The sequence below is a fragment of the Gorilla gorilla genome, chromosome 12, assembly GCF_029281585.2.
Source record: "Gorilla gorilla gorilla isolate KB3781 chromosome 12, NHGRI_mGorGor1-v2.1_pri, whole genome shotgun sequence".
In the NCBI taxonomy this organism is placed as follows: domain Eukaryota; kingdom Metazoa; phylum Chordata; class Mammalia; order Primates; family Hominidae; genus Gorilla; species Gorilla gorilla.
The window spans coordinates 63,757,209-63,829,297 of NC_073236.2; positions in this window are offsets into that span (position 1 = coordinate 63,757,209).

Sequence of the window (72,089 nt, forward strand, 5' to 3'; positions counted from 1 at the left end):
TAGGGAGTCCTTTGCTTATTTTTGTCAACTTTGTCAAAGATCAGATAGTTGTAGGTGTGCAGGATTTTTTCAGGGTTCTCTGTTCTGTTCCGTTGGTTTATGTGTCTGTTTTTGCACAAGCACCATGCTGTTTTGATTACTATAGCCTTATAGTATAGTTTGAAGTTGAATAACATGATGCCTCTGGCTTTGTTCTTTTTGCTTAGGATTGCTTTGGCTATTTGGACACTTTTTGGTTTTGCATGAATTTTAAAATAGATTTTTTCTATTTCTGTGAAAAAATCGCATTGATATTTTGATAGGAATGGCATTGAATCTGTAAATTGCTTTGGGCAGTATGGTCATTTTAATGATATTGATTCTTCCACTCCATGAGCATGTGGTATTTGTTCCATTTATTTGTTTTGTCTCTGATTTCTGTCAGAAGCATTTTGTAGTTCTCTCTGTAGTTTTTTCACCTCCTTGGTTAGGTGCATTCCTAGGTACTTCATTTTCTTGTGGCTATGATAAATGGGATTATGTTCTTGATTTGGCTGTCATCTAGAATGTTATTGGTGTTTAGAAATGCTAGTGATTTTGTACATAGATTTTATATTCTGAAACTTTACTGAAGTCGTTATCAGTTCTAGGAGGTTTTGGCAGACTCTTTAGGGTTTTCTAGGTATAGAATGATATTATCAGTGAAGAGAGATAGTTCAACTTCTTTTTCAATTTAGATGCCTTTTATTTCTTTCTCTTGAACTGGTTGCTCTTAATAGGACTTCTAGTACTGTGTTGAATAGGAGTTGTGAGAATGGGCATCCTTGTCTTGTTCCGGTTCTCAAGGGGAATGCTTCCAGCTTTTGCCTATTCAGTATGATGTTAGCTATGTCATAAGCTGGCTCTCAGTATTTGATGGTACATTCCTTTGATGCCTACTGTGTTGAGGGATTTTACAATGAAAAGATGCTGGATTTTATCAAAGGATTCTACTACATCAATTCAGATAATCATACGGTTTTTGTTTTATTATCTTTGTGTAGAGAATCACATATATCATTTGCGTATGTTGAACCAATCTTGCATCCCAAGAATAAAGCTTACTTGATCATGGTGAATTAACTTCTTGATTTGCTGCTATATTCAGTTTGCTAGTATTCTGTTGAGGATTTTTGTGTCTATGTTTATCAGATATATTAACCTTTAGTTTACATTTTCATTGTGTCTACACCAGATTTTGGCATCAGGATGATGCTGATTCCATATAATCAGTTAGGGAGGAGCCTTTCCTCTTTGCTTTTTGTTGTTGTTGTTGTTGTTGTTGTTGTTGTTTGAATAATTTTGGTAAGAATTGTACCATTTCCTCTTTGTTATATCTGATTGAATTCAGCTGGGAATCCAGGTGTTCCAGGGCTTTATTTGCTTCATGGGTTTTTATTACTGATTTAATTTGGAACTTGTTATTGGTCTGTTCAGGTTTTCACTTTCTTTTAGTTAATTTTTGAGAGGTTGTGTGTTTCCAGGAATTTATCCAATTCCTTTAGATTTTCTCATTCGTGGACAAAGAGGTGTTCATATTAGTCTTTGAGGATATTTTGCATTTCTGTGAGATTGGTTATACTGCTATCTTTCACAACACCCACAGACTCAAAGTAAAGGAATGGAGAAACATCTACCAAGCAAACCAAACACAAAAAAATAGGAGTCGCTATTGTTATATTAGATAAAACAGACTTTAAACCAACAACAATCAGTAAGAACAAAGAAAGGTATTACATAATGATAAAGTGTTCAAGAAGAAGACTTAACTATCCAAAATATATACACGCTTAACAGTTTAGCACCCAGATTCCTAAAACAAGTTTTTCTTGACCTATGAAAATATTTAGACAGCACACAATAATAGTGAGGGACTTTAATAATTGAGACAGAAAACTAACAAAGAAATTGTGAACTTAAACTTGTCAGTTGACAAATTGGACCTAATAGACATCTACAGAATACTACACCTAACAACCACAGAGTATACAGACTTCTCATCTGCACATGGAACATATTCTAAGATTGACCACACGCTCAGTCATAAAGCAAGTCTCAATAAATTCAAAAAAACTGAAATCCTACCAAGAATAGTCTCAGACCACAGTGCAATAAAAATGGAAATTAATACCAAGAAAGTTTCTGAAAACTACATGAAAACATGGAAGTTAAATAACATGCTCCTGGCCAGGCACAGTGGCTCATACCTGTAATCCCAGCACTTTGGGAGGCTGAGGAGGGTGGATCATGAGGTCAGAAGTTCAAGACCAGCCTGGCCAACATAGTGAAACCCTGTCTCTACTAAAAATACAAAAATTAGCGGGGCATGGTGGCACACACCTGTAGTCCCAGCTGCTCAGGAGGCTGAGGCAGGAGAATCGCTTGAACCTGTGAGGTGGAGGTTGTGGTGAGCTGGGATCGCATCACTGCACTCCAGCATGGCAACAGAGAAAGACTCTGTCTCCAAAAAAAAAAAAAAAAAAAAAAAAAAAAAAAAAGAAACAAAGAAACAAAGAAAGAAAGAAAAGAAAACAATCATGCTCCTGAAAACTCTTGGGTAAAAAATGAAATGAAGGTAGAAATCCAAAAATGCTTTGAAATTAATAAAATAGAGCTAAAACTTACCAAAATCTTAGGGATGCAACTAAAGCAGTGTTAAGAGGACAGTTTATTGTGCAACTGTTGTCATCAAGAAGTCAGAAAAATTGCAATTTAACAATCTAACTTTGTGCCTAGAGGAACTAGGATGAAAAAGAACAACCAAACCAAAGCTAGCAGAAAAGAAATAACTAAAACCAGATAACTAAACAAAATTGAGAGAAAATCTATACAAAAGATCAATAAAACCAAGAATTGTTTTTTTGAAAGAATAAGCAAGATTGATAGACCACTAGCTAGATTAACAAAGTGAAGATCCAAATAGGCACAAAATGAGAAATTACAAAATTTTACTGGTTTTTAGGACATTTCACTTAAGCCATTGCATAGCACAAGATGTTGTATTTTTGTGTTTATGTCAAGCACATGCATTAACATACATATAACAATACATGTATAAACACACCACCAATCTAGTCTCTGTCAACAAATTGCTTGATTTGAATGATTTTTTTTCTACACACTGATGTAACATTGTACTTATTGAGATATTTTAGGCAGGCAGCATGACTTACTGTGATATCTATGTAAAATGTAACTGGCAATTAAAAAGAAATAATTATTACTTAAGTTATAACATAATTAAACTGTTTTGAGTTTAGAAAATGGGTAAAGACAATTGTTTTACATTAAAATATTTTAATAAAATATTTTAATAAAATATTTTAATATAATATTAGTGAAGAATTAGTGCAAAAGCTACTACTACAACCAAACAGTAAAGGAAAAAAAGAGACTAGAAAAAAGTAAGGCCCAAATGTTACAATGAATGGCAATTGCAATTCACCACAGCAGAACATAATAAATGTTTGTTTAGAAAACAGTTCAACATGTCTGAAACACTGTCATATGCGCATCTACTTTTGCAACTATGAATTTTATGAAATATAAATGAAAATTAACTCATTCCAATGAAAATTCAGTATCCAAATTGAGATGTCCTTCAGGTGTAAAATACACTGGATGTGATAGACTTTGTATGAATAAAACATATTAAGAACTGTATTATGAACAATTTTATATCAATTCCATGACAAAATATTTTGGATATATTTGGTTATGTAAAATGTATTGTTAAAATTAATTTTGCTTATTTTTCTTTTTTAGTGTAGCTAGAAAAATTAAAATTGCATATATGGCTTGCATTGTATTTCCATTGGTGAGTACTGGTTTACATCATTTAGGAAGAGAGGTCTTTTTGCATAGAGCAGAGTTCAGAATGATCTTAGGACTTTTAACATAGAGGAAGATACATCCATTGCCATACACTAAACATATCTTAGGAGATAAATGGCTTTGGTTGACCCAGTTCCTTAATCAGTTATGCCAATAATTTTCCCTTGGCCACTTGCTTGTGAATATTGGCTTCAAGCTTCAATTTTCTAGGATTTTGTCAGTTAAGATTTGCTCTTACTTCTCCTATGGCATCCCTCTGTATGTTGCATGTAATTCTTCCCTATGTTGCAAGTTGCAGGTAATATTTATGCTAATTTTGTTTTTCTGCATCAATTCAATTCTATCTACTTTTTACGTCATCAATGATGTTTTCAACCAGGGAAAGGGGCTCACGCCTGTAATCCCAGCACTTTGGGAGGCCAAGGTGGGAGGACTGGTTGAGGCCAGGAGTTTGAGACCAGCCTGGGCAATAAAGCAAGACTCGGTCTCTATAAATCTAATTTGAAAAATATTCTAAAAATAATTTCTCAAAACTCTATCTCATATTCCTCCCTTTCTCACCAAGTCCTATTTTTGTGTTTGGTAACCTGGATGTCCTTTGGACAATCTAAATGATGTACCAGCTTATCAGAATGTAACTCCTATATCTTCTCTTCCCCACTTTTGCCTCCAACTTTTATGTTTACTCCTTAGATCTTGTTATGTCCTATAGACAGTCCTTCTAAATAATGAGTGCCTCAAAGACCAACATATTGCTCTTTGATCTAAACTTTCTTTAAATCCAGCATTTTCAATGAAAGCCCTGAGTTCTCCAGTACCCTATATAATGTTATTTTATCAAGAATATCAATTATTAAGTGTCAATTTTCTCCTAATCACTTCGTCTCCAACTTCATAATCACATGCCACACTATATCCATTAGCCTATGGGCCATGATTTACAACATATTGACATATATGCTTCCAGAAGTTAAAATTCTATAATATAGAGCTGGGCGCAGCAGCTCACACCTGTAATCCCAGCACTTTGGGAGGCCAAGGTGGGCGGATGATGAAGTCAAGAGATAGAAACCATGCTGGCCAACATGGTGAAACTCCATCTCTACTAAAAATACAAAAATTAGCTGGTCATGGCGGCACGCACCTGTCATCCCAGCTACTCAGGAGGCTGAGGCAGGAGAATCGCTTGAACCTGGGAGGCAGAGGTTGCAGTGAGCCAAGATCACGCCACTGCACCCCAGCCTGGAGACAGAGTGAGACTCTGTCAAAAAAAAATAAATAAAAAATAACAGCTATAAAATAAGTAATATAAAGAAGGTATCATATAAAAAATGTTAAAATATTGAGTTAGAAGTTGTCTTTTCCCATCAGAATTCTGTATGTATTGCATAGACATCTTGTTTTCCATATTGTATGATTGAAAACCAAAGACATCTATTTTTATTTTTGGAAGAAATAAAGTTTTCTGCTTCAATTCTTATGAGATATCTCTTCTTTATCTTGAGAATCTAAATGTGTTTTCAATGAAATATCTATGCCTGAGTTTCTTTTCATTGACTCTGCCTAGAATATATTGAGCTTCCTCAATCTGCATGTACAGATACAAGTCTTTGTAAATCATTAAATTTCTCTTTCATTTAAAGTCATTGAATTATGTGTACTGTTCTCTTTTTCAAGCAGACCTCTTATTTATAGTTTAGGACATCCAAATCTTCTCTGTCTTTTTTGGCTCTTTTCTCTTTGTCTCTTTCCTTTTAAATTACTGATGCTCTTCTCAAATTGCCCTCTACATTTCTAATTAATTTGCCTGCAGCATTAGTTCTCTTCTCTATTGCTGAAAATATGGATTTTAATTCTGTTATTGGGTTTTGATTTTCTCTGAGGCCATTTTTTTGTTTCATCACAACACCTTTTTCTAATTCTGCTGCTTTTTCATCTCCTTTTCTTTCTCCTGATGAATGCCTACTTCTCTTTCAAAGAAACAATGCCTTTTTGTCTTCTGAAGATGCCAAATACTTGTCTTAAAAATAACTTTTAGATCTTTCAGTAGTTTACAAGAATAAGTCCTTTCTTTGAGGCTTCTGAATGCTATTCCCTTTTGTCTGTTCTATGGTTGTTTTTTCCTCAAACATGTGGGGAGGTTTCTACTCATTTCCTTTGAATAAAGCAAAGCTCTACCTAGTGAACTGCCTATGTCTCCTCCCTGCATAGGTACTTGGAGGTCACAGGTGACTGGAAGACATATCATGCTTTCTCAGGTCACAGGTGACTGGAAGCTTTAAGTGCTTCACTCTCAACCCAATTTACAATTTCTAGCAGGATTTGGTCCAGTGAAATGTTGTAGGAGTTTCCACTACCTAGATCTCTGACAATGAGAACTCATAGAATAATTGAAACAAAACAAAAAGTTTAATCCATAGCATAAACTGCGAACAGACCTTCTCCACCTCTGCTCTTGCTCCTCCTCTACACAGAACATTTTGTATTTGGGAACTGAGAGGTGGGAGAGGAGGAGACTCTGTCTCCTAAAATGAAACACACACCTCCACAATCTCCTCCAATTTCCTAATCTGTAGTTTACTTGCAGTTGCCATCTCTGAGTAAGCATTGAAAACTGTAAATTAAAGAGTTCCATAAATAGAGGTTGAGCAAAAACTAAAGCCTTCCTTAAAGGTGTGCATTTTGTGTGCATTTTCACTCATAGTAAGGCCATCGAAATTGTTGATAAACTCTGCACTCTAAAGGTTACCTTAATCAACTTACGAGGACTTTCCTAAAATATCTTAAAAGCCATCTACTTTTTTGCTCACAAAAAAAAAGAGCTTCCCTTTCTTAATTTGAAAAGAATCTGTAGCATGTGCCAGAGGAGAAAAAAATGCAATAGTATCCATCCAATTTGACATGTGACCCAAAATAGCTTGGTCTAAAATAATAAATAATAGAGATGAGCTTTATTGCCCTTTCCCTATAACTTTCCAACAGGTACATTTATAGAAAATTCTGGAATTTTGGACCTGAAAGGAAGCTTCCCCATGTTGTCTGGTTTAATGTGCTAATTTTGCAAATGAGGAAACTGGGAAATAAGAAAAATTATTTGTATAAACTTAGATATCAATAGAACTGACAAGGAAACCCATTATCAGAGTGCCAGTTCAATTTATTTTCTGTGAAACCACTTTGGATTCTGTCTACCTATTACTACAGTGGGCAGAGCTTTCCTTACCTGGGAGGGAAACCTCAGCTGTCTTCAGAGAAATAGCCAGAACACTAAGCCTTGAGCAACAACTGGCAGAACAGTGCAGCTGTCATCAAGTCTGTCATTTCCTGCTTCTTCAGATCATTACCGACTGCCTTGCCAGACAAAGACCTTTGTGCATGTTTACTTCCAAAGAAAAATACTTTCCCCATATGCATGAAGCAAAAATGTTAAATTGTTCAAGGAAAAGGTTTTTTTTTCCTTCTTTTATTCCCAGCTCCATAATGACCAACATTTGAAATATGTAATATCTGAAAGATATTAGCCCCTCATTAGGGTCAAAGGTCAAAGGCATAAGCTAACAATATTTATGAATTGATGAGTATTGTATGTAAATGTCAATATTGTTAAATCAGTAATAATTCTAAATTTGAAAGACCAAAGATAAGTATTGACATTTAACAATAACAGACAGAGTTATATATAATGACATAGACTATTCTGAGAATAAAGAAGGGTATTAACTTTCTGTGATCCAAAGGATACATAGAAGCTTCTTGTATACATGTCCAAAATGCATAAGTTTGTGTAAAGCAAACTTATTTGTGTAAAACACAATAAATTTGTTTGTGTAAAACAAATCTCACTCAGTCTTTACATTCTGTCCTTATTATAACAAAGTAGAAAGAGTAAGGACTATGGAGCCAACTGATGTGAATTCAAACCCACATCTCATAGCTGTAGTACTTTGAACACATTACCATATCTCCAATTGGGGTTTCTTATCTATGGGAATAATAATCCTACCTCAGAGTTACTATGGTTGCTGCATATGTGAAATCAAAACAGATATTATATGCAAAGATTTTAGGTTCATTCTGTAACCTGAGCATTTAAGAAATATTAGTTCTTTACTTCTATATGGAAAATAATTCAAAAAACCAGTAAACTAGTAAACACATAATTATGCCCCTACTAAATTTTTGAATTGAATATGTACCTTCTTTCTTAATCACATACAGATTTATTTTATTTCATCTCCTGGTACATTCATTCAATTAACACATAGTTTTCAATCCCTACAATGTGCCAGGACTGTTGTAGGCATGTTGGATGCATCAATGAACAAAACAGACAAAAAAAGGTTCTAATCTCATGAAGGTTACAATCTACGAGGGAGAGAGATAATAAATAATAAACAAAATAAGCATGTTTGTAACTGGCAAATGCTATGTGAAAAAACAGCACAGGTAAGGGATATTTGGACTGCATGGAGGAGGCATCTTTATATTTTAAATGCAAGAGATCAAGTCAAGCTCTTTTGAAGGAGGTAAGGAAGTAAGCTGTACAAATATCTGGGGAAAGAGTGTTCCAGGCAGAGGACAGAGCAATTATAAAAACTCATGGTGGGAGCAAGAAAAAAGACAGCCAGTGTGGCTGGATCAAAATAAGCAAGTGGTACAATAATACATGAGGATAAGGGAAAGGGGATGGCAAGGTAGGTAGTCAGATTATGTGGCACTTACATTCTTTTTAGTGGTTGTGGCATTTAAAACACTATAGCAAGGCTGCATTGATACCTCATGATTTAGTAGAAAGGATTTACGGGCTTAGCATTTGGTTCCCTCATTACCTACTTAAATAAGTTAGGTCAAATCATGTGTCTATATCTCAGCTCACATAAGAATCTTAAACTAATAATAGATCAATAAGTCTAAATCAGCTCAAACTTTAAAAATCATAAAAATGATTTCTAAATCCCTAAAGAAGTGAATGAGAAAATAAGTGAATAACCTCAAGTACATGGCTTGGAGCACTAAGCCAAAATCTTAAATGTCTATCTCTTTTCTCTTTATCAATCTTATTTTGTCACCCAAAAGTGTGAGTAAGAGATGCCAGGGCTTTATTGGTTTTAATTTAAAAGTCACATCTTTTTTGGAAAAGGCAATGCAATTGGCACTTTTGGTGTTTTCCTTATATTTATCACAACTTAAAGGCTATTGGAAAAGTTAGAAAAGTAGTGAAGGAAAGAAACATGTGACTTTAGTCATAATCTTTAGAATCATATATGCATTAAAGATGAAAAAAGAGAGAAAAAACAAATGTCTTTTTTAAAGTGTATTTTAAGAATGCTAGATTGCTCAAGAAAGAAGGGTAAGATGCTATTTTACACATACACTCTGAAAATCCATTTCTCAGACACCCATGGCCTCTGCCCAAGGCAATACTAATCACATAACTAACAAGGTTTAAAACTATTAAGCACTCATAGGTTGCCTCCTACTAGAAGTAACAAAAGAAGTTACTTTGAGTTTTCTTTTTTGTTATTTTACATCTTTCTTAACACTTTCAGAGAAAATACTGTTTTAATTTTGTATCAGTCAGAGTGAATTATGCACTAGCAAAAAATGACCCCATATCTGGGAGGTTTAAAACAGGGTTCAGCAAAACCTTTTCATTGCTTTCAGACCCCTGGTTTACAATAACAAGCTTATCTTTTGTTCATGCCAAATGTCCATCCCAGATCACCAGGGAACTCATCTCACAGAGGTCACTGGGCTATTTGAATGCCTCCCAAAAATACCAAGGCAGTAAAAGAGAATGTGTTGGATCATACTCTGACTCTTAAATCTCCCCTTGGAAATAGCACACATCATTTTATGCATATCTCATTGGCCAAAGCAAGTCGTATGGTCACATCTAATTTCCCACTATGGAAAAACAACTGAAAGACTATCTCCCAGTCTTTACCAAGACCAAAAAGAGTGTTAATTGGTTTCCTCTCTGAACTGCTTGCTCTCAGTGTCCATTCTGGCATTCTGAGTTTTTTAGCTTTTACATAGCAAAGTCATATAAACCCCAAATAGAGGTTGAATGGAACTAAATCAAAGAAAGTAGCAGAGAGCCCAGTGGCCCACAGGAGCCCAGAAACCTCTATACAAAAAAAAATTATTGCCCAAATTAACTCAATGGCCTAAAATTCTACAGCATTAAGAAAGTCGCTAAAACTTATACACAATTCCCATCAGTCTTGTTCGCCATTATATCACCTTTTACTCAAGGGTAAGCTGCTACTCTATGCCTTCAAATTGTTTGGGGAACTCTACTGTCAATTATCATTTACTCATAAAACTCAAGTGTCTAGAATAATGACACCAAAAAGCTTTTTAAAAGTAGTCTAAAAAGTACAGTGGGTCATGTAAAATACTAACACTAAATTTAATCATAAAAGAAACAATAATACCTTCACTCAGTGCCTAGCAGTTTTTTTTCTGTCTCAGTTCTAGTAAATGTTTGTGAACTCTCAGATAGCGTGCCCATCTGTCAGTTCTCTCCTCACCATTCATAGCTAATTTCTCTAATAAGGGCATCCAAATTGTCTTTTGGAAAACTCCTGTTCCATATTCTCAGCCATATGCCTTCAACGAGATTAACCACAATTCCAGCCCCAAAGAGAATCCTAACTAAATAAAGCCAACCAGATTATTAGCTCTTTTCTCTGGCCATAATGATTATTTTAGGAGGGCATGAATGACCATTTCCATTAATGATGCCACAGCATACTCTTGACTGGGGCCTTTAGGAGAAATTTCCCCCTGGTTCTTACAAAAGCCATCATGAGAAATTGGATCCCCTAGACAGTTTGGAGAGAGAACAAGAGCAACAACTTCTATTATGTTGCTTCCATTAGTCATCTTGAAGACAACCTTGAGAGGAGACAGGCAGGGTCTGAAGACTCAGAGAGCACACCCGGAGACCCTGCAACCTGTGAATCCCTAAATCTAATCCTCTGTTGGACATTTCCATTGTATGAATTAATCCATTTTTTTGTTTCACCCCATTTTGTGCAGATCTTTGTCATTTGGAACCAAAATTTTGTTAACAGTGGCATTATCACACACAGAAGGAACAGCTAATAAAAAAGTAATCTTGTTAGTCAAGGGGGAGGTGTTGAGAGGCACAGGACTGAGACAGCTGAGAGCTTTGCTAGCAAAGAGAAGACAAACACAAAACTAGCCTGGGACCCAGGACACCTTGGTTAGAGTCACAGATCTCTGAGGTCTCCTTATATAAATGAATTTAGTTTTGTAGACCTCAGCATTTTAATCTGTAAAGGAAATAAATTGCATTTGATAATTTCTTAGGTCCTGAACAGATTTTTAATTACATGATTTTATTAATAATATAAACAAGCGCAATAACTCAAAGGGGCCACTTAGGGTAATTGTAAATAGTCCCTGACAGCCTGACTGTTTATCTATTTGCCTACAGTGCAAAAATCAATATCCATAATCATGATATCAGGTCATCAAGTAAAGTTCAAATATTCAGTAGGCTCTGTTTACGATGATCATATATTTTAGAAAGCTTTGAACATAAATGATTAAAATAGAAAATGCAACCAGCAGCTCTACACACATATTCCCTAAGAGTTTTGTGTATTGCCACTGCAGCACTGTTTGTAATAATTAAAAACAGAGGAAAATGTAAAATGTAAAGAAAAGTGATAAAATAAACTTTATCACATCCTAACTATGAAAGAACACATGGCAAGGTATAATTGGTGGTGACCTCTAAATGAAGAAGAGGAGAAGAAGAAAAGAGCAAGTTTGGGAAAGAAAGTATAGGACCATATAGGTCCAGGTCCCAGAGGAGAGTCCGTTTATGCCAGCTTAATTACTAGCAGCCACCCTTTCACTCCCAAAAATGTTCTTACTTGGAAGCTACATTACAAAGTCACCCTAAAATAAAAATAAAATAGGCACTTTCTTTAATCCACTGCAGAAATATATCAATATTTTGTAGTGAAAAGATATTAAAGTATTACTTTTTAAATGGAAAAAAGAAACTTCATGAGAATTGTTTGCAACATACAGAATAGTGGTTTTCAAACATATGTAGGATCATGGGAACTGAGATTCAAATGATGGCTTACTGAGAAGGCGGATATATAACATTGTTCTGTTAAAAGCGATGGTGACATGATTCATGGACCCCATCCCCTTGCCCTGATCTTTTCTCATTATGACATGGCCTGAAGGGATGCTTCACAGCCCCTCTAAAAGCCACTGCTCCATGGGCTATTTCAGTTAACAAGAAAATGCATATAAGTAGACAGATGTTTAGACTTCTTCTGTAGAGGGTTCTAAATATGAGGCTGCAGCTGAAGTCATTTTATATTCACATATATGAAAAAGGTAAACTACAGGCCAAGCTGCAAGGGAAGAAAGGGAGTGGGGAAAGAGAGAGATTGATTTAATTATTTGATTGATTGATTTGCTTCAGTGAAAATTCCTTAGGAAAATCGCTTGCCTGTCATTCCTCACTAGCTTTCTACAATCAGAGATATTCTTATTCAACATAGTAAATATAGCATGAATAAAAATAAAAACATGTCTCCAAAACCACACATCACCATCCTCTACTGAGACACTGGAAAATGCTAGTTCCCACCCAAGAATGACTGACTCAGAACCTTTGGGAATGGGCCCTAGAATTTGCTTGTTATTAAACCCTCTAGGTGAAATGAATGCTCCTTTGGTCCCCTAGAGGAATCTTTCCTCTCCAGGATTGTGCACCCTAGCAGCAAAGGAGAATTTTTTCAGGAAAGAATCACTATAACAAACATTATATGAGCTGAACACAATGGGCTAGTATTGTACTACCTACGAGTAACACAAATTGGGTTTTAAAGATGAGTTGGTAGTCCCAGAGAAATAACCCATTGTAACAGAGCTTAGAAATACTACCAGTCAAATCACGTTTTCTAAAACATAAAATCCTGCTCTGATACATTTAGCCAGATACAAAGGCATAAATACCAGACACGACTGTTTTAAGAGAATCACACCAGATTTAACAGCTGAGCAGGCCATTTGTCATTCTTTAAAGGTGTGTCATTAATCTTATACTATTCCAAAAAGCCAGGCCTCTCCTACCCTGATCCACTTTAAATCTAACAACTATTTATTGACTGTCTTTCTCATGCTTGGCACTCTGCTGAGAGATATAGACCTGCGGATGCATCGGATTCACATTTATTGGGTGCCTATTTTACATTAAACTACTGAGTCTTTACTCTAAATTGGGTTATGGTGCTTTTTGAGAACATTATTTGTTCAAAAGACCCAGTGTTGGTACATAAAATGCAAAATAAATTTTACAAAGGGCAAAGCATAACAAGGACAATGCCCATGTTATTATTTTATGAGAGACAAACTCACCTACATTTAGAATTATATATTACATAGGAAAGTACACTGGAAGAAAGCATATCAAATGTTAATCATAATTGCCCCTTGACTGAAGGATTAGGAGGTTAATCAATCATCTATTTGACATTTCTTTTGCACTACTCAAATTTTGAACAATAATTTTTAAAACCTTACTGGCCATCAGAGAAATGCAAATCAAAACCACAATGAGATATCATCTCACACCAGTTAGAATGGCAATCATTAAAAAGTCAGGAAACAACAGGTGCTGGAGAGGATGTGGAGAAATAGGAACACTTTTACACTGTTGGTGGGACTGGAAACTAGTTCAACCATTGTGGAAGTCAGTGTGGCGATTCCTCAGGGATCTAGAACTAGAAATACCATTTGACCCAGCCATCCCATTACTGGGTATATACCCAAAGGATTATAAATCATGCTGCTATAAAGACGCATGCACACATATGTTTATTGTGGCACTATTCACAATAGCAAAGACTTGGAACCAACCCAAATGTCCAACAGTGATAGACTGGATTAAGAAAATGTGGCACATCTACACCATAGAATACTATGCAGCCATAAAAAATGATGAGTTCATGTCCTTTGTAGGGACATGGAGGAAGTTGGAAACCATCATTCTCAGCAAACCATCGCAAGGACAAAAAACCAAACACTGCATGTTCTCACTCATAGGTGGGAATTGAACAATGAGAACACACGGACACAGGAAGGGGAAAATCACACACCGGGGCCTGTTGTGGGGTGGGGGGAGGGGGGAGGGATAGCATTAGGAGATATACCTAATGTTAAATTATGAGTTAATGGGTGCAGCACAGCAACATGGCACATGTATATATATGTAACAAAACTGCAAGTTGTGCACATGTACCCTAAAACTTAAAGTATAATAAAAAGAAACAATATATATATATAAAACCTTAAATAATAATAAATATACATTCAGCCCTTTGTATCCATGAGTTCTGCATCCACGAATTCAACCAACAATGAATTGAAAATACTTTGAGCAACAGATGGTTGTGTCTGTACTGAACACGTAGAGACTTGTTTTTCTTGTTATTTTCTAAACAACAGAGTATAACAACTATTTACATTCGTTTACATTGTATTGGGTATTGTAAGCAACCTAGAAATGACTTAAAGTATACAGGAGGATGTGCATAGTTTAGATGCAGACACTACACCATTTTATACCACGAGCTTGAGCAACCATGGATTTTGATATTCAGGGGATCCTGGAACCAATTCTTAGTGGATACTGAGGGACAACTCTTCTTAAGCAAAAATAATAATAATAATTAATACAAAGCACAACTAGCTTTAGGTAATCAGTGTGAAAGGGAAATAAATCTTGGGACCCCAAACTCATTAAGCCAAAGGGAAAAGTTAAGCTGGTAACTGGGTCACAGAAACCTGCCTCCCCCTTTTTGTTCCTAAATAAGATGGCTACAAGATGAAAAGCTACATGCCTCCCCCATATTTTGTCCACAAGGAAATTCCTAGTGAGCTCCAAGATCTTTACCCTAAAGTGCTTCTGTGAAAATTTCACCATGGCAATGTAAATTGACATCTTATCTGTACAGGTGCAGTCACCCCCCTGCCCACCTGGCACAAATGCGTATCTGATTGTTCCCCGGTTCCATTTTCTATGTCATCTTATATATATTAAAAAAAAAATTTAGATTCACTGAGCCAAAGGCATGAATGACTATTTCTTTCTACCCTCCTCTTACATGAAAATTGTGTACTTCTCAATATCCAACCCTTTCCCCTTTAAATTTGGAGCCCTCAAAATCATCTTCGGAGGAAGGCATAGGCCTGTCTCCCAGGTGCGCATCCGTAACTTTGGCAAATAAACCTAAAATGACTGAGACTTGTCGTTTTTCTCAATTGACATTAGCTAGTATGTGAAATTTTATTTTTATTTTTTTCCTCCAAAATTTTGGTCTTCTTGGCACCTAATAAGGTTTATCAATTCTGTATCACATTTTTCTTCTTTAAAATATTTTTATTCATCATTTTGTAGTGACATTCTTTATTGTGTTGCCACATATAATCTATGCATATCAAAACCATGAGTTTCAAATGTACTATCCAATCTAGTTGTATATTTAACTGCTCAACCTTTTTTAATCATGGTCCTTTAGACTCCCAGAATAATATACAAAACTCAGAAGCTTATCTAATTAACAGAATGTAGATTTTACTAACTTCATAATTCCTCCTCGACTTATAGAAGCAGAGTGTTTCTTGCCTTGATTTCTCACTTAAAAAGCTGATATTCATATGGAATTTCTATATGAGTTCCAGTTTAGAGAATTTTCAGGAAAATTCTCCCTACAGCTATGAATTGCTGTTGGTGTCAGCCATGTTGGATTTGCCCTCTCTTGATATCAAAGGACTATTACTACATTTGTGACCCTTGTTCCCAAGTGTGATATGTCATATGTAGCTGTACCCTTTCTTATAAAGATAGCTGCCTGTTTGTATAAGAATGAAGAACATAAACAAAACTCACACTCTCATTTAGGGATTCTGCTACCTACACCTGTGAAATGTATATCTCTCTAGCCTATGGAGAGAGAAATTTGTTGCTTTAAGATTTAGCAAGACTGCCTGGCAAGAACCTCACCCTCCAATTATAACGAGGTTAAGCCCTGAAAAGAAGAGATAGATTTGAGCACCATCCCACTGTCTGCCCTGTCAGGCCCTGTGGTTCAGAGCCCCACAGCTCATGGCAGCTCTATTCCTTTTCACTCCCAATTACCAAGAAACAAACTGCAGTTAGAACACAGGACACTTTAACAGAATCAAAGCTCTTCACCCGCAGGTCTGAAAGTAATGTCAGTAATATCCACACATCATTTGAGAATTGCATTTACTAGAGAATAAAAAGGCATATGATAACCTCTGACCACTACCAGTTCTCTTGGGTTCTAAAATTTTGATTTTGATTAGATAATCAAAATACAGTCTCATCTGGAAGAAGCACTTAGCCCTGATTTGAGGCAATTCCTAAAACAACCCTACCTAATGTAACCATATATTCTCCAATTTCTTCCCGTTATTTTCCCTTCTATCTCAAGACTCGTGAGGGCCTTAAAAACACACCCTATGATCTACACCACCAGCATTCAGGCAATTTACTATTTCTTCAGCCATATAGTAGTTTGAGTCTTTTTATTTTTCTTCCACTGACCAGCAATATATACAAAAACCTACAAGTTACACGGATTTTTATATAACAGATAAACTAGCATTCTTTTCCTTCCCGTTATCTCTCATGGTAGTTGTAACCAGCCACAAGCAAAACTTTAATCATGAAGACTTTCTCTTGGTGATAAAGACAAATATAGAATGTGAGAAAACAGACACTATCGAATAAAAGCTTTTGACTGGTGAAACTAGGAGATTCATAACGCACACAAAGCTACTCAGCCTCAGAGAAAGGGCAACTCTTCATGCTAATTCCTGATTAAGACACAAGAAAGAGGAAGTGGGAAAAGATTCCACTGTCTCATGCCCTTTAGCACAGCTCGCTTTGATTCTGTTTAAATTAGGTCACTACAGCATTGAGCCACTGCTAATACTTATTAACAGCTAACAGGAAATTATTTTTAACTGTAGCTCCACTCAAGAACTTACCATTCATACTAGGTTTTGCAAAATACAATTTCTTGGAAAGAATACTGATGCTGAAGGAAGGACAAATGTTAGCGAAAGGAATAAAGTGGATGATAAATTCTGAGCATTATTGGTTTGCTTTGCTTTTCAGAGAACTTAGAGAAATTCTTGCCACAGCAATTTTTGTGCAGAATCCAACTGCAAATACAAAAGTAATTTATTAGGAACCACCATATTGAAAAATTTTCTTGAGTCTATTAATTAATCAGTAACTAAGGATTTGTGTTGGTGGTATTAAATAAAAACTGAGGTACCCCTATAGATATATTCCAAGACCAACAGCACATAGCCATGTAGTCAAAAGTTATCCTGAGTTCCCTGAAACACTAGCTGTAATCATCAAAGAAACAAAAACTGTCAGCTTTACATCTTTGTTAGCATGATTCAATGAAATTAAACTAATCAGCTATAGACAAATCAGATTAAACAGCTTTGCTTGCCTTACAAAGAATATTAATATATAATAGTCAATCACAAGAAAGGTCAAAATACTTCCTCCTTTATGCTTCAAAAAATTGTGCTGTAACTGCTGTGAGTGGGGCTTACCACTTTTGGTAAGGCCTTGTGGTTGGTGAAATGTTCCTTTGTATGCATGATACACTTTTAAATTTCTTCCCATTCGATCTAATTTTGGTTTCGACAGTTTGAATAAGAGATGTCTTATTGAAATAGGTAAATTATAATGACAATAGAGTGAGGCATAAATTATATGAATAATCCTGGAATGGTTGAAATATTAAACTTGAAATCAGTTCAGCAGATTGCTCTCTAGAATATTTCTTGGGGAAAATAACAAAATCAACCAATGAGTATCTATTGAGTAATGTGAGTACAGCAATGTCCTAGGTACACTAAGGGAAAGAAAAATATCAGACAGCTAGACATAAATATAAACAGCATGCTAAAGTGGAAAGAAAAGCCTAGAGGTACAGCAGAAGTTTAGTAAATGTCTGAGTAGTCAAAAGGAAACTGAAAAAGCCGTTGAAGTGGCATCATTGCCTGGGGTAAATACACGGAGCTCGCTGTCTCGCACCAAGCAGATTAAGGACATGAACACACATAAGAAATGAGTTTAGGAGTGGAGGTTTAATAGGCAAAAGAAAAAGAAAGGAGAATAGCTCGCTCTCTTGTGAAAGAGAGGGGCACCTGAAAGAGAAATCTGGCCCATGGGGGAGTGCACCGGATTTTATAGACAGGCTTGAGGAGGCAGTGTCTGATTTACTAGGGCCCACAGATTGGTTGGACCTGGTGTGACATTTACAGAGCACATGGGGAAGGCTGGCCACCCCACCCTAATCTTGTTATGCAAATGGACTTTCCAGTTGGCAGCCAGCGATGTTGTCTGCTCCTTACTGTACACGTGGCTGGCAAAGAGAAGGGAACACAGAGCTACCATTTTGAATATGCCTAGTCCCAGTTAGCCTTTTCCTGCTGGCACAACTGCCACCATTCACCTTTGCAAGCTACCAGCTTGCTTGTCTGTGTCTGCAGCTCAATTTTACAGGTTACTCTCCGTTGAAAAGAAAATGATTGGGAGGCTGCTTTTCATTAAAAGGAAAACCTTACCAAGGACTTCCTTACCCTCACTGTCAGCCTAGATAATTTCTTCTTCACTCTTATATCACCATCATCATATGAGAAAACTGTGACCTACAACTCTTGGCTTTTGACAAATTAAGAAAAATAAAAAAAATTAGATGCCTAGAATAGTAACACTATGAATTAAATTTAATAGGCATATCTACATTAAATTATATACCCTCTACATATCACATTTATACTCTATTCAAATGTCAATGAAATATTTATACAAATAGTTCACATACTCAGCCATAAAGCAAACTTCAGTACATTTTAAAGTATAGAAGTTGTACAGTTTATATTTACTGACCTCAGTGCTATAAAACATAATGACAAAGAAATCAAAATCAAAATAGCAAATAGAGTACAGCACTCTGTTAAAGTACAATACACTTTGACCAAAGCGGTTTTGTTTCAGAAGTATGAATGGTTCAATATCATAAACATTATCAGTATAATTCATTGCTTTTATAAGTCAAGAAGAAAAACTCAGCATTCCCTTTTGACTTTTTACAGCTTTAGGTAAGTCAAAGGTAATATCTAAGATGTGCCAAATAATATTAATACCAAAAAAGGAACTAACATTATACTTAATGTTAAGTCAAAGGTAAAACCCAAGACTTTTTCATTGGAATAAAAAAGAAACAAAGAAATTGACCTAAACACAGCAGTATTATCTACTGTTGTTCTGAAATTTAAGACATAGCAAGCACAAATATTGACAAAAAAGCATTATTACTTGCAAATATGACTGTCTACCTTGAACATTCCTTTGAGAATCACTGAATAAATATTGAAATCAATAAATGTGTTTAGGATAGTGTCTATAAAATAATGATGCAAAAAATTAACAGTAACGATGAGGTGCATATAAAATTATAGAATATTTTAGTCTCTAGTGCAGTCTCAATAAAATCACTAACCAACTCCAACATACTGGAGAGGAAAAAATACCCATTGTTTACAACTTCTCAGTATTTTCTGGTACGAAAAAAATTATGGAAGATGTACTTTTATGTCTCTGGGATGTACAATGGGAAGATCAAAATGTAAACATGTCTGAAATGTATTTTAATGGCATCTCATAATATTTATAACTGATCTTATTTTGCTCTTTATACCCGACTCCTTATGATGATAGAAGAAATAGCTTAAACTTGGTAATTCAAAGAAATTGGTTCTCTTTTAGTTCATAAATTTCCTCTCTTAGTCACACTGGGAAACTATTTAATTCAAACTTTAATCTTCCTAACAGGGCTGTTTTTCTTGCTTTAGGAGGATTTCTTCACCCTTTGTCCTTCCCATGACATCTGGATTCATGGGAAAATTTACAGAGCATTGTTGTGTGAAGAGGAGCTTTGAAACCATTTGCTCACCTATGGGTTTTAACTGGTTTATATAGAGTGATGTTTTTGTCTGGACCTTGAGGGTCTAACACCAGAACCTGTTAAGTGTAGCTGGTCCCTCCTGATTTCCTATTACTTTTGTTCTCTTTCTCTGTCTCCTTACCCTCTCACCAGTCATACATCTAAATACATCTCCCTCATATTCCATAATTTTTTCCCACACAAACTAGGGGATTTTCTTTGTAATGTTAGAAACTAATACACCAAAAGCAACAGAAAAACTTCTAAACCAGGTCTTCACTGGACACTACCACCATGAGAAAAAAACGTATGCCTCAGTAGAGAGCTATGTATTATCTAGACTCCAGAATATCTCTCTGGGTTATCTGATTATGATTCTACAGAAGCTATTCTACAACTCTAAATGGAGAGTAACTTACAGCAATGCAAAATAATTCTTGTCTAAACACATGTAAATTCCATCCTGCCCAGTAGAGGTTCAATTGACTCAATTAACACTGATTTAGATGGTCATTCTTTTTTGATGCTAAATGTTTTCCACTGTCTGTTTTCTTCTATTTCTTCATCTTTGTAATCGTCCCTAACAGGAAACCCAGTTTTGCTTCAATTTTCACAGTCATATTAATATTTCCAATCTATGTATTTTTCTGTTCTTTGGATTCTCTTTTGACCCAGTTTTAACATCTACTTATTTCCTCATTAAGTATGAGTTCAATAAAATCTTTAATTTGTATTCATTTTTATATCTATCTGAGAGTCATGATTTTACCCTTTACTGAAAATTTATCTTTTCATAACATTGTTGTATTCCAGGACTCTACATTCTACTCTATTATCTCAGATCCTGAGGCCCTAGCACTTTGGGGAACTGCACCTATGGGAATTTCAGACAAGTGAAAGTATCCTGCAGGGAAATCTATAAGAAAAAAAAAACATTCTCTTGTCCAAAAGGGAATATCAGAATTTAATAGGAAAAAATCCCACGAAGTTTTGGATTAGCATTGATTATGGAGATGAAGACACAAAATGGTAATGCTTGATTTATTTGATTAGGCTTTATTCCTCAGTAAATGAATAAGTTTGTGGTGAGCAGAGCCTGTGAGGCAGGCCTCAAAGCAAATATATTGTCCAACTAGAGCTAGGTGACAGGAACCTCGTTTCAGTGACAACATGATAGACTGGTATAATACAACCCAATGGTACACTGGTTTCTCAATCCTGAGGATAGTTAATATCCTCCAAAGCATTTCACCAATTCTATAGCACTACAACACATCATAAAGTAGCTAATTTCTTATTTCCCAGAGGAAGTTGATCCGAATTTATGTCCAACAGCATATCAAGAAAGCTTCCAATTCTGACAAAAGCTCTGGCATTTACTGACCAATAGCTGTTGACATAGATATTCTTCGGTAAAAAATGAATCCTTTCTAATCAATTCAGAAAACTAAACTTACTGCATCCATTGGAGAAACAGATATTAAGGTGGATATTTGTCTTTTGTCAAAACCTCACCCATCACTTTGGGAAGTAATTCCCTATACAAAGTGCTGAAAATAAGGGGTCCCAGAAACTGTGGTATGTGATGGGTTGAGGTTCTGGAGGTCAAAGAATAAATACATTGCATATCATGCAAACTATACTGGTGACTACACTTGGACTAATTTTTTTATTTTTATTATTATACTTTAAGTTTTAGGGTACATGTGCACAATGTGCAGGTTAGTTACATATGTATACATGTGCCATGCTGGTGTGCTGCACCCATTAACTTGTCATTTAGCATTAGGTATATCTCCTAATGCTATCCCTCCTCCCCCCCCCCAACCCCACAACAGTCCCCAGAGTGTGATGTTCCCCTTCCTGTGTCCATGTGTTCTCATTGTTCAATTCTCGCCTATGAGTGAGAACATGCAGTGTTTTTTGTCCTTGCGATAGTTTATTGAGAATGATGACTTCCAATTTCATCCATGTCCCTACAAAGGACATGAACTCATCATTTTTTACGGCTGCATAGTATTCCATGGTGTAGATGTGCCACATTTTCTTAATCCAGTCTATAACCATTGGACATTTGGGTTGGTTCCAAGTCTTTGCTATTGTGAATAGTGTCGCAATAAACATACGTGTGCATGTGTCTTTATAGCAGCATGATTTATAGTCCTTTGGGTATATACCCAGTAATGGGATGGCTGGGTCAAATGGTATTTCTAGTTCTAGATCCCTGAGGAATCGCCACACTGACTTCCACAATGGTTGAACTAGTTTCCAGTCCCACCAACAGTGTAAAAGTGTTCCTATTTCTCCACATCCTCTCCAGAACCTGGTGTTTCCTGACTTTCTAATGATTGTCATTCTAACTGGTGTTGAGTGGTATCTCATTTTGGTTTTGATTTGCATTTCTCTGATGGCCAGTGATGGTGAGCATTTTTTCATGTGTTTTTTGGCTGCATAAATGTCTTCTTTTGAGAAGTGTCTGTTCATGTCCTTCACCCACTTTTTGATGGGGTTGTTTGTTTTTTTCTTGTAAATTTGTTTGAGTTCATTGTAGATTCTGGATATTAGCCCTTTGTCAGATGAGTAGGTTGCGAAAATTTTCTCCCATTTTATAGGTTGCCTGTTGATGGTAGTTTCTTTTGCTGTGCAGAAGCTCTTTAGTTTAATTAGATCCCATTTGTCAATTTTGGCTTTTGTTGCCATTGCTTTTGGTGTTTTAGACATGAAGTCCTTGCCCATGCCTATGTCCTGAATGGTAATGCCTAGGTTTTCTTCTAGGGTTTTTATGGTTTTAGGTCTAACATGTAAGTCTTTAATCCATCTTGAATTGATTTTTGTATAAGGTGTAAGGAAGGAATCCAGTTTCAGCTTTCTACATATGGCTAGCCAGTTTTCCCAGCATCATTTATTAAATAGGGAATCCTTTCCCCATTGCTTCTTTTTCTCAGGTTTGTCAAAGATCAGATAGTTGTAGATATGTGGCGTTATTTCTGAGGGTTCTGTTCTGTTCCATTGATCTATATCTCTCTTTTGGTACCAGTACCATGCTGTTTTGGTTACTGTAACCTTGTAGTATAGTTTGAAGTCAGGTAGCGTGATGCCTCCAGCTTTGTTCTTTTGGCTTAGGATTGACTTGGCGATGCGGGCTCTCTTTTGGTTCCATATGAACTTTAAAGAAGTTTTTTCCAATTCTGTGAAGAAAGTCATTGGTAGCTTGATGGGGATGGCATTGAATCTATAAATTACCTTGGGCAGTATGGCCATTTTCACGATATTGATTCTTCCTACCCATGAGTATGGAATGTTCTTCCATTTGTTTGTATCCTCTTTTATTTCATTGAACAGTGGTTTGTAGTTCTCCTTGAAGAGGTCCTTCACGTCCCTTGTAAGTTGGATTCCTAGGTATTTCATTCTCTTTGAAGCAATTGTGAATGGGAGTTCACTCATGATTTGGCTCTCTGTTTGTCTGTTATTGGTGTATAAGAATGCTTGTGATTTTTGTACATTGATTTTGTATCCTGAGACTTTGCTGAAGTTGTTTATCAGCTTAAGGAGGTTTTGGGCTGAGACAATGGGGTTTTCTAGATATACAATCATGTCATCTGCAAACAGGAACAATTTGACTTCCTCTTTTCCTAATTGAATACCCTTTATTTCCTTCTCCTGCCTAACTGCCCTGGCCAGAACTTCCAACACTATGTTGAATAGGAGTGGTGAGAGAGGGCATCTCTGTCTTGTGTACACTTGGACTAATCTTAAGACTCCAGAGACCCAAACATTGGCAACATTGAGACAGATAAAAGACAGAAGTAGAAATTTTACTACTGTATATTTACTATTCAAAATATTTAGTAAATCTTCACTAGAACAATGTATTAAGTGGTTTGGGAGTGGCTTAGAACCCCACAAATCTTAGAGTTTTGGATGAGATTTTAAATGATACAGCTTAGACATATATTGTGGTAAAGTATGTTTACATGAATATCCTCCTAGACCTAGCGAAACAGAACCTGGGGATCAAGAAAAGGCCTTGTCCGATGACTACCTGATATGTAGTTGCTGGATGACAATAGTGGGAGGAATGATGTCCCACAGAATCTTTGTATACTGTCGGTGAGAATGCAAACTAGTACAATCAGTGTGGAAAACAGTATGGAGATTCCTCAAAAAATTAAAAATAGAATTACCGAATGACCCAGCAATCTCACTACTGGGTAAATCCAAAGGACATAAAATCTAGGTATCTGCACTCCTGTTTATTGCAGCATTAGTTGCAATAGCCAAGATATAAGATCAATCTAAGTGTCCATCAAAGTATAAATGGATAAAGAAAATATGGTACCTATACACAATGAAATACTATTCAACCTTTAATAAAAAAGGAAATGCTGTCATTTTTGACAACATAGATGAACCTAGAGGACATCATGCTAAGTTAAAGAAACCAGGCACAGAAAGACAAATACTGCATGATCTCACTTACTTGTAGAATTTAAGAAAATATAAATCAGAAACAGTAGAATGGTGGTTAACAGAGGCTGGGAATAGGAAGATTGGGAAAATGTTGGTCAAAAGATGAAATTTCAGTTAGATGGAAGGAATAAGTTCAAAAGATCTACTGTAGGTCACAGTGACCATTAGTTAATAACAGTATATTGTATACTTGAAAATTGTTGAGAGTAGATTTCACATGTTCTCACCACAAAAAAAAAAAAAAGCGTGTGAGGTAATAAGTATGTTAGGGACTTGATTTAGCCATTCTATAATGTATACATACATCAAAAGATCATGTTGTATACTACAAATATATACCATTTTATCTGCCAATTTAAAAACATTAAAAATAATGAAAAGAATCGTGTTCCACCAAAAGACATGTGAATGTGATCTTATTTGGAAATCATGTCTTTAAAAATGTAATTAAGATGAGGTCATACTAGATTAGGGTGGACTCATGTCTTTATAAAGAAAAAAAAAAAGGAAATAAAGCTCACCCCAAGGGTAGTTTGTAGCATCCAAGTAATCTTTGTGGAATTATCTTTCTTTATCTTGACAAGTCTCTCTGCTTTCACAGATACTAAGTTCTCTCAGAAGTCATTGGAAATGCAAATTCAATATTTTCCATAGTTGCATGCATTTCTCATAAAAACTCTGCTTCATAGGAAGACACTGATTCAGATCACATGCTCCCTTAGACACACAGGGAGAATGTCATGTGAAAATGCAGAGTACACACACAGAATGAGAACACCATGGGATGACAGAGGTAGAGATTAGTGATGTGTCCACAAGCCAAGGAATGCCAAGGATTGCCAACAAGCACCAGAAACTAGGAAGAGGCAAGAAAGGATCCTCCCCTAGAGCATTCAGTAGGGGTGTGGCCCTGCTGACACCTGGATTTCAGACTTCTGGCCTCAAGAACTGTGAGAAAATTAATTTCTGTTGTTTTAAGCTACATCATTTGTGGTACTTTGTTGCAGCAGTTCTAGGAAACTAATATAATGGCATAGTTCTGTAGCGTGTGTATAATATGAATACTTTGTAAGGGGAGTTGAGTCAGACCCTCCCACTTGGCATCTGTGCCTGAGATACCAGTGGTGTTGGAAATGAGCTAAGTTTGTTATTCCCAATTTGAAGATGAGGTCTTCTTTGCACCAAATGGGAAGAGGCGTTATAGAAAATCTAGATAGAGATGAATAAGGTGGCTTCTTCAGTAAATGCAGTGATTTGCCATTTAAGTATCTCACCCTCATTTCAAATTATTATCACAGCCTAGGTAAAAGGAAATAAGCTCACCCCAGGAGTAGTTTGTACCGTTCAAGTAATCTTTCTGGATTTCTCTATCTTGGCAGGTCTTTCTGCTTTCATAGATGCTAAGTTCTCTCAGCAGTCATTGGCAATGCAAATTCAATATTTTCCACAGTTGCATGCATTTCTCATAAAAACTCTGCTTCGTAGGAAGACACTGACTCAGATGGACATTTTTTTTAACTGCTAAATTTTCTCCAGCTTCTGTTTTCCTCCATTTGTTCATCTTTACACAATAAAGATTTTTGGTTCCATGGTGAATTGAGACAGGTTCCATCAGAGTTTGTCTGAGTGCATAGTAAATCATTTAGGTCCGGTAGAGGGGAGAAAAGATGAGTTTTGTTTAGTGTGGTTTCTAAACCTTGGCCAGTGCAGTGGGTTGATAGCTGATAAGCACTCTGCAGGGAGCAACAGACAGAGGAAACCGAAGCAGGGAATTGCCTTTCTGTTGACAATTTCCTCTTCACGTCTGTTGTGGGAGCACCCACATTAGCAGGGACAGTCCTCCATTTCTATCTAATGGGTGGCATGCCCTCACAGTGGTGTTCGGCTTCCTCACACTTGCTGTCATCACCAGTAAACTATGAGAAAGTCCTCTAGCAGGATCGCTGTCTCATGTGTTGTTACTCATTTGCTCAACTGAATGTTTAGCAGAGTGCATTGTGGCAAGCATATATCATAGGCATTCCCAGAGGCTGAAAGTGTCATTGATGTTGTATGTGCTAGACAAAGTTAAATAACACAGACATCTCCAACAGTACAACTAAAGTATCCAGGTGGCAAGGGGATGCCAGAAGACAACAAGAGAGAAGCCACACCACTGGAAATGGAAGTGTTTTATAGGTTTGGTGTTGAATCCTTTCAATAGTGAAAAATTTTCTCTTCCCTACCCCATTCAAACACTATCTGCTGTGAAAATTAAAAGGATTCAAGATGAGGACCAATAAAAAAGGAAAAAAATTATCACAGCAAGAGATTGTGTGATAAAAATCACTTCATTGTATTAATCCATCCCTGCACCATAAAACTGGGTATCTGGTGAAAGTACTTGGGGAAAATAGTCGATGAAAATACTAAACTGTATCATTAAAACAGAGATAAAATTGTCACAGCCTTAATTTTTACCTATTAAATGAAGAGAAAATGTCTTTTGAAAGGTTTTAGCAAAGTTTACAAGAGTATTAAGTACAAAGAAATAAGAACATAAATAAAGCAATAAATAATCATTTATTCAAGATATATATCTACATCCTTTTGTCAGGAACTGGTATATGGTGATGAATAAGCCCAGACCCTACTCTCCCAAGGCTTACAGTCTAGTGAGGTAAAATAGACATGAAACAAGCATTTCTACAAATGCATAGTTATGTAAACTAAGTTATATAATATAAAAGAAATAATAATGAAGTCTAAAACAGCAAGTATTTACATGTGCCAAGCACTGTTTTACGATCTTCATCTGTGTGTGTGTGTGTAGTCATTTAGACTCTTGTTTGATAGAGTAGAAATTCCTAATCATCATGGGAAGTAGGTATTTTTATTTCTGTTTTATAAATAGGGAAACTGAAATACAGAAAGTTTAAATAACTTGCCCAGAATCACAAAGCTAATGAATAGTAGATCCAGAATTTAAATCCATCCTTCCCCCAGAGTTCATGAGATTAACCAGGGGCTTATCAGAGAGTACAACATGGAGATCTAATTCAGAGGGGCTAAGAGGGTGCTGGGAGGGCTCACTGAGGTAGTGGCCTTTTGAAGCTGAGAACCAAAGGATGGCAGGCCGCTGCTAAGTGCTGCAGGGAGGCAAGAGTGTTCCAGGCAGAGGAAGAGAATGGGCCAAGTCTGTAGAGCAGGCAGGAGTGTCTGGTGTAAAGGAACATAAGGGGAAATCTGTGTGTCCAGAGCATGGTGAGATCATGAGACCACAGAAAGCCAAGAATGATGTAGGCTGGAGTTGGATTACGCAGAACCTTCTGCAAAGCAAGAATTCTGTACGTTACCCTAAGTGCAATGGAAAGACTTAAATAGTGAGAAAGAGAATTAGATGTTCCCCTTTTTGTTTGAAGTTGCTTATTCTGGCTGTTGTGCAATCATTAGCTCAAAGAGGACAAGGCTAGACCATTCTGTTGGAAAACATTGAAATTGGTGTGACTATGAAAGTGCTATTAAAACCTCCATGACTTCCATAACTATAGAAGGAGGAATTTCTACCCTACTGAACAAGTATATTTTAGTAAAGCAAACCATAAGCATTGAAATAAGTAAGTAGCAGAGAAAAACACTAGTCCCAGTTTCTTATTTCAGCTAATGCTTATCCAGACTGAATTATATCTTTATTTGAATTTTGAAAAGGAAGCCATATTTTCTCATTGCAATTACACTGAAATAATTTAAACATAAACCACAAAATAAAAATTGACATCCAACTTCCATAATGAAATTGTAAAAATAGAATTTATGTCTAATAGAAAAAATGCAAATTATTATAACTGACATATTTATTGATTTGAAACAGGGAATGATGAATAACTATGGAAGGAATTGAAAAAGTTGTCCAAAAATGTGTCAGTAGAACAGTTTAGAAAGCAGTTATGAAGGAAAAATTTCCCTCCAACCTTGAAAAACAGATAGTTCCAGTATTAAACTGCATAAAACAATACTGAAAGGCCCCAACTCACGTTTTAGAGTAACCCTAAATATGATAGGAAGTCAAGATGAATACCACACACACACACACACACACACACACACACACACACACACACACACACACATGACCTGACTCAGTTAATAAAGGTTTGAAAATCTACAGTAGATTATGAGAACATAACCAAAAGAGAATAGCCAAAAATACTCTTCAGTTTAACAATTGGGAATCTATAAATATATCAGATCTATAAATAAATGGTTAAGGGGAAACAAATACATAACTACATAGTTCCCAAAAAGTCAATAAACATTAACATCCCATAAAAAAGAAAATAAAAGCTTCTGTACACTGTCAATAGAAACATACTTATTGAGATGATAAAGGATATCTACATTAAGTCAATATCCAGCATTTTACTTAATGGTACAGCACACACATGCACGCGCACACACACACACACACACACAAATAATAAATAAATAAAAGAAAACAAAACAAAAGAGAAGGGGGAATGATTATAAGGATTATTACCTTCAGCTTCGAAAATGTATTATAATAAAAACCTGACCTAAATTAAATAGTGTGATACTGCCAGAGGAAGAATAACCAGATCCACGGAACAGGATGGAAAATTCAAAGATGAACAGACATTTATATTAAGTGATAAAAATGATATTTTTCAATCAGTATGGGAAAGGTGAATAATTAACCAACCATTGATGTTCATTGCCTCAATCCATAAATCACAAAATAATAAAATCCGGATTAAATATTTTAATGTAAAAAATAAAGTAAACTATGTAGTACAAAATAGGTAAATATTTGGCTGTGTGTGGTCGTACATGCCTGTAATCCCAGCACTATGGGAGGCCGAGGTGGGGGGATCACGAGGTTAGGAGACCGAGACCATCCTGGCCAACATGGTGAAACCCCATCTCTACTAAAAATACAAAAATTAGCTGAACATGGTGGCATGTGCCCGTAATCCCAGCTACTTGGGAGGATGAAACAGGAGAACAGCTTGAACCAGGGAGTCGAAGGTTGCAGTGAGCCAAGATCACGCCCCTGCACTCCATCTTGGCAACAGAGTGAGACTGCATCTCAAAAAAAAAAAAAAAAAGGTAAATATTTTAGAGTAAAAGTCATTAATTTAGAAAGGTATAGAGAAGGATATTGCCTAGGTTTTCCTAGGCATTACCATTCAGGACATAGGCATGGGCAAAGACTTCATGACTAAAACACAAAAGCAATGGCAACAAAAGCCAAAATTGACAAATGAGACCTAATTAAACTAAAGAGCTTCTGCACAGCAAAGGATACTATCGTCAGAGTGAACAGGCACCCTACAGAATAGAAGAAATGTTTTGCAATCTATCCATCTGACAAAGGGCTAATATCCAGAATCTACAAGGAACTTAAACAAATTTACAAGAAAAAAAACAACCCCATCAAAAAGTGCGCAAAGGATACGAACAGACACTTCTCAAAAGGAGACATTTATGCGGCCAACAAACATATGAAAAAAAGCTCATCATCACTGGTCACTAGAGAAATGCAAATCAAAACCACAATGAGATACCATCTCACACCAGTTAGAATGGCGATCATTAAAAAGTCAGGAAACAACAGATGCTGGAGAGGATGTGGAGAAATAGGAACGCTTTTACACTGTTCTTGAGAGTGTAAATTAGTTCAACCATTGCGGAAGACAGTGTGGTGATTCCTCAACGATCTAGAACCAGAAATACCATTTGACCCAGCAATCCCATTACTGGGTATATACCCAAAGGATTATAAATTATTCTACTATAAAGACGCATGCACATGTATTTTTATTGCAGCGCTATTCACAATAGCAAAGACTTGAAACCGACACAAATGCCCATCACTGATAGACTGATAAAGAAAATGTGGCACACGTACACCATTGAATATTATGCAGCCATAAAAAGGGATGAGTTCTTGTCCTTTGCAGGGACATGGATGAAGCTGGAAACCATCATTCTCAGCAAACTAACACAAGAACAGAAAACCAAACATCGCATGTTCTCACTTATAAGTGGGAGTTGAACAATGAGAACACATGGACACAGGGAGGGGAACATCACAGAACAGGGCCTGTCAGGTAGTGGGGGGCTAGGGGAGGGATAGCATTAGGAGAAATACCTAATGTAGATTATGAGTTGTTGGGTGCAGCAAACCACCATGGCATGTGTATACCTATGTAACAAAACTGCATGTTCTGCACATGTATCTCAAAACTTAAAGTATAATAATTTTTAAAAAAAATGAAAGGCATGGAGAAAAAAATTGGTCAATTTGACCACATCAAAAACTTATACTAATAAAATCCTTTAAAAAATTAAAGGCAAACTATAGCCTAGAGGATTATTTGCAGCATATATGATGAAATAAATTCAGTAAAATATAAATTTACTTGAAAATTTTTAAAAATTGAAATAAATCATCAAAAATGGCCAAAGATCATGGAATAGAAAATGTTTTCTAAAAAAATTATAATCAATAAATTTATATAACATTCAGTTTTATTAATGAGGAATGTAATATGAATTAAACTACAATAGAATAATAAATATCAGAATAAAAACAGAGCAATTAAGTTTCTTGGTGATGGTGGAAGGGAAGTGCAAGAAAATACACTCAAACACTTTTTGCATAACACAAAGTAGAATTACCTTTCTGGAAAGTTTTATAATATGCACTAAAGACATCAAAATTTTAAAACTGTTTAATTTTTTAATTTCTAAAATTTATTCTAAAAAGACAATCATGGATATGCAGAAAGATATAGGTATAAGAATGTTCATCTTAAATAGTAAACTACCAAGCTATTTAAAATATTGAAAAAGAATATTTAAGGAACTTCAAGATGGCTGACTAGCATTTCATGCTTGCCTCTTCCATTGAGAAGAACCAAAATGGTATACAGACAATCACACTTCAAATACATCATCCAAGAGAACACTGGTATGCAACACAAAAGTGACAGAAAACACCAAATGCAAGAAAGGAGAAGGAAGAGAAGTAGCCTACTTAGCCAGGATTGGCTGGGAGCCGAGAATGACTTCCCAACACAGGGAAAGGGTAAGCAAGAGACTTCCAGCAGCCCACACTGCCATCCAATCCTGGCCACGAGAGGGCCCCTCGACCATCCCAAGTCCTGAAGTGAACACAGGAGCTGCTGGAAGACTGTGAGACAGAACTACTCCAGCGGGGAACTCATGCTGGGTCCCACACCCTCTCTGAGACCTAAGTGGCTACAGCAAGGTTCTATTTTTAAACCTAGCCTTTAACAGACACTATACAATCTTGGGCCCCAGTGTGTCAGGACTGAAGGATAAGGGAACCTCGGGTTGTCACTGATGAGACTGGGTCACAAGCTAGGAATAGGCTACCACAGCCATGCCTGAGAACCAAGTAAAGTGTGCACTTTATCTGCCAGGGCTGGGAAGCAAGCACTGCCAGCCCTGAGACTGGGAAATCAGCAGAGCACATGTTGACTCTGGGAATTATTTGTGAGCTGGACAAGGACTCTTGTAGCTGGGGCTAAGGCACAAGATAGGTGCAGGTTACCACTACCAGGGCTGAAAAATTATACCCACTGGCACTGGGGTGTCAGAGGACACATGTTCCCCACCCACTTGCCCAGGCTGTGGCCACTGAGGCTGGCTCCACCCTGTCAGTGGCAGGGCATCAGCACTGCTGCTACTGCCCTTTACCTAACCATTCTGCCTTGGGCCTGAGGATGACCCCACCCACACCCACCACAGGTAGTGTCTGCTCTCACCATGAGGGTCCCTGAGCACAAGACCACCTAGGCCAGATTTGCCCTTCCCACAAAAAGAGAACACATAGACCAGGGCCCTGGGGATTGCCCAATCCAGTCCACTATGATAAGCACCTGAGAACTCACGCTGGGGGCCTGAGGTTGGGCCTAAATTCCTGACTACTACCAACTCAGCTGGCACCTATCTGTTGGCACCACCTGCAGGCATGGAGAGTGGCATTCCCAGCCCATTGCAGCCACCAACATGAATAAATTACACTATTTAGGTCCTAGAGAATTGTCCTTCCACTACTACTATCATTGCCCAAGCCACACCAGCTGCCAAGGAGCCTGACAACCCATTCAGTTGTACAGTCTACTGCTGCTATCACTGGCATTCAAGCAAGCCACCTGGAGGCCCAGGAAGTTACCTGATGGTAACTGCCAACCCCAGAGCCAAGGCATACTGCCCAGGGATCCAAGGATGGACATGTTTAGCTCACCACTACCACCACAGAGACCTGATGACTGCTCCACCTGGTATCCCAGTGCCCAGCATGACTTCAAGACAGCTACCACTAATAACTGCACACTAACCCACTAAGGAAATCACAAATACCACTAATGTCATTAACAGCCAAAGAATTCATATAGAGACAACACTATTGTGTGCACTCAAAATCAAAGCCAAAGTGCCCTACCCAACTAACAGCACAGATATATTTTCAGGAAAAAGTCCTTTCCTATGAAAGGAAGTTAAAAATAAGAAGTAAAAAGGAAGAAGTAACTGTTATACCAGATGTACAAATATCAACTCAAAGACACAGGAAACATAAAAAAGCAAGTAAATATGACACCTCCAAAGGAACATAATAGTACTAATGATAGATTTTAATTGAAAACAAATTCTTGAAATACCAGATAAAGAATTCAAAATTTTTTTTTATTTTACTTTAATTTCAGGGATCCATGTGTTGAACATGCAGGTTTACTACATAGGTATAAATGTGCCATGGTGGTTTGCTGCACCTATCAACCCATCATCTGGGTTTTAAGCCCCAAATGCATTAGGTATTTGGCCTAATGCTCTCTAAAAATTGATTTTAAAGAAGTTAATTGAAATACAAGAGAATTCTGAAAAACAATACAAAGAAATCTGAAAACTTCAGATTCAGAATGTTTCATTCAGGACTTACATGAAACATTTACCAGTGATTGATTTTTTTAAAGGACCACACAAAAATTCTGGAAATGAAAAATTCATTAAAAGAAATACAAAATACATTTGAAACTCTCAACAATAGGCTAGATCAAGCCGAAGAATAAATCTCAAAACTTGAAGATGTGTCTGTTGAAATAATGCAATCAGGTAAAAGTAAAGAAAAAGAATAAAAGAGAATTAGCAAAGCCTTCATGATCTTTGGGACAATGTGTAGTGACTGAATATTTGAGTTATTGGTATCTCCAAGTGTAAAGAGAGAACAAAAGAATTAGAAAACCTCTTTAACAAAATAATAGATGAAAGTTTCCCAAATCTAGCAAGAGATTTAAACATCCAGATACAGGAGGTCAGTGATCTTCAAGCAGATATGATGCAAAAGGATCTTACTCACTGCACATAATAGTTGGACTGTCTAAAATCAAAGATAAGCATTGAATCATACAAATCACAAGACAAAAGTGTCTAGTCACCTGTAAGAAAAATCCCATCAGACTAAGACAGAAGTTTTCTTAGCAGAAACCTTACAGGCTAGAAACTAAACAGGAGTTTTCTCAGCAGAAACCTTACAGGCTAAAACAAAGTGGGATTATATAGTCAAAGTGTTGAAAGACGATAAAAACTGCCCAGTAAGAATAGTATATCCAGTAAAATTATCCTTCATAAATGAAAGAGAAATAAAGTCTTTCTCAGACAAGAAAATGCTGAGTAAATTAGTTACTACTAGACTGGCCTTACAAGAAATGCTCAAAGGAGTCCTAAGCCTGGAAGTAAAAGAATAACACTTACCATCATTAAAACATGAAAGTATAAAACTTCCAGCTGGCATGACATGCAATTTACCTATATAATAAACCTGTAATTGTAACCCTGAACTTAAAAGTTTTTAAAAAGTCAATTAAATTAAAAGTAATGTTTAAAAAATAAAAAAAACTTATTAGTAAGGCAATCATGCAAATAAGGATGAGAAAGGGCTTAAATGGTACCACTAAAGAAATCCACCAAACCAATGACAATAAAAGAAAGAGAAAGAACAAACAATATATTAAACAACCACTAAATAATTAATAATATGACAGGGATAAAGCCTCATTTATCAGTAATAACTTTAATGTAATAAGATTACATTTTCCACTTAAAAGATATACAATAGCTAAATGGATGATAAAAAATAATGCAACTGTTTGCTGCTTACAAGAAACTAACCTTACTAGTGAAAGTGAAGGGATGGAAATGGATACTCCATGCAAGCAAAAACAAAATCAAGCAGGTATAGCTATAGTTGTATCAAATAAAACAGACTTTAAGTTAAAAACAGTTTAAAAAAAAGACTAAGAAGGTTATTATATAATGATAAATGGAACAATCCAACAAGATAATATAACAATTTTAAATATACATGTACCCAACACTGTAGCACCCATATTCATAAAGTAAATATTAATAGATATAGAGAGATAGACTTTAACATCCCACTTTAAGCATTAGACAAATTATCTAGCCAGGAAGTCAACAAAGAAGCATTGGATTTAAACAGTACATTTAACCAAATAGACCTAACAGTCATTTATAAAACATCCTATTCAACAATAGCAGAATATATATTCTTTTCAACAGCACATGGAATATTCTCCAGGATAGAACATATATTAGTACACAAAACTAGTCTCAACATATATTTTAACATTAAAATTATATCAAGTATCTTCTCAGACCACAATGGAACAACACTAAGAATCAATACCAAGAAGGACTTTAAAAACTATATGAATACATAGAAATTAAACAACCTGCTCCTGAATTACAAGTGGATCAACAAAGGAATTAAGATGGAAATCAAAAAAATTATTGAAACAAGTGAAAATGGAAATACCACATACCAAAACTTATGGTATATAGCAAAGGCAGTGTTAAGATGGAAGTTTGTAACAATAAACAACTCAACAGGAAAATAAATAATGTCATTAAAAATGTAGGCAAATAACAGACATTTCTCAGAAGAAGATATACAAATGGCCAATAACTATATGAAAATATGCTGAACATCACTAATCATCAGAGAAATTCAAATCGAATCCAAAATAATAATCTTACCCCAGTCACAATGGCTATTACTAAAAAGACAAAATATAACAGATGTTGGTGAGAATGCAGAGAGATAAGTAACTCTTATATACTTGATATGGTTTGGCTGTGTCACCACCCAAATCTCATCTTGAATTCTCACATATTGCGGGAGGGACCTGGTGGGAGGTAATTGAATCATGGGGGCAAGTCTTTCCCATGCTGTTCTCATGATAGTGAATAAGTCTCATGATATTTGAGGGTTTTAAAAAGAAGAGCTCCCCTGCACAAGCTCTCTCTTTGCCTGTTGCCATTAATGTAAGATGTGACTTGCCTTCCACCATGATTGTGAGGTTTCCCCAGCCATGTGAAACTGTAAGTCCAAATAAAACTATTTCTTTTGTAAATTTCCAAGTCTCGGGTATGTCTTCATCAGCAGCATGGAAACAAACCAACATAGTAAATTGGTACCAGTAAAGTGGGGCACTGCTGAAAAGACACCTGAAAATTTGGAAACAACTTTGGAACTAGGTAACAGGCAGAGGTTGGAACAGTTTGGAGGGCTCAGAATAAGACAGAAAAATGTAGAAAAGTTTGGACTCCCTAGAGACTTGTTGCTGATAATGATATGGACAATGAAATCCAGGCTGAGGTGGTCTCAGATGGAGATAAGGAACTTCTTGGGAACTGGAGCAAAGGTGACTTCTTGTATGTTTTAGCAAAGAGACTGGCAGCATTTTGCCTGTGCCCAAGAGATTTGTGGAACTTTGCACTTGAGATGATTTAGGGTGTCTGGTGGAAGAAATTTCCCAGCAGAAAAGCATTCAAGATATGACTTAGGTGCTGTGAAAAGCATTCAGTTTTATAAGGGAATGAGAGAATAAAAGTTCAGAAAATTTACAGCCTGACAATGTGATAGAAAAGAAAATCCCATTTTCTGAGGAGAAATTCAAACTGGATGCAGAAATTTGCATAAGTAATGAGAAACCAAATGTTAATCCCCTAAAACAATGAGGAAAATGTCTTTAGGGCATGTCAGAGGTCTTCACAACAGCTCCTCCCATCACAGGCCCAAAGACCTAGAAGGAAAAATTTGTTTCATGGGCCAGACTCAATGTTCCTGTGCTGTGTGTAGCCTAGGGACTTGGTGCCCTGTGTTGTAGCCACTGCAGCCATGGCTGAAAGGGGCCAACAGAGAGCTCAGGCAGTGGTTTCATGGGTTGCAAGCCCCAAGCCTTGGCAGCTTCCACATGGTGTTGAATCTGCCAGTGCACAGAAGTCAAGAATTGAGGTTTGGGAACCTCCGCCTAGATTTCAGAAGATGTACAGAAATGCTTGGATGTCCAGGCAGAAGTTTGCCTCAACGGTAGGGCCCTCATAGAGAACCTCTGCTAGGGCAGTGCAGAAGAGAATTGTGGAGAGTCCCCACTGGGGCACTGCCTAATGGAGCTGTGAGAAGAGGATCACAATCCTCCAGACTCCAGAATGACAGATGCACTGACAGCTTGCACTGCACACCTGGAAAAGCTACAGACACTCAATGCCAGCCCATGAAAGCAGTTGAGAGGGAGGTTGTACCATGCAAAGCCAGAGGGGTGGAGCTGTCTAAGATCATGGGAAACCACCTCTTGCATCAGCATCACCTGGATGTGAGACATGGAGTTTAAGGAGATCATTTTGGAGTTTTAAGATTTCACTGCCCCCCTGGATTTTGGACTTGCGTGGGGCCTGTAGCCCATTTGTTTTGGCCAATTCCTCCTATTTGGAATGGCTGGATTCACCCTATGTTTGTACCCCACTAACTAACCTGCTTTTCTTTTTACAAGCTCATAGAGATTTGCCTTGTCTCTGAGGAGACTTTGGACTATGGACTTTTGAGTTAATGCTGAAATGAATTAAGACTCTGGGGGATTGTTGGTAAGGCATGATTGGTTTTGAAATGTCAGGATGTGAGATTTGGGAGAAGCCAGGGGTGGAATGATATGGTTTGGCTGTGCTCCCACCCAAATCTCATCTTGAATTACCACACGTTTTGGGAGGGACTCAGCGGGAGGTAATTGAATCATGCAGGCAAGTCTTTATTGTGCTGTTCTCATGATATTAAATAAGTTTCACAAGATCTGGTGGCTTTAAAAATGAAAGTTCTCCTGCACAAGCTCTCTCTCTTTGCCTGCTGCCATCCATGTAAGATGTGACTTGCTCCTCCTTGCCTTCCACCATGATTGTGAGGCTTCCCCAGCCACATGGAACTGTAAGTCCAATTAAACCTCTTTCGTTTGTAAATTTCCCAGTCTCAGGTATGTCTTTATCAGCAGCGTGAAAGCAGACTAATACAATACTGTTGGCAATGTCAATATATCAAAGGGAAACCTGCACTCCCATGTTTATCACAGCACTATCCACAATAGCAAAGATATGGCATCAACCTAAGTGTCTACAAACAAATGAATAGATTTTTTTAAATGTGGTATATATACACAATGGTATATTATTGATCCATAAAAAATATGTCATTTTCAGTAAAATGCATGGAACTGGAAGTCACTCTCCTAAGTGAATAAGCCAGGCACAAAAAGACAAATATTCCATGTTCTGACACATATGTGAGAGAGAAAAAATTTCATCACATGCAGAAAGTGGAAAAGTAAATAAGATACTGAAAAGGGTGAGTGGGGGAAGGATAAAAAGAATTAGGTTAAAGGGTAAAAACATACAGTTAGAATAAATATATTCAATATTTGATAGCAGAGTAGGGTGACTATAGTAAACAAAAAGTTATTGTACTTGGGTGATGGATGCCTTAAATACCCTGACTTGATTACTATGCAGTAAGTATATCCACATAATGAAATTTCACACATCCTCCATAAAATTTATATAAATTTTAAAATGTAAAATAAAAGCAGTTTAAGAAAAAAAGGGAAAAATGACATGGAAAATGACATTTATTATGGTTTTTAAAAACCTCACAAAACATACACAAAACTCATTTTATTTTGTTTGGTTTTTATTGTTTTTGTAACATTATAAAAGGTTATGCTCAAAACAATATAAAGTTATACATTAATATAGAGGAAAAGCTAAGAGTATACGTAAAAATAATATGAGTAGTAGTTATGTTTGGGTGATGTCTTCTCTCCCTGTTGCTCATTTAATTTCTAAGTTTCTTTCAATGAGCATATATTACTTTTATAATAAAAATGTATAAACTTTAACAGCACATAGTATATTCAAATATATTTTACTTACAAACAAAGAAAGGTTAGTTATTGAACTAACACTTTAAATATTTTGGTAAATGTCGGTTTATATTACAGCTTTAACTGAGAGTTAAATTATTACAGTTAAAGAATTAATGTCCCTTGTTTATTTCCTCTCTCTTTCACCCCACTTCCCCATCATGTGTGCTTACAGGCTGCTATGGTCTGAATATTTTTGTTCCCCCAGAATTTATATGTTGAAATACTAAATTCCAAGGGCATGGCATTAAAAAGTGATTGGGCACTGGGAAGTAATTATGTCGTGAAGGTGGGACTCTTATGAATGGGATTAGTGCCTTTATAAAAGAGGCTCCAGAGACATCCCTTGCCCCTTCCACCTCGTGATACTACAGACAAAAGGCCGTTGTCTATGAAATTTCTGTTGTTTGTAAGCCACCCAGTCTACAGTATTTTGTTACAGCAGCCCAAAAGGACCAAGATAGAGGTGGGTGCTGATAATCCCAGTCATTTTCACTATATAAACTTATTTAATAAATTCTGCATGTGTTAACTATCTTACTGTTTAATTCACTGCCTGTCAAAGGCTGAAATTCCAAACAGGATGCTTTTAGATTTTTTAACATAGTTCAGCATTCTTTATATCTTTTCCTTATCTACTTTCTAGGCTGCTCAACTGAATATTCTTTGTCCAGAAATAGAATTCATTTAAGTAAGGCTTGCATAGAATAAAGTAAAACTAATTGTGTCTGCTCTGGTCTTCTCTAGATTTTTTTCTGATACCATAAGAAGTAACTTTTGATTACACATATTTTACTAACTGGATTATAGCGGTAAATGCTTATGGCTGGTCTGCTTTTTCCATTCCCATGACAAAACAAAATTCCAAAACCGCATATTCTCCTCTGACTCTGAGGGCCCTCCAGCAGTGGTTAACAAAGCTGAGTTTATCCTTTATGTTGAGATGAATAATGCATGGCAGTAAAACACCAGTCTCCCTGCACTACCGTTGAAGGCAGACGACTGACAAGGTTTGACTGACGGGAGCCCTGTGAACCTAGGACATGTGAAGAGATCCCTTGTCAGGGCTCCTAACACCAGGTTCTCACTGCTTCTAAAACACAGGTCTGAAGTGTTTTTGCTGTTATGTTATTTTACCATGTCCTCATGCTGAAATGCAGCCTCCATGACTCCTTTACTATGGAGAGCACAAAAGTTGATTTACTCACTCTTATCTATTTTTTTTTAGTATTAGAGATGTTTGAATAAGTAGGATAATCCCAAGTAACTAAGTAGCATCATACTACCCATAATAATAGATAATTTCTGGTAGTTGTTTAACTTCTTAATATCCAGCTGATTTTATACTTTCTACTTACCATTTTCTCTAACTGAAAGTCACATTCTATTTTCATCTAATAAAACAATACATGTCCACCTAGTATTCTTCTTCTCCAAATGATACATTCAAAAATATGCAGATCTTACAGCAAAATCTTTATTCTAACCATACTCCAGTCAGGCTCAGATTCTTTGATGACTTTCTGAATTCTGTCAGATAGTCTCTTCAATTGTCTTATTTTCATTCCTTTCCATTTTTGCAGGATATGCACTCTAAGAGCATATTTTTGCCACCACATTCTCAACATAAACCTCAACACAAAAGACATAGTTTTATGAAAATAATACTAGAAAATATTGGTTGAATAATTTCCATGTGTTATACACATTGTTAAATTTTCAAAAAATTTCACATGATAGACTCTAGTATTATCCACGTTTTACTAATAAGAAAACTGAGTCTTAGCCTGTCTCGTTTTCTCTCTCTCACTCTCTCAATTGCTTGTTTTGATGGACATCAGCTACTATGTTGTGAGCTGCTGTATCACAGTGACCCATGTAGCAAGGAACTAAGGGTTCCAGCCAACAGCTAGTAAGAAATCAAAACCCTCAGTTCAACAGCACATAAAGAACTAAATCCTACCAACAACCACATAAATAAATTTGGAAGGGAATTCTCCACTTGTTGAGCATTCAGATGAGACTACAGCTCCTGCTCACAGCTTCACTATAACCTTTTGACCTAAGCCACACCAGACTCCTGATCCACAGAAACTGTGAAATAATAAATATTGTCTTAAATCACAAGATTTTGGGGTTGTTACATATAAATTAATAACTAATATACCAAATATTACAGAAATATAAAAAAATGAGAATCTTTTTACACAGTCATTGGAAATATAATTTGTACAGTCATTCTGGAGGATAATATAGCAAGACTTAGTAAAGGTATGAATACCTACATGATATGATCCAGCAATTCCACTCCTGGGTATATGCCCTGAGAAACTGTTACAGACATCCAAAAAAGGCTGTATGTAAAAATGCTACAGCATGCTGCTTGCTGCTTAGACAAGAAGTTGGGAGCAGTCTAGAAGCCCATCATTCAGGGAACAGATAAGTCAAATGTGATGGATGCACACTATATAGTACTATGTGGTACTCTGTAGTGGTTTTAAGCAATAATCCAGCAAGGTACAAGGTACATACATCTTTAAAACAGAATGTTGGCCGGGTGTGGTGGCTCACGCCTGTAATCGCAGCACCTTGGGAGGCCGAGGCGGGCAGATCATGAGGTCAAGACATCCAGACCATCCTGGCCATCACGGTGAAACCCCGTCTCTACTAAAAATACAAAAATTAGCTGGGTATGGTGGGGTGCACTTGTAGTCCCAGCTACTCAGGAGGCTGAGGCAGGAGAATCATTTGAACTTAGGAGGCAGAGGTTGCAGTGAGCTGAGATTGCACCACTGCACTCCAAAGTGGTGACAGAGCGAGACTGTCTCAAAAATAAAATAAAATAAAATAAAAATAAACAGAATGTTGATGAAAATAGTAAAAAATGGCACTAGCATAAAATTATACTACTACTTAGGGAAAATAAAAATATATGCTAAATAATACAACATATTTCTCAAGAATGTATATATGTCCTAGTACATGCATCAAATACATTAGACTAGGTGCCTATACACAGGAACAAGAGTGTGAATAAATAAGATACACTGAAAAGACAAATTGTAATAGTGTACTATCAAATATGAGATGTGACTAACTCAGCTGTGTTCTTAAAATATCACAAACAAGCAAAGAAAGTGTGTGTTACCTCCGTTTGTTTAGTTTTCATTTAAAATTCAGTTATGGAGTCCCTTCCAGTAGTATACCACATTATTACCCCCCCTTCCAGTAAATTGCTGCAGAAATGGGGTTCATTTGAGGCACAGAGGTACCTTTACTTTAGAGGAACAGCTTCACCGATAGCTTCCTTTAATCTGAAGTTTCATTTGAAGAAAATGAAAAGTTTTCCTAATGCCAGATTGCCAAAAGTACTAGATCTAAACCAAGGGAGTTTTGCATGACTACTGGGGAAATTTGGACAAAAGATACAGATGGGAATAAATTGTGGTAAATTAGTGAAAAATGGTAGGATTGTTCACTTTCCAACACGCAGAAGTTTGGAAAATGACAGATTTATCAAGCGATACAACATATTCTTAATTGCTCTGCCCAATTCAGTAAGTATTTATTAAATAACCCAATGTTTACAGTTTTTACCTCAGACACTTAAGGAAATATAATTGAGGTATGTAATAAATATGATACCTTCCCAAAAGTAACTTATTTTAATTTTTATGTTGGAAACCTAAGAGATACTGACCTAAATACAGCAACAGTAGAAGAAACAGAATTAAATACGTAACAAATTGCAAAACATTACCAAATGTGAAGACAAATTATTATCCCCATGAAAAAACACCCCTCTGAGTATTAAAAAGAATTTACAAATAATGAGATCAGTAATCCTATTTCACGGTTTGGCAATACTTTTCAGATGTGATAAGTAAACTGAGAAGAGCAAGAGACATACAAAATCTCCATATGACCAACTTACACCAGGAAATTCTAACTTAATTCCCAGGTTTAGCCGTTAAACAGAATTTCTTTTATCAACTGTACTTTCTCTAGAGCTTAATTTGTCAAAAGATAAGAAGTTCTTTGGCCAATAGGTGGTTTTTGAATAGAGCAGAAGGAAATAATTCTGTGCAATCGCATCAGAAAAGACTGTCATTGTGTTGGGTAATAATATCCTGTTGGGAGATACATTCTTTTCAGAAAAAAGGTTTTAAAGACTCATCATGTATGTGTTTCTAATTATTTGCTTCTCCATTCACTCTCTTAGAAGAGTGAGTTATTTCTGACAAATAGCAATTATCAAGTATTCTATCAGTCATGGGAATCTTTTCTTTAAAAAATAATTAAAAGAAAGAATGAGAAAAACGTTATGACTTGAAAACGTTAGAATAATGATCAAAGAAATCTGGTTTTAAGGGAAATAATTTAGAAAAAAATACAAAATATTATTTTTATCCTGTGCTATCATATAGAACACAGGCTCAATCTTGGAGAGATATTCTCTTTTGGTTAAAGGTAGATATGATATGACTTTTAGATTTAGGGTTTTTATTTTCTTTTCTCCCCTTTCCTCTTCCTATTGTATTGTTAAAACTGAAAAAAAGAAAAACTTTCAAACTTGGGTTAATAATGCTGGTTGTTCCAACCTCGAAAGTGGTAGAACCACACGGGCTGGCTCAGGGTCTGGCAGCTGTGGCCATGACTACAAGGCAGATGAGACAAAGGAAATCTAACTAACATGATATATTTCTGAAACAGGCTCTGCAAAGGTAGTAGAAATAATAACTGGGGTTAATACCAGATAAAATTGGATTAGCCAAGTTCCCAAATGTCTGATTCTCTTAAATGTTAGTACATTGAGAAAATGAACTAAAGATTTATTTAATAAATCTGATCTAATCTGATGATTCGCTGCTCTAGCAGTATTATTTTACACTGCAGGGCACATTCCTTTCCTAAAAGAATACACATAGATTATATTCGTTGTGAGCAGAACAGTCTCATGTATACTGGTTCCAGTTAAATGGGGCATTAAAGACTGCTTATCTCTGTTTGTACTAGGGAGTATCATTCTTTGACCATCATCCATGGTAATGATAGACTTATTTGTACTTAACCATATTTTTCACAGCTATATCACTGTTAAGAAAAAAAAATCAAGATTACATTCATCTACAAAATATTATTTCTGTAAATTTGCATTTTCCTGGAGCAAATTTATATGTTATTGAATCTTTAGTAAAACAATTGTGATCAATTGAAAAACAACACCAGCCACTGTTTCCATTTTGTGTATACATGTTTATGTGAGTGTGTATGTGTGTGTGGTTTATTCACATCCATCTGGGACAATACTTTTTGATGAAGCCAACTATCTAAATTGAGTGCCTATATTTTCCCTGAAAGGAATGTTTATTGCCGCTGTCGGTTCTTTTATGTTGGAGAGAGCAAACTTGCAATTTACAAGGACACTCTCTGAGGTTGAGAGCACAGAAACAATCTTGAATATCTACTTAATAATTTGCTCTTAAATAAATAGCTATGACTTTAGCTGTGATCTTTTTACTTCTACTGGGCTGCTAATTACTATGATAGATTATTAATTCTAAGCTAAATGTTTCAGGGTGTCATGGCCTACTGGTGCAAAGCAGGCCAATCTAACAGGGGCATCAAGGTCATTAAAGGTTGCATGTTGCCGACAAGAATGAAAACGTAAATTAGTTCAGGGAATGACACTTATGAATAAGTGGGTCTGACAATTATATTGGGACTTATTTACATTTCCAGGCTATAAATGGGCTATGTTCCAGAAGTTCATAGGCAGTTTAGTTACCGGTTGAAAACCCAAAATGCATAGAAACAATGCAACGTAATGAAACTTAAAGTCGGACTCGCCTACAAAACCTTTTTTTCATCAATAGTAACGTGAGTATAGGTTTACATTTAAAATACATATAAAAGTAGTGTCATAATACTCAAAATTAAGCAAAATAGTGAATACAAATGAACAGTGACTGTGTGCATATATATGTAGGTATATATGTATATGTATATGTATGTATATATGTATATGTGTGTGTATATATGCATATATATGTGTGTATATATAGCATATGTGTGTGTGTTTGTGTGTGTACATGTGTATACATATATATAAAAAATCATATATAATATATATTTTATATATATATATATATATATATATAAAATTCCAGAATGGAAAATCACTCTTTGGTTATTTGTAGGCTCTATCAATTTGGACAGAAACTACTCTGATACTCTGCAGCAAGAGAGATCAAAGATAGCATTCAGAGATATGTCTGCCACATAGTAGCAACTGATGCTATTGAAGAAGCCCTGAAGTGATGGCCTCCAACAATTTCTCTATCTAGGACCCTGTTAGAGCTCTACTCCTCTCCCACTGAACCATGGGAGAATCTCTGGCATGAGGTCCAACCAAACCCTTCTACAAAAATCTAGAGAGAAGAAGGAATTCAGTGTGTGTGCGTGTGCGTGTGTGTACGTGTGCAGGTGTCGGGGATAATCTATTACTGTGGTCTCTTTATTCTGGAAGTCAAGAAAATCATTTACGAGATACCAGTTGCACTCTAAAGGAGTTCATATCCAAAAAAAAAAAAAGACTAAGTTCACGTCAAGGTATTTACCATCCCTACTCATTCCTGTCCCATCATTTTTCCTCTCCAAGCCCCCACAGTAATATCCTAGGACACAGTAGAATTCGTGATTAGCTATTTCTCCATTTCACTCTCCCATATACCTCTGGAAGGAGAGTGGACCACAAGCAAGGTTTCTACTCCATCTGACACTTCAAATCTATTCTATAAAAGAATCCATATTCAAGCCTACAAATCAGTTTTACAATAAAATTAATCCCAGATTTGTCCCTGATTTTAAATGTCACAGATATTAAAGCTTTATACAATATCATAACTTTAGCATAACTTCATAGAAATTAAAGACGCCTTAAAAATTGAAGACCATACTTAAACATATCTTCTACATTATCTTTTTCCTTCCAACTTGTCCTTTACTAGCTTCTAAGGCCCTTTTCCTCTTTGGGCTATGTCAGTAATAATAGTTGCCACAGTTGTTACTAAGTATCAGGTGAGAGAAAGGAATTTAAGCCACTAGCCAATGATCTATTAACTGACTTTACTGTAGGTGCAGCTTCAAGGTAAAGAAAAAGGATGGACTAACCTACGTAGTTTCCATGTCAACTGAACTTATGGGTAATAAGACTACCAATATTTTCTAAGGAAAAGAAACCTACAGAATGCCCTTGGCAGGATATCCATGGCTAAAAGATTATTTACAATAAATAAACCCATTTGCTAACTATAAGTAAACGAGTCATGGCTCCCTGAAGAATGTCACACTTGCTACACAATGGCTGGGGTTTAAATCTATAATGTTTCATAATTTAAACAGTCTCTATTGTGTAAAACCTCCACAAGATGTTACTTGAGACCTCGTCTATTATTCTGGTCAAAGAGGGTGTTTGATCTGAGAAAGGACTTGAGAAACCACCCTTGATGGCTTAGACTTCTCTTTGCTCCTTGGTGTCTATACACTTGAAGCTATTAACAAAGTTTGACACAGGGATAGATATCTGGTTCATGTGAGTATCATCTGATAATCTAATTTTGTGTGTTCCCTCATCAGGCTGTAAACTCAGCTCTGCAACAGTTAACTTACTTAATTTATTTTACTCCCATCTCACTGGTTTGGAAAAAAAAATCATCTCAGTCATTTCAGATCTCCTCTCTTCATTTATTTTTAAGGATTAGATATGTTTCTGAGATGTTCTAAAAATATTAAGGTGCTAGAGGAAAGAAGTAAAGGACAAGAAATTAGCATCACCTTGTGACATTCCCTAGTCTTCTCTGCATGGTACCTTCAAGCCTGAAGCTTTTTACAACTTCCAAAGCATTCTTCAGTTCCATTCCTGATCCTATATATCTAGACTTATTGTGCAGGCATCTCACCATCATAATCTCACCATCTTCTTCTCTCAGAGTCATGCCCTCTTTGTACTCATAGCCTCCATGTCTTCTCAAACTCTAGGGCTATTTTTCCAGGCTTGGGGTAGTACCTCCCTTTCACTGTATCCCTCTCTATCACTTCATGAAAAGAAACAGAATTAGTTTTCTATAGTCGTTACAATAAATTGCCACAAAGACAGTGGCTTAAAACACCCCAAATTTATTTAATTATACTTTAAGTTCTGGGGTACACGTGCAGAACATGCAGGTTTGTTACATAGGTATACACGTGCCATGGTGGTTTGCTGCACCCACCAACCCGTTATCTACATTAGGTATTTTTCCTAATGCTATCCCTCCCCAAGCCCCCTACCCTGCAACAGGCCCTAGTGTGTGATGATCCCCTCCCTGTGTTCATGTGTTCTCATTGTTCAACTCCCACTTATGAGTGAGAACATGCAGTGTTTGGTTTTCTGTTCTTGTGTTAGTTTGCTGAGAATGATGGTTTTCAACTTCATCCATGTCCCTGCAAAGGACATGAACTCATCCTTTTTCATGGCTGCATAGTATTCCATGGTGGATATGTGCCACATTTTCTTTATCCAGTCTATCATTGATGAACACCCCAAATTTATTATCTTGCAGTTCTGCAGGTAAGAAATTCAAAACAAGCCAAAATTAAGTTGCTGGGGAGACTCTTGTGGAGACTACAGGAGAGAATCTACCTGTTTGTTTTTATCAAGATCCTAAAGGCCATTCACGTTCTTTGGTTTTTTGGCCTCTTCTTCCACATTCAAAGGCAGAAATATCTCTCTCTAAACATAGTAGGAAAGTTTCTTCATTGTCAAGGGCCCGTGTGATTACATTAGGCCCACCCAGATAATCCAGGATTATCTCATCTCAAGGTCTTTAACCTGAATCATATCACAAGTCTCTTGCCACATTAAGTAACATGGAATAGGATATGGACATTTTTGCAGGAGCACCATTCTACCTACCAAAGGAAATTAGTAGGATATCCTTAATGGGCTTAAATTTTTATAAAGCAAATCCAGAAAGGCTAACAGCATCCCTATATTTGAAAACACATGAAAAATGCTCACCATCACTGGTCATCAGAGAAATGCAAATCAAAACCACAATGAGATACCATCTCACACCAGTTAGAATGGCAATCATTCAAAAGTCAGGAAACAACAGGTGCTGGAGAGGATGTGGAGAAATAGGAACACTTTTACACTGTTGGTGGGACTGGAAACTAGTTCAACCATTGTGGAAGTCAGTGTGGTGATTCCTCAGGGATCTAGAACTAGAAATACCATTTGACCCAGCTATCCCATTACTGGGTATATACCCAAAGGATTATAAATCATGCTGCTATAAAGACACATGCACACGTATGTTTATTGTGGCACTATTCACAATAGCAAAGACTTGGAACCAACCCAAATGTCCAACAATGATAGACTGGATTAAGAAAATGTGGCACATATACACCATGGAATACTATGCAGCCATAAAAAATGATGAGTTCATGTCCTTTGTAGGGACATGGATGAAACTGGAAACCATCATTCTCAGCAAACTATTGCAAGGACAAAAAACCAAACACTGCATGTTCTCACTCATAGGTGGGAATTGAACAATGAGAACACATGGACACAGGAAGGGGAATATCACACTCCGGGGACTGTTGTGGGGTGGGGGGAGGGGGGAGGGATAGCATTGGGAGATATACCTAATGCTAAATGACGAGTTAATGGGTGCAGCACACCAACATGGCACATATATACATATGTAACAAACCTGCACATTGTGCACATGTACCCTAAAACTTAAAGTATAATAATAATAAAATTAAAAAAAGAAAATATAATCTTTGAACATGGCATTTCAAATATCTGTGTGAATGTGCTATAATTAGCAATACACTCTTGTTATACTTTAATTTTTTTATTTTCATAGGTTTTTGTGGAGCAGGTGGTGTTTGGTTACATGAGTAAGTTACATGAGTAAGTTCTTTAGTGGTGATTTGTGAGATTTTGTTGCACCCATCACCCAAGCAGTATATGCTGTACCCAATTTGTAGTCTTTTACCTTTCACCCCCTCTTCCATCCTTTTCCCCAAGTCCCAAAAGTCTATTGTATCATTCTTATGCCTTTGCATCGTCATAGGTTAGTTCCCACTATAAGTGAGAACATATGATGTTCGGTTTTCCATTTCTGAGTTACTTCACTTAAAATAGTTGTTTCCAATTCCATCCAAGTTACTGTGAATGCCATTATTTCATTCCTTTTCAAACTTGAATAGTATTCCATTGTTTATATATACCACATTTTCTTTATCCACTCATTGATGGGCATTTGGACTGGTTCCATATTTTTGCAATTGCAAATTGTGCTGTTACAAACATGCGTGTGCAAGTATTTTTTTCACATAATGACTTACTTTCCTTCTTTTCCTACTGGGTAGATACCCAGCAGTGGGACTGCTGGATCAAATGGTAGTTCTGCTTTTAGTTCTTTAAGGAATCTCCACACTGTTTGCCATAGTGAATATACTAGTTTATATTCCCACCAGCAGTGTAAAAGTGTTCCCTTTTCACGACATCCCCATCAACGTCTATTTTTTTTATTATGGCCATTCTTGCGAGAGTAAGGTGGTATCACATTGTCATTTTGATTTGCATTTCCCTGATCATTAGTGAAGTTCAACTTTTTTTATGTTTGTTGGCCATTTATATATTTTCTTTTGAGAATTGCGTATTCATGTCCTTAGCCCATTTTTTGATGGGATTATTTTTTCTTGCCAATTTGTTTGAGTTCCTTGTAGATTCTGGATGTTAGTCCTTTGTCGGATGTATAGATTGGGAAGATTTTCTCCCACTCTGTGGGTTGTCTGTTTACTCTACTGATTGTTTCTTTTGCTGTGCAGAAACTTTTTAGTTTAATTAAGTCCCACCTATTTATCATTGTTTTGTTATGATAATGTACCTGAAGACCCTAAAGACTCATCCAAAATGCTCCTAGAACTGATAAATGAATTCAGCAAAGTTTCGGAAAACAAAATTAATGTACAGAAATCAGTAGTTCTGCTATACATCAATAGCAACCAAGCTGAGAAACAAATCAAGAACACAACCCCTTTTACAATAGCTACAAAAAACAAAAAAAATACTTAGGAATATATACCTAACCAAGGAGGTGAAGGACCTCTGCAAGGAAAACTACAAAACACTGCTGATAGAAATCATAGATGACAGAAACAAATGGAAACACATCTCATGCTCATGGTTGGGTAGAATCAATATAATAAAAATGACCATACTGCCAAAAGCACTCTACAAATTCATTGTAATTACCATTGAAATACCACCATCATTCTTCACAGAACTAGAAAAGACAATCCTAAAATTCATATGGAACCAAGAAAGAGCCCACATAGCCAAAGCAAGACTCAGCAAAAAGAACAAATCTGAAGGCATCACATCACCTGACTTCAAACTATACTGTAAGGCTATAGTCACCAAAACAGCATGGTACTTGTATAAAAATTGGCACATAGACAAATGGAACAGAATAGAGAACCAGGAAATGAATCCCAATATTTATAGCCAACTGATCTTTGGCAAAGCAAACAAAAACATAAATTGCAGAAAAAACACCCTATTCAACAAATGGTGCTGGGATAATTAGTAAGCCACATGTAGAAGAATGAAACTGGATCTTCATCTCTCACCTTATACAAAAGTCAACTCCAGATGGATCAAGAATTTAAGTCCAAGACCTTCAACCATAAAAATTCTAGAAGATAACATCAGAAAAGCCCTTCTACACATTGGCTTAGGCAAAGATTTCTTGTTATACTTTCAAGAAATGTCCCAGTTTTCACCATAAATCGTTAAGTGATATACTTTCCTGCATGTAAATCATTCTGTGAATTTTTAAGTCAATGGCTTACAATAATCTCTAGAAGTAAAATAACTGAATTATTAGTGACAAATCTTTCCAAGACATTGGCACTATTTGTGATTTTCTCCCATACATAGAGGATTCTGAAGGTCCTTGCTGTTTCATCTGCTCTGAGGAGCAGGAGTGCTGGGATGGATCATGCTTATTCTTGGTGGTGAGTCACTTGGGAAAACTTAAAACTGGGCCTTGAAAAAAATTGCTTACCTTTTCTGATAAAATTGTCCTTGGAATTCTCTTTTTGCCAGTTACATTTTCTAGAAATAACTTCTACAATTGCTTAAATAATATTTTCATTTAATTTTTAAATGTAAATTTATTAATTCCCCATAGTTCCACCAAACACTGTAAATTTTTAATATATATTCTTTTACACACCATGTGTCTTCTGTGTGTGCACATATATACGTATAGATAAAGTATTACTTATGTTATTTTGTATATGTAGGAACAATTCTTCACAAACAATTCTTCAAAGAAAAGCTTTGTAGTGGAATTATTCCATACATAAACTTAACTATTTTCTTAAGACAAATACCCAGAAGGTGACTTGCTAGAATAGGTATTTAAATTAAAAAAAAAAGAAGTATTGCCAAATGGATTGCACCAATTAACCCTCTCCCCAACAGATAAGAGAGCCCTCTTCCCTCTGCTGATGATTATGCTATTACTTTTAAAAATTGCAAATTTTATAAATAAATATAGTACCTCATTCAAATTTTGGCTTCTCTAATTTTTCAAAAACTTAAAAATAAAACTACCATTATGACCCAGGAATCTCACAACTGGGTATATATCCAAAGGTAATGAAATCAGCACGTTGAAGAGATATTTGAACTCCTATGTTCATTGCAGCATTATTCACAATAGCCCAGATATAGAACCAACCTAAGTGTCCTTCAATGGATCAATGAATAAAGAAAATATGGTAGTTATACAAAATGGAATGCTATGAAGCCTTTAAAAAGGGAAATCCTGCCATTTGCAACAACATAGGTAAATATGAAGAACATTATCTTAAGTGAAATAAAACAGGTGTAGAGACAAATGCTATATAATCTCACTTATACATGGAATTCAGAAAGGTCTAACTCACAGAAACAGAATAAAAGGTGGTTACCACAGAATGGCACCAGTGGAGGATTGTGGGTAGGTTGGTCAAGAACACAAATTTCTGTTAGACAGGAGGAATAAGTTCAAGAGATCTATTTTATATCATGGTGACTATAGTTAGTAAGAGTATATTGTATTCTTTTTGTTTACTTTTTAAAATTTTTATTTCAATAGTTTTGGGGAAACAGGTGGTCTGTGGATGCATGGAAAAGTTCCTTAGTGGTAATTTCTGAGATTTTGGTGCACCCAACACCCAAGCAGTATACACTGTACCCAATGTGGAATCTTATAGCCCTCACCTCCGCCTCATGCTTCCTCCCAAGCCCCGAAAGTGCATTATATAATTCTTATGCCTTTACATCCTCATAGCTTAGCCCTCCCTTATGAGTGAGAATATATGATGTATGGTTTTCCATTTCTAAGTTACTTCTCTCAGAATAGTGGTCTCCAGTTCCATCCAGGTTGCTGCATATGCCATTATTTCATTCCTTTTTATGGCTGAAGAGTATTCCATGGTGTATATATACCACATTTTTTAATCCACTCATTGGTTGATGGGCATTTAGGCTGGCTCCATATTTTTGCAATTACAAATTTTGCTGTTATAAACATATGTGTGCAAGCTTTTTTCATATAATGACTTCCTTGCCTCTGGATAGATACCCAGTAGTGGGACTGCTGGATCAAATGGCAGTTCTACTTTTATTTCTTTAAGGAATCTCCATACTGTTTTCCATAGTGGTTGTACTAGTTTACATTCCTATCAGCTGTGTAGAAGTGTTCTCTTTTCACCACATCCATGACAACGTCTATTTTTTCTATTTTTTGATTGTGACAATTCTTGCAGGAGTAAGGTGGTATCTCATTGTGGTTTTAATTTTCATTTCCCTGATAATTAGTGAAATTGAGCATTTTTTCATATGTTCTTGACCATTTGTATATCTTCTTTTGAGAATTGTCTATTCATGTCCTTTGCCCACTTTTTGATGAAATTTGCTTTTTTCTTGATTATTTGAGTTCCTTGTGGATTCTGGGTATTAGTCCTTAGATGCATGCTTTGCAAATATTTTCTCCCACTCTGTGAATTGTGTGCTTATTCTGCTCATTATTTTTGTTGCTGTGCAGAAACTTTTTAATTAGGTCCCAACTATTTATATTTGTTTTGTTGCATTTGCTTTTGGATTCTTAGTTATGAACTCTTAGACTAAGCCGATGTCTAGAAGAGTTTTTCCAATGTTATATTCTGTAGTTTTTATGGTTTCAGGTCTTAGATTTAAGTTTTTGATCTTGAGTTGATTTTTGTATAAGGTGAGAGATGAGAATCCAGCTTCATTTGTGTACGTGTGGCTTGCCAATTATCCCAGCACCATTTGTTGATTAGGGTGTCCTTTCTGCAATTTATATTTTTGTTTGCTTTGTCAAGTATCAGTTGGCTGTAAGTACTTGGCTTTATTTCTGGGTTCTTTATTCTGTTCCATTGATCTATGTGCCTATTTTTCATACTAGTACCATGCTGTTTTGGTAACTATAGCCTTGTAGTATAGTTTGAAGTCAGATAATGTGATGCCTCTAAATTTGCTCTTTTTGCTTAGTCTTGCCTTGGTAATGCAAGCTTTTTTTGGCTCCTTATGAATTTTAGGATTGTTTTTACTAGTTCTGTGAAGCATGATGATAGTATCTTGATGAGAATTGCATTGCTTTTGGGAGTATGGTCACTTTCGCAATATTGATTCTACCCAACCATGAGCATGGGATGTGTTTCCATTTGTTTGTGTCATCTATGATTCCCTTCAGCAGTGTCTGGTAGTTTTCCTTGAAGATATCTTTCTTCTCCTTGGTTAGGCAATATCCTAAGTATTTTTTTTTTGGAGCTGTTATAAAATCAAGGACTGAGTTCTTGATTTGTTTCTCAGCTTGGTCATTGTTGGTATATATCAGAGCTACAAATTTGTGTACATTAATCTTGTGTCCTGAAACTTTGCTGAATTCATTTCTCAGTTCTAGGAGCTTTTTGGGTGAGTCTTTTGAGTTTTCTAGGTATATAATCATATTATTGGTGAACAGTGACAGTTTGACTTCCTCTTTACCAATTTGGATGCCCTTTATTTTCTCTTGTCTGATTGCTCTGACTGGGCTCTCCAGTAGTATGTTGAATAAAAGTGGTGAAAGTGGGCATCCTTGTCTTGTTCCAATTTTCAGATGAAATGCTTTCAACTTTTCCCCATTCAGTATAATGTTGGCTGTGGGTTTGTCATAGATGGCTTTTATTACCTGTAGATATGTACCTTCTATGCTGATTTTGGTGAGGGTTTTAATCATAAAGATATGCTGTATTTTGTCAAATATTTTTTCTGCATCTATTGAGATAATCATATGATTTTTTGTTTTTAATTCTGTTTATGTGATGTGTCACATTGACTTGTGTCTGTTAAGCCATCCCTGCATCCGTGTTATGAAACCAACTGATCTTGATGTATTATCTTCTTTATATGCTATTTAATTAGGTTAGCTAATATTTTCTCAAGGATTTTTGCACCTAGGTTCATCAGGGATGTTTTCTTTTTTTGTTGTCCTTTTCTGGTTTGGGTATTAGAGTGATACTGGCTTCATCAAATGATTTAGAGAGGATTCCCTTTTTCTCTTTTGGAATAGTTTCAGTAAGATTGGTACCAATTCTTCTTGGAATACCTGATAGAATTCAGCTGTGAAGCCATCTGATCCTGGACTCTTTATTGTTGGCAATTTTTTAATTACTGTTTCAATCTTGCTACTTGTTATTGGTCTTCTAGAGTTTCTATTTTTTCCTGATTTAATCTAGGAGGGTTATATATTTCAAGGAATTTATCCATCTCCTCTAGATTTTCTAGTTTGTGCCCATAAAGATGTTCATAGTAGCCTTAAAAGGCCATTTGTATTTCTATGGTATCAGTTGTAATATCTCCCATTTCATTTCTAATTGAGCTTATTTGGATCTTCTCTCTTCTTTTCTTGGTTAACCTCACTAATGGTCTATCAATTTTGTTTATCTTTTCAAAGACTCAGCTTTTTATTTCATTTATCTTTTTCGTTTGTTTGAATTCCATTTAGTTCTGCTCTGATCTTTGTTATTTCTTTCCTTCTGCTAAGTTTGGGTTTGGTTTGTTCTTGTTTCTCTAGTTCCTTGAAGTGTGAGATTAGATTGTTTACTTGTTCTCTTTCAGAGTTTTTGATGTAGGCTTTTAATGCTATAAACTTTTCTGTTAGCACTGCTTTCTCTGTATTCCAGAGGTTTTGATAAGTTGTATCACTATTATCATTTACTTCAAAGAATGTTTAATTTCCATCTTGATTTTGTTGTTGACCCAAAGATCATTCAGGAGTGGATTATTTAATTTCTATGTACTTTTATAGTTTTGAAGATTCCTGTTGGAGTTAATTTCCAATTTTATTCTGCTGTGGTCTAAGAGGGTACTTGACATAATTTTGATTTTCTTAAATTTGTTGAGACTTGTGTTCTAGCCTATCATATGGTCTATCTCAGAGACTGTTCCATGTGCTGACAAAAATAATGTATATTCTGCAGTTGTTGGGTAGAATGTTCTGTAAATACCTGTTAAGTCCCTATGTTCTAGGGTAGAGTTTAAGCCCATTGTTTCTTTGTTGACTTTCTGTCTTGATGACCTGTCTAATGCTGTCAATGAAGTATTGAAGTCCCCTACTATTATTGTTTTTCCATCTATCTCATTTCTTAGGTCAAGTGGTAATTGTTTTATAAATTTAGGACCTTCTATATTAGGTGCATTTATATTTAGGATTATGATATTTTCCTGTGGACTGATCCTTTTATCATTATGTAATGTCCCTCTTTGTCTATTTTAACTGTTATTGCTTTAAAGTCTCTTTTGTCTGATATAAGAATAGCTACTTTTGTTTCCTTTTGGTTTCCACTTGCATGGAATTTTTTTTCACCTCTTTACCTTATGTTTATGTGAGTCCTTATAAGTTAGGTGAGTCTCTTGAAGACAGCAGATACTTGGTTGGTTAATGTATCCATTCTGCCATTCTGTGTCTTTTAATTGGAGCATTTAGGCCATTTACATTCAACATTTGTATTGAGGTGTGAGGTGCTGTTTTATTAATTGTGCTAGTTGTTGCCTGAATAACTTGTTTTTTTTTCCTTTGTGTTATTGTTTCATAGGCTCTGTGAGATTTATGCTTTAAAGAGGTTCTATTTTGGTGTGTCTTTTGAAGTTTTTTTTCAAGATTTAGAGCTCCTTTTAGCAGTTCTTGTGGTGCTGGCTTGGTAGTAGCAAATTCTCTCAGCATTTGTTTGTCTGAAAAAGACTTAATCTCTCCTTCATTTATAAAGCTTAGTTTTGCCAGATACAAAATTGTTGGCTGGCAATTATTTTGTTTTAGGAGGTGAAGATAGGATCACAATCCCTTCTGGCTTATAGGATTTATGCTGAGAAATCTGCTGTTAATCTGATAGGTTTTCCTTCATAGTTTTCTTTGAGCTTCTTGTATTTGGATGTCTAGATCTCTAATGAGGCCAGGAAAATTTTCCTCAATCATTCCCTCAAATATGTTTTTCAAACTTTTAGATTTCTCTTCTTCCTCAGGAACACCAGTTATTCTTAGGTTTGATCATTTAATGTAATCTCAAATTTCTTGGAGGCTTTGCTTTTTAAAATTATTTTTTATTTGTCTTTGTCCAATTGGGTTAAATTGAAAGCCTTGTCTTTGAGCTCTGAACTTATTTCTTCTACTTGTTCAATTCTATTGTTGAAAATTTCAATTGCATTTTGTATTTCTCTGTGTCTTTCATTTCCAGAAGTCATGATTGTTTTCTCTTTCTGATATCTATTTCTCTGGAACATTTTTCATCTATATCCTGTATTTTTTTTAAATTTCTTTAAGTTGGCTTTCACCTTTCTCTGGTATCTCCTTGACTAGCTTAAAAATCAACCTTTTGAATTATGTACGTGGCAATTCAGAGATTTCATCTCAGTTTGGATCCATTGCTTGGAGCTATTGTCTACTCAGGGTGTTATGAAACCTTGTTTTGTCATATTACCAGAATTACTTTTTCTGATTCCTTCTCATTTGGGTAGACTATTTCAGTGGAAAAATCTGGAACCTAAGGGCTAACATTCAGATTCTTTTGTCTCATGGGGTGGTCCCTTGATATGGTGTACTCTCCCTTCCCCTAGGAATGGGGCTTCCTGCAAGCCAGACTGCAGTGCTTATTGTTGCTCTCCTGGGTCTAGCCACCCAGTTGGACTACCAGGCTCTGGGCTGGTGCTGGGGAATGTCTGCTAAGAGTCCTGTGATGTGATTCATCTTCAGGTCTCCCAGCCATGGTTACCAGCACCTGCTCTGGTAGAAGTGGCGAGGAAGTGAGGTAGGCTCTGTAACAGTCCTTGGTTATAAAGACTGTGTGCTGGCTTTCTTGAACACTGAGTATGCTAGCAGTGAAGTTGTCATGTGGACAGACTCAGGACCACTGATTAGCCAGGATGTTGCAGGCAGTGGAATTAGCTGTTGCTTTCTCCTCCCTTGGGGCAGGTTGTTCTGTCATGAGTTGCTGTAATGTCCTGAGTTAATTGGCCTCCAGCCAGGAGGTGGCACTTTCAAGAAAGCACCAGAGATTTTCACCTGTCTCGTGGAATTTGCAGTGGCCTGCTGCTTCTTTCAAAGGATCTGTGAATTCTTTTGACTTTCCTGGTATGCTCTTGTGGTGGTTCCTGAAGCAAAAGTCCATGGTGTGAGTCTCCACATGCTGTTTTGTCCATCCAAGTGGGAGCTGTATGTCAGCGCTGTATCCTATCCACCATCTTCCTTGTCTATATTCTTGAAACTTGCTAAGAATGTAGGTTTTATGAATTCTCATCACAACAAAATAAGAATGTGAGATAATGCATATGTTAATTAGCCTTATTTAGCTATTCTACAATGTATACATATTCCAAAACATGTTATACACAATAAATATATAAAATTTGTATTCATCAATCAATAAATGTTTTAAAAGAGGTGTGCTGAAATAATTTAATGTACTAAGACATTAAAGGTGGTTTGGATAAAATAAATTACCATATTACTGAAAAAAGACAAAATAAATCTATTTAAAAAATAAATTTAGACTTCTGTAGATGGCTAACTAGGTGAAACATGTTTTCATGTGTGTACTTATATTTTTATATTTCCTTCATGTTAATTGTTTATTTATACCATTTGAGTGTTTTTTTCTGGGTAGATTATTAAATTTTACACTTAAAAATATTGCAGGATAACTACAGAAAGGATATGAAACTTTCATTCATCTTTTCATTATATTACCCATATTTTACTAACAGAGACTCTAAGTTTTATGAACAAATTTAGTAAGTTTTCATTTATTCTTTCTACTTTCATACTTGTGTTCTGGGAATTCAAGCAAGATAACTTCAAGTTACCCTATCCTTTTCTCGGAAGCCTGAGAACCTCTGCATACCACAATCTCTCCCTGAAAGGATCCTTGGACACAATTCCGTTCACCAATCTCAGGAAGGTATGACTTTCTACATAACTTGTGGCACTCAATGCAAAATAAAAATTGAACAAAGTTTCCTCATTCAAACGTTATGAAAAATTTTCATACAGGAAATTCAGAGCATTAACCCTAGTGTGAGACCCTTCTAAGCACTGAGCCATGTGTGACCGCATAGGTCACATACTCGTGGATCCAACCCTGCCCAGCTACAACTAACAGATCAGAAATCTTTGAACCAAATGCCATGGATCCAGGCTGATCAGTCCCTATAACGTCTGGTGTAAAAGCTCTACTCAATAAAGTACCCTGCTCTAAGTAATAACTGGTGATATTAATCAGAATCACAGTTTTGAAGAGTTTAAATTTCACAGAAAGAGGGAGAGAAAAAGATGAAAGGAAGAGAAAAAGAAAATATAGAAAAAAGAAAGGTGGAAGGAAGGACAGAGAGAGAGAGGAGAGACAGAGGTAGTAAAAACCTATACTTTTCTCCAAATATTTGACTACTTGATATATCATCATCACTACAAAAATATTCTTCCAGATACTGACTTCTTGCATATATATTTGGTTGTTTTCTTAGATTTTAAGTTGTAATTAGTTTCATAAGAGTTCTTCACTGATTTGAATGACCTTTCATTTTTTGGTATCCTCATTTTTCCAAGACAAATTCTAGATTCTTGGATTGAGTCAGTAAATATGTGGTGATATATTCACTGGAGAGTAGAATGTTTGCCAAGGAACAAAAATCAAAGGTTTTATTTTGGTGATGTTATATTTGAGATATCCACTGGACATGCAAGTAGGAGATGCTAAGTGGTCTGGGAGTCAAGGAGAGGTAAAGAATAAGATAATAAATTTGGGAATTGCATATGTATGATCAGTGTTTATAGCTGGGACTGGATGAGCCTACCTAAAAAGATTGAGGAGAGATGCCATAGGAGGGACCAGCATTGGTGTCTGGACACTCAGGATTAAGACTGCTGGGTAGCAGAATCCTTCCCTACTTTTTTTTTCGTGTTTGGTTTATCTGTATTCCACATTAATTTAAAACTATAAACAGGTATTATGCTTAAAGCTATTAAAAAGTAATTAAAAATTGAGGGCCATTTACCTAGCTTCCAAGTACTTTAGTTTTCTTAGTCTGTTTTCTGTTGCTTATAACAAAATTCCTGAAACTGGTAACTTACAAAGAAAAGAAATTTATTTCTTACATTTATGAAGACCAGGAAGTCCAGTGTTGAGGGATTGCATCTGGTTAGAACCTTCTTGCTAGTGGTGAAGTGGTGACTCCTTACAGAGTCCTGAGGTGGTACAGGGTATCACATGGTGGGGAGGCGCAGCACGCAAATGTGCTAGTTTGGGTCTCTCTTCCTTGTCTTATAAAGTTACCAGTTCTCTTCCCATGATAACCCACTAATCTATTAACCTATCAATCCATTAATCCATGAATTCATTCATTTATAGATTAATCCATTCATGAGGGCAGAGCTTTTATGATCCAATCACATCTTAAAGATTCAACACCTCAATACTACCACATGGAGATTAAGTTTTAACATGAGTTATGGAGGGGACAAATATTTCAACCATAGTAGAATGCCGAACACTTAATACTAATATATTATATTATATATAAAATATATTTCAATAAAAATGCAAATGTAAAAACACATAATTTGTAAGGATTGTTCTTGTACAGATATCATGGTTTCCATTGCTTTGAGAACAGGACATGTGCATTAAATGTAAAAGCACTTTATAACTAACATGCCAATAGGGCTTTAATTTTTTTCCCCCTTACCAAAAGAAAAATGCCTAAAAACAGGTTCTACTTCCCCTCAGCCTATTCTAAAAGAAAGCACATGGGAGAATACAAGCTTAAAACAAAAAGTTACTTCAAATGTATCATTGTAATACATTTAACTTGCTTAAGGAAACCAAGCTGTGCTCTTTCGCGGCAAATATAAAAATACATTGCCACATCACCAGTTTATGTTTTCAACAATAATAAATGAAACGGACATGTTCTTTGACCTCTTTGAGTTTAAAGTCCTGTGAGAAAGGCAGGTGTTAAACTGGGAACTGAGATAAAAATGAAGAGAGAGAGTTTGATGAAAGAGACAGCCTGAGGGAGCACCTGTAGATTGCAGGGCCAAGCTGTTTTCTCTGAGGGAGAAACACCAAAACTAAGACCTGGAGGATAAGTAGTACAGTAAGCTGAATAATGACCCCCAAATGTAACCATGTTCTAATTCTGAACCTGGAAATGTTAACTTATATGGCATAAGATACTTTTTGGATGTAATTAAGTTTAAAATGAAGATGGGAAGCTCTTTCTGGATTATCCAGGTAAGCCCTACATGTAATTACAAGGCTTCTTATAAGAGGGACACAGGAGGAGTCAGGAGAGGAAGTCATGTGATGATGGAAGCAGAGATGAGAGTGATATACATTGAAAACAGAAGAAGGATTCCCAAGCCAAAGAATACAGGTGGTCTGTAAAAGCTAAAAAAGTCAAGGAAACAGATCTTTCTCTCAGAACCTCCATAAAGAACCCATCCTGCCAACCCTGACTTTAGTCTAGTGAAGTTGATTTTGGAGTTCTTGTCTCTGGAACTATAAGTGCTTTGGTTTGAACATTTGGACCCCCCTAAAACTTATGTCAAGATTTCATTGGTAGGTCATGAGGGTTCTTCCCTCAGGAATGGATTAATGCTTTTATTTGGAAGTGGTTTAGTTATCATGAGATTGGGATTGTTATAAAAACACGTTCAGCTGCCATTTTCTGTCTCATGTTTTCTCTCCATGTGATGCTTTCTGCCATGCCCTCAGTAGATGCCAGCACCATACCCTTGGACTTCCCAGCCTCCAGAACTGTTAGCCAAATAAACTTGTTTTCTTTATTGCAAAAGAAAATTAACTAAGACAGAAAATTGGTAGGGAAAAGTCACGCTGTTGCTATAACAAATACCTGAAAATGTGGGAGTGGCTTTGAAACTGGGTAATGGGGAAAGGCTATAAGAATTTGAAGGAGAAGGTTAGTAAAACCCAGCATTGTTGTAAATGAGGAATTAGGGTGATTCTCATGACAGTCCAGTAAAAGACAAAAGCCATAGGGAAAGTCTTAATTTTCTTAGAGATTACTAAAGTGGTTGTGACCACAATGTTGGTAGAAATATAGAAAGCAAAGACCATTCTGATGAGATCTCAAACAGATCAAGAACATAGTTTTGGACACTAGAGTAAAAGCCATCTTTGTTATTAAGTACAAAGACCTCAGCTGAATTGTGTCCACACCTGAGGGCTTTATGGAATGCCTTAAGAGTTCATTACTTAAGAGTAATGAACTGAAATGTCTGTTGGAAGAAATATCTAAGCAACGAAGAATTCAGACTGCTAGATGGTTACTTTTAACCACATACAGTGAGATGCAAGAGCAAGGACATGACATAAAGATGGAATTGATAATTTTTTAAGATGTAGAAAAATAGAAAAATTTGGAAAATTCACAGCCTGGCCATGGAAAGAGTGAAAAAGCATGTTCAGGAGAAAAAAATAAGAGTTTAGCCAAGCGACCACTTGTTAAAGAGATTAATATATATAGAAGAAATCCAGGTTCTATTCATCAATACAATGGGAGAAAGACCCCAAAGGTATTTCAGAGATCTTTGAGGCTGCCCCTCTCATCACAGGCCCAGAACTGTAGGGAGGCAGAATGGTTTTGGGGGTAAGCCCAGGACACCTTCCATGGGCTTGGTACCCAGAGTCTCTGCTCCACACATTCCAGTGAAGCACCCCTCAACTACCCCAGCCATGGCTCAAGGAGTCTTAAGTGCACTTTAAGAAGGCCCAGGTATAGCTTGATTCCCCACTCTGGAAGGCAGAAGCCATAAACTCTGGTGGCATCAAATGATGCTAATTCTGCTGGTGCACAGAATAGCAGAGCTGTGGAGGCATGGCTTTCTCCTGCTAGATTTTAAAGGATACTGCAGCCAGCCTGGAAGACCAGTCAGAAGCCTGCTGAATGGATTAATGCCTTTATAATGGAAATCTCTTTGTTACCTTCAGACTGGGTTTGTCATAAAAGAAAGTTTGGCTGTCATTTTCTGTCTCACACGCTGTCACCATCTGATGCCTTCTGCCATGCTGTTAGACTTCCCAGTCTCTAGAGCCATCAGCTAAATTAACTTTCATTTATGAACTAGTTTGTGGTATTTTGTTATACCAACAAAAAACAGACTCCAACCATAAGAGAATAAATTTTGGTTGTTTTAAGCCACCAAGATTGTGGTAATTTGTTACAGTGGCCTTAGGAAACTAATTCAAGGAAGGATTATCTAGAAGAGATGGTGAGATACCTTCTAGGGAATCACACATGCTTAGCTCTTCAGGGGAAAATGATTTAAGCTGTTAACTACTTTATAACTAACATGTTTTACCTATCATCTGTCAGCTGCAAGGTACTCTGGCAAGTTACCACCTCAGAGCTTTGTTCCTTAACAGATTTCACTGGCATGGCTCTAGAGTGGGCATCCAGTTTTTAGAAAATGTGCTCAGCCAAGAAGGTCCAAGTTCATGCAGGTGTGGCAAAGCTATAGTTGTGTGATTTCATGTTACTTACTTCTTTATAGTTACTGTGCAATTAGTGTCACTTAATATATGTTACCAAAAGTAAGTATATCTATCCAAACTAGATATAGTACTCAGGGTATAATTGGATTTCCTAATACTGATATTTGTCATACCTCTGGAAACATTCAATGTATTGAGGAAAAAATAAATATAGGGGGAAAATCATGAGGTGAAACTGGGAGGAAAAGACAGCCCTAGATCATGACAGGCCCTGCAGGTCATGTAAGAATTTTTTATCATAAAGGTAGTAGAAGAAACAAAGAATTTTAAAGAGGTGAATAATGTTTTTGAAGGTTACTCTGGTTCTTGCATGTAAACTAGATTGTAATTGGGACAAAGGGAAGATCAGTTTGAGGCGACTAGAGAAAAGGGGCTGTCAATTAGAAACAGATTTAGAGGAAAGCTAAATAAAGTGGTAAGAACTGGCTGCTTGGGAGTGGTACATAAGGACAGTGCTAATGCCAACCATCCATAAGACATATACTGAGGGGCTTTATTTGAATAATGACAAGAGTCTATATTTATTTTGTCTCATGTATCTTACTGTTCCCTTTTTAATAGATGCCCCTGTAGTTTAGGATGGCTTTCTGTGGCTTGGCTGCAGGAGAGAAATAATTTGGTTTACTTTAGAATCAAACTGACCACCTTTTATCAGTGGTCAGCAATCTAAGCATATGACTTAAATTCATCCACTGCCTCTTTTTAATTTTTAGAGATTTCTTCTAATATATGCATTCAATGCTTTTGCTACATCTCACAAATTTTGAAAAATTGCATTCATTTTCATTTAGCTCAAAATATTTTTAAATGGTCCTTGAGACCACTTCCTTGACCCATGTGTTATTTAGAAGTGTGTTGTTTAATGTCCAAATATTTTAGCATTTTTCAGCTGTTTTGGATTTCTAGTTTAATTTCATTGTGTTCTGAGTGTACTTCGTAGGATTTCTATTCTTGTAAATGTGTTGTGTTTTACGGCCCAGAATGTGGTTTATCTTGTTAAATGTCCCTTGTGAACTTGAGAAAAATGTGGATTCTGCTGTAAAATAATCTGGATAAAATAATCTATAAATGTCAATTAGATCGAGTTGATTGATGATACTGATCAGTTCAAATATGTCCTGATTTTTCTGCCTGCTGAATCCATTAATTACTGGTAGACAGTGGATTTGTCTATTTCTTCTTGTAGTTCTGTAAGCTTTGCCTCACATATTTTGATGTTCTGTTGTTTGGCACATAAGCATTAAGGATCGTTACGTATCCTTACAGAATTGACCTCTTTTTAATTATGTAATGATTTTCTTTATCCCTGATAATTTTCTTTGTTCTGAAGTCTGTTTGTTTTGCCTAGAATTAATAGGCTACTCTCAATTCCTTTTGATTAGTGTTAGCATGGTATTTCACCATACCTTTCATTTTTAATCTATGTGTATTATTTAAATTATTTTTTGCATAGACAACATATAGATGGGTTCTGATCATCTATTTTAATTGATGTATTTCACTGCATGTTTTTGAAAACAAATTATTCTTGGAATACAACTATATATTAGGCTGTTTTTTGCATTGCTATAAAGAACCACCTGAGACTGGGTAACTTATAATGAAAAGAGATTCCCTTAATTGGCCCACAGTTCTGCAGGCTATACAGGAATCATAGCGCCAACATCATTCAGCTTCTGGGGAGGGCTCAGGGAGCTTTTACTCACAGGGGAAGGTGAAACAGGAGCTTTCACATCACAAAGCAAATGCAGAGTGTGTGAAAGGGGTGGGGAGTGCCACACACTTTTAAATGACCAGATCTCACTCACCAGAACTCATTATCATGAACAACATTTGCCTTTGTGGCAAAAATATTTACTATCTGGCCACGTATAAGAGAAAGTTTGCCAACCCACATAAAATCACAATCCTCTAAGACCTGGTTTTTATATTTTAAATGATTTCTGATAGTTTGGGTTTTGTTCTTTCTTGTCCCCATATTAGAACCACTTACAAATCAGCTGATAAATACTGGAGATAAAAGGAACAATTTACTTGGTATGTTAAAAAATAGTATCAACACAACACATGGCCTCTATCTAGCCATCAACAGGGGATGATGTACAATTACTCTGGATGGTATTAGTTAAATTCATTAGATATATATTTTTAAGGAGTCTCATAGTATATGAAAGAGTTTCTATCTAAATGCAGTATATTAAAAACTACTGAGTTCTGTATCACGTTTTCTTCTCACCTATTAGATATAAGCCTGCATGAGTCTGCATGTAGGCTTAAACCAGCTGACAAATTCTGGTGTTGCATTAATTATATTCTGGCAATGTAAATGTATAGACCTTTAAAAGAAATTCATGTTACTTTAGCAAGACAAATGATGAATATAATTTTGTGAATATAAAGCTGACATCAGCTTTCATGAAAGAGCTTATGTAGCCATCCATGTTCCTCCTAACCACAGCTGTGACTTAACAGAGACCTAACATTGCTACCCATTAATATATTATTGACCCATGAGTATTGATGGTGACAGGACCAGCCATTATTCCACAATTAAAATCTTTCAAATGAGAAAAGAACAATCACACAAAATATAAATTTTAAAATGCAGCATTAAATATTTATGAGAAATGCCCCCAAGATGCTGAGTTTAGTGGTTGCATAATGAAAGTGCCACATATTTTAGCGAAGGATTATTCCCCACTGTTGCACAATCAAGGAATTTTTAAGTGACCTATGAGTAAAAGAAAATGGAGGGGGTAAGGGTGATTACAAATTAATAAAGCATGGAGTACCATTTGATTACCAGCTACTGCAGTGTGAAATGAGTTGGTTTAGTCCAGCTGTGCCTACTGATAGTGATCATCAACTTCCCTCTATGCGGGCCTGATGAGTTGGCCCCAACAGGAGTGGTGTGTGAAAGAGGTGGAGGAGTAGATGAGGATAAAGCAGGTCAGAGCTCTGTGTGGGAGCAGATAGCAGTCTCCGTGGTCAGCCTGCTTTGTGGCCCTGAAAGACAGAGTCACTGCAGAGACTAGCTATCAAATTAGAAAAACTTTCTGAGAACAAAGTGTACTCTTAAAAAATAAAACTCCTCATTTTATAGAATCAAATGAAATGGAGTTGCAAGTAGACTTAGAAATCATCTAATGGAGTGAGTCTCTGTGCTGGCTGGTCATTAAGATGGTTAAGCACCTACATATTTCTGAACTCAGTCACGGGCCTGCTGAATCAGTACCTTTCACAATGGGGCCCAGGAGTGTAATTTAAAAAAAAAAAAATTCCAAGTTTGATAGGTTAAGTGACCCTCTATCTGCTTTCTTGCCATGACTTCACTGTGCCACCCTTTGACTTTGAGACAGTCCATGTGACTTGCTTTGGACCATGACATATGGGCAGAAGTAACATTGTCATTGTGCCAATTTCAAACTTGGGCCTTTAAGAAGTTACCTGTAATTTTTTTTCTCACACTCTTGTGCATCTACCTGGAAAGAGCTTCTATAACAGCTTCAGAGTATCCACAAAATGAATACCTGTGGAAGAGAGCCATCCCAGTAGTCCCAACTGATTCACACATATACAGCAGGAGGCAGAGCTTCCCCAACCCCTGTGACCCACACCAGCAACTCCAACTGACCTGAAGACACATGAGCCAGCCAAACTGAGAGCAACAGGACCACCTGAGTGGAATCACAGGCACTTGATAAATAAATGCTTAGTGCTGTATGCAACTGAGATTTTCATTTGTGACTGCAGTAAATAGACTGTGGTGCCAGGAAATATGTATTGATACACCCAACAATTTCAACAATCACTAAAATTTGGAAACTATCTAGTATACAGATTAGTATACTACAGACCTGTGGGCCAAATCTGGCCAGCTGTGGGATTTTTGTAAATAAAATTTTATTGGAATACAGCCACACTCATTCATTACCTATTATTTACAGCTGCTTTCTTGCAACAATGGCAGTGCTTGCTGAGTCCTGATCTACTCTAAAGTCTTCAATTTCACCATAATAAAAAGTAGACTCAGAAAGAATAACTACATTTTCCAAAGTTACAGAGTAGAGATTCTGTTAGTACTCAGGCCCTTATATTCTTAATGCAATATTGTTTTCACAGAGACACAAATTTTTTAACAATATTTGAAAGTTATTATTTGAAAAAAGAAGTCTCAGGAAATATTTTCATTTTGTTCCCTATTTTCAAACCTGCTCTAAACTAGTTTTCTGGTTGAGAAAAAATTAACAGATTTATGTCAAGGTTATTAATCAAAAAAAATTTTTTTGCTCTTTCTCCAGGCTTTATTTAGCCCCTCCTTCCCTAAAATAGAAAACCTTGGTGTTTTACATGCCAATAGCTGGCCAGTGTTGAAAGAATGTGGCCGTTGCATGCAGGCAGGTATAAGGCTGACTTTGTCGTCTGTGCCTCAAAGAGGAAGAATTGCAGCCAATAAATATATTTTAATGGAGTTAGAAGGTCCTCCAGCCCAGTTAAGTGAACTCCTCAATGGATAATCTTTCCATTCAAACACATTTCTTCTAGAAGAATATTTATTTCAACATAAGGCAGTTGCCTTTGTGTTCAAAGCTGCATGCTTGTTAATTATAGGGCATCAGCACATATGCATGAGGTTATAACTTATGTATATGCTTGAGGTTATGTTATAACTAAGGTCAATATATCAATATGTATATTTTATAGTAGTTGATTATAAAATCAACTATTAAAAATTGCCTTAATGACTCCCAATTGAAAGAAAATGACTATGAGAAAATGACTACGAGATCAAAAGAAAATCAAAATTTCAGCAGGGAATTTAAAGGACAACATAGGTCAATCCAAGCAGCATGTATAGAGTTGGAGGCTATTTGGTACTTTGTATTCTTAGGAGGAGGTCCTCATTTAAGTATTAATCAGTAATACCCATTAATCTCCCTTTAAAGACTTCAGGGGGCTAATTTATATCATAGACTGAGGGGGTAAATACAAATAAGGCTTACATTGCCCCCTAACTTTCTGAGACTCCCTCCACATTTCTTTAGCTGCTGATCAAAAGGCAAGAATAAAAATATCAGTTAAACCAATGATGAGTTGACAAGCTGTTTTTTTAAAAAATTTGTTTTAGTCCATTTGTGCTGCTATAACAGAATACCACAAGCTGGGTAATTTATAAAAAACACACTTACTTCTCACAGTTTTTGAGGCTGGGAAGTTGGAGATCAAGAGACCTGTAGGTTTGATGTGTGGTAAGTGCTGCTCTCTGCTTCCAGGATGGTGCCTTATTGCTTTATCCTTTGGAGGAGAGGAACATTGCACCCCCATGAAGCAGAAGGTGAAAGGGCAAGGCAGTCGAATGCTGCCTGAGGCCTCTTTTATAAGGTTCTTAATCTCGTTGATGAGAGGAGCCCTCGTGGCCTAATCACATTCTAAAGGCCCTACCTCTTAATACTATCTCATTGGCAACACTTGAATTTTGGAGAAGTCACATTCAAACCATAGCAAAACTCAAATTCTAAATCCAGTCTAATTCCTAAAATGTGTCTTCTGGCAGCTGGGTGTTCTTTTGTAATTATTCAAACCCAAGCAAAGAGGAGCCTTTTCTACTATTCTGACACAGCATCAGATCATAATGTGTCTTAATGTCCTAGAGCCAAAGTCATGACTCAAGATTTTTATTCCTTTAAGAGATGACCTCTTGCATTTGCAATTTTATTATCCAAAATGTGACTAGTATCTTATTCGATTCTCAAAAAAAAAACAAAAAAAACAGCGAGAGGTGTATACTAAGTGCTGAAACTAAGGCTCAGAGAGTAAATTCGCCTTACCCACGTGTATGCAATGATAGATGCTAGCGTTATGCTACAGAAAACAAATGACTGAGGTCTGTGTTGTGAATGCAGAGCAGCTCAACTTCTCCTTCTGCTCAGTCTGCTTCTCTCGCCCCTCAGGACACTGTCACTAAAAGCACTATCAATAAACAGTCGGCATGTAAATCTCTCCCCAGAGTCTGTGTCCTAGGGAACCTAACCTACAGTGGTCTAGTTCAAGTCTCAGAATAACAGAGTGTTGTGGAAACTAACAACCTAAAAATACTTACATTTGCTTTAAAAAATAACTGGTTTATAGAATCTAAGAATTTGAGAACTGCAAGTGACTTCAGAAATTAAATAGACAAGTGGTTCTCACAAAAAGAGATGAATAGACATTTATATTCTTTATATAAATTTTAAATCTTACAGTGATAGCCAGTAACTATCAACCATCTTAATTTATGAAACATTCATAATAGGAACTAATATTAGTATATGTTTTACACTTATAAAAGACTTTCGGCCGGGCACAGTGGCTCACGCCTGTAATCCCAGCACTTTGAGAGGCCGAGGCGGGTGGATCACATGAGGTCAGGAGTTCAAGACCAGCCTGACCAACATGGAGAAACCCTGTCCCTACTAAAAATACAAAATTAGCCAGACGTGGTGGTGGGCGCCTGTCGTCCCAGCTACTCGGGAGGCTGAGGCAGTAGAATCGCTTGAACCCAGGAGGCAGAGGTTGCAGTGAGCCAAGATCATGACATTGCACCCCAGCCAGGGCAACAAGAGCAAAAATCCGTCTAAAAAAAAAAAAAAGACTTTCATATTTGTCTTTTAATCTTCACAATCATTCTATGAGTAAAATAATTATTAAGCCATTTTACAGGTAATGTCACTGAGTTTGAAGGAGATGAAGTAATATGCTTCAAGCCACACAGAATAGAGAGGATAAGAAATAAAATTAAATTTTTCTAATTCTAATTTGTGTTCTCTTCCTCACAAGTCACAGTGGTCTTTGGAGAGTCAGAGGCCAGAATATGTGGATGTGCCTGAACTTGCAAAGAATTTGAACTCAAGCCCAGGTAAAAGTGAAAGTTTTGCAGGATAGAAGAAAAGCAGAGAAATAAGTCAATATTTTCGGTTGACCAGAGCTGACATTCCATTTGTCAATATAATTTTTTACCTAATCTCAAAGTGCCATTTTAGCTACTATTACTCAGTTGCTAAATATACTTTTTAACATTATAAGTAAAGTCTTGAAGTTTCTTGAATTATTGGATAATTACCAGCCCTTAATCTCTGGAGAAATAATCTTTATGGTATTTCCCCCAAGAAAATTCATTCAGGACTTCCCAGCAACATCCATGTGAGTGTGGGTATTTAGCTCCCCCATCCCAAGATTCTATTGAAATCACCAGGAGAATATTACAACAGAGACAAGCCTGCGTGTGATATAAAAGGGAAGGAAAAATGCAGCCCAAACAGAAAACTCTGGAGAATGCATGTTAAAGTACAAATATACCTGATTGATGAAAATCACTGAGGTAAAATCTGCATTTACTCTTCCTGAGAAAGCTGTGCAGTGTAGCAGGAAGATATCAAGGAAAATGGAACCAAACCTTCCTAATTTGGAAGGCTATGTATCAAAAAGAGTGTTGACCATGGTAGAGAAGGACATGGCTCAACTTATAACTCAACTCAACACTGCATAAAGCATGTAAGTTACAGCTTATTAACAGCACTCAACAGATGCTCCAAGGCCCCAGGTTTGTAAAAACTGCTCCTGTCAGCTGAAAGACAGCAGGGATCCACAGAAAGAAGACCAAGAAGAAGGCAGATAACTAGTACAGCCAAACACATGAATGCCAAGCTGGACAGAAAGAAAGAAAGAATGGTGGTCTCTTCTGCTGAGTTTCTGTAAAGAGAAAGATAACTACACTGAAAAATACGTGTCATTCATACACTGGTAATGAGACAGCTGCTAAGAAGCCAGGAGGAAATGATAGAAATTTCTACTTCATTCAATAAGAGAGAAATTAATACTATAAGGAATGACTGCTTCTTTTAGATGTGACAATAGTAATGTGATCATAACATTTTAAAGAGCCTTTATCTTTTACAGATTCCTAAAGAAATATTTGCAGATGAATAAGATGACGTCTAGGATTTGTCTCAAAATAACTGAGGGTAAAGTGGATAGGGGTACAAATGAAACAGAATTGACCATAAATTTATAATTGTGAATCTGGATTGTAATGTACATGAAGGTTCATTATACTATTCTCTACACTTTTATAACAAGAAGTTTAAGAAAAAATAATTCTAGAAGAATTAAAGATTTAAATATAAACAACCCCATAAAATATTAGAAAAATGTTGGTAAACATATGTGTATATCTAATGCATTGTCATATAGACAGAATCCATCTGAAAATAATTAACATATTTGACTAAAGTGGAAATCTACCTATAGTTATACATATAGATCAATAAAACAAATATGTATAGATTCAAAAATACTTAATAACAAGGGAAGTAATTGTTATTAATAACTTAAAACTTAATAACTAAATACTTAATAACAAGGGAAGTAAGGTGTAATATGTTAAATTATAAACAGATTATAGAACTAATAGAGCATAATTCAAAATTTTATATATTTATATTTGTTCATTTTACTAAGAGCTGGGCCACTGCAACTAAACAACTCAGAGCCTATGCCTTAGATGGAGACAGATAATAACAAACAATTCATTACATCTGAAGTGCTTATGAACTATGAATGAGAAGCATAGAAAGTTATCTAACAGGAAACCAGATCCAATTGGGTTAGGGAGGGGGAATAAGGAAGAATGACTTGATTGTTTTAGCTGACAACTCTAAGGAGTGACTGGGAGTTAACTAAAAGAAAAATGAAGTAAAACTTAGATAAGAGTATATTTTTCTCATTCATGGGATGGCAGGAAATTTTTATTTTATTCAATATACTTTTCCATAATTTCAAGCAGAATACTGAATTACTTTTATCATTGAAAAAGTGGATGGTATAATTTTATACCATCAATGATAAAATATGAACTGGAAATTAATTTTTTTCTTATTATAGCTTCTTTCTCAATAACACAAACGTATTTTGTTTGAAAATCCTTCAAACCTCAGATTAAAAGGTAATTATTTCTTAGGAGTTTATCTTGTAAGGTGCTGGTTTTATTAATAAATTGTAAAGTAAAACAAGATTTTTGATGAAATTATAAACATTATTTTTTATTTATCAAAACCTGGCAAAATGACTAAACATTATGCATATTGAAAGGAGGTGAGGGTAGTTGGCATGGGCACAATTCACAATGAATATAAGTGGGTATTTCTAAGTGGCAAGCAAGAAGATTAGAAATATAATGCAGAGT